The 72089-nt window shown below is 38.2% G+C and overlaps 1 protein-coding gene across 1 annotated transcript; it reads left to right on the top strand.

The window, feature by feature from the left end:
- Window positions 1-13399: 13399 nt before the first annotated feature.
- On the top strand, window positions 13400-58673 carry LOC150082650 (ganglioside-induced differentiation-associated protein 1-like). Its single transcript, XM_090378229.1, has 5 exons — window positions 13400-13465; window positions 24271-24463; window positions 28656-28829; window positions 38016-38216; window positions 58253-58673. Exons 1-5 carry the CDS (start codon window positions 13400-13402, stop codon window positions 58567-58569), a joined length of 951 nt encoding a protein of 316 aa, XP_090234355.1. The 3' UTR covers window positions 58570-58673.
- The last annotated feature ends 13416 nt before the right edge of the window (window positions 58674-72089 follow it).

Genomic DNA, 72089 nt, shown 5'->3' with positions numbered 1-72089 from the left:
TATTCTGTGGAATTAATTTACGCAAAGACAGGGAGGGTTTAGTCATTTCACAAACATATGCTCCATGTTTCACTTGGCACAGTTCAACTTCAGCTTTACAAAATCGCAGAAATACTGCTAAGATCAACCATCGCAACAGAAATCTCAGGCTGGTCATAGTACCTGTTCCAGACCTCAATCTCAAATCTAGGGGATAGAGAGAAAAGTAATCATTCTAGCACACTCTTCTCATTAGTCAAAAACTGAAAAAATTTTATTTATTTTATTTATTTAATTTATATTATTTTTTCAATCCCTCCACGCATCTCTGAGGAGACTTGACCAATTAAAACTCTTGTCACTGTCCTGTGAATCAACCCTTGATGCAAGTGGTCCAAGCATCCACTGTAATGTCCTTTCGGCACCACCTGGTGGTTCATTTTGTTCAGGACTACTAAGGTCTACAAGATTCTGCTCTTGATCTTCATTACTCGGCATCTCTACTTCAAGAATGGGATTACCCTGTTCTGTTTCCTCTCTTTCACTGGGAACTGATTCGGGAACTAACACTTCATTTTGTGGTGGGGAAGTGATAGTCACAACATGCGGAGTATGAGTCACTCGATTTCGGCTACGCAAGTTGTAACCATGCGTTTGTGTTGGCACTTGGGTAGCTTCAACTGATTTATCAGCCAGAATATTTTTATTCCGACTTGGGAGATTCCTTAAGGGAATGGATACTGGCACAGTTGTAGGCCGAACTGGTCTTGTTATGGCCGGCCTGGGGTCTATTGGTGGGATTAAATCACAAGCTTCCACAACAGGTTCGTCAAATATCCAAGTTTCCTTAGGCACTGTTTCTGTACAAGTTTCTTCCAGCGGTTCATTATCTTCAGCTTCTGCTCTCTCTTCAACTCTCAGTTCAGGGAAAACTTTTCGATCAACTACCTTTGTCAATCGATCCACATGCACTAATTGCTTGTCTCTTGGGTTGAACAGATTCTGAATCTCAAAATTTACTGGCGAAGTTTGGTTGGTTACACGGTAAGGACCTGTACTCAATCGAGCCAGTTTCTTTGTTGTGCCAACCTTTATTTTAGGAGTAAAAAGATAGACAAGACTTCCCACACAAATATTCTTGTCTACAGCTACTGTAGCTCTTCGTTCTTCTTGTTTTTGCACTGCCTCTTCCAGATGTTGGGACACAATCTCATAGGTTCTTCTAAGACGCGCACACAACCTTTCAGAATAATTTTCTAAGGATGCATAAGACTGTTTTTCTTTCGCATGCCATAAATCAGAAGGCAACAGTAAGTCTCTACCATAAATTAAGAAGTTAGGCGATTCCTGAGTAGCACTATGGGTCGCTGCATGGTACACAGCTATCGCCAATGGCGTCATTTCATCCCAGTCTGATTGAGCCTCATTTATGACATGTGACAAAATATTTGCTAAGGTGCGATTTAGACGTTCCACTTTGGCATTTGTTTGCGGATGATATCGAGACGTATGAATTTGATGAATATTCAACCTCTCACACACTTGTCGTACCAACGAGGACATGAAATTTGTGCCTTGGTCTGTAAGAATGTACTTAGGAATTCCATGCCTAGCAATCACATTATTAATAAAAGCTGTTGCAACTTCATCCGCTTTTTGAGTCTGCAGTGGGACCACTTCGGCATAACGCGTAAAGTTGTCAACTGCCAACAGCAAATACTTGTTTCCTTTCAGCGTCATTGGGAGAGGTCCCAAAATATCTAAAGACACCCTCACCCAAGGGGCGTTTTCGACTGGGACTCTCATCAGAGCCGCTTTCGCTTTAGGGTTAAAACCTCTACGTTCCAAACAAGATGGGCATGATTCAATATAATTACGGATGTCTGCGTACATGCCTGACCAGAAAAAGTCCCTCTTAACTTTTTCCAGTGTCTTCTGTAACCCAAAATGGCCTCCAGAAAGTAAATCGTCGTGGCATGATTTTAAGATTTCCCCCTTCAGACCTTCTGGAACAACTAACTGTTCATTTGGGTCTTCCCGGGTGTTTCCAGAGCCCGACAGAGTATAGTGGTATAATAATCCATCATTACTCATATAAAAGGAATCTGGCACTCTTGTTGATGCCTGGAGTGTTCCTTCTAGCGCTTCAATTAATTTCTGCAAAATCGGATCTTCTCTCTGTAGAGTTTTGGTCAAAGTTTTGGTTTGATTTTGAGGAAAAATCACTGATTCCTGATTTGCCTCTGTCGATAGTGGAGCGATTACCTTCGTATTTCTTGGTTTCCTATTCCTTTTTTGTGTCTCATCTTCTTCTAAAACCGGTCTAGAAAGAAAGTCTGCATTTGAATGCACTTTACCAGGACGGTAGATAATTTGAAAATCGTATTCTTGCAACATCATACTCCAGCGAGCTAAACGGGGCGATGGGTTCTTTAGATTAAGCAAAAAGCTCAATGGTTGATGATCCGTTATTAACGTAAAATGATTTGACACCAAATGAGGCCTAAATTGCATGACTGCAAAGATTATAGCCAAGGCTTCTTTCTCTGTAGTACTATAGTTCAACTCTGACTTTTTTAACAATCTGGACGCATAAGCTAGTGGCTGTCTAGAATTCTCATCTATCTGTACTTCTAAGCACGCTGAGACACAATATGAAGACGCATCCGCAGACACGACGAAAGGTCGGGAAAAGTCAGGATCGACTAGCAAAGGTGGTGTAGTCAAAACAGCCTTTAACTGATCGAAAGCCTGCTGCGTTGAGCTGTTCCAGACAAATGGTGTTTCTTTCTTCGTCAAATTTGTTAGAGGTCTCGCAATCTCCGAAAAATTAGGAATAGACTTCCTGTAAAACCCTGCCATTCCTAGAAAAGATCGCACTTGTTTTGCATTCCGAGGAGGACGCGCATCTCGAACAGCAGCCACTTGGTCTGCATCAGGACGAATACCTTCAGAATTGATTAGATGCCCAAGGTATTTTAAATGTTCTTTTAGGAACTCGCATTTCTTGGGTTTTAGCTTAAGGTCGTATTCTCTCAGACGCTGGAAAACCTTTCGCAACCTCAAGAGATGTGAATCAAGGTTGGGTGAAGCAATAATTATATGTTCAAGGTAAGCGAAAACCGATTCTTCTCCGAGTCCATGAAGCACTAATGATAAGGCTTTCAAAAGCGACGTAAAACCATTCTTTAATCCATGCGGCATTCGAGAAAATTCATATAAGGATTCACCAGTAGTGAAGGCGGTTTTGTGACGATCAGCTTGGTGCACTTCAATTTGGTGGAATGCACTTCGTAAATTGAGTGAAGTAAAATAATGCACTTGTCTGAGATGCTGAAGTACCTCACTAACATTAGGGAGAGAATAATTTTCAGAAAGAATTTTAGAATTTAATTTTCGAAAGTCAACACACATCTTATAAGTCGAATCAGGCTTTTTGACTAGAACTATAGGCGCTGCGTATGGGGAATGGCTTGGTTGTATGATGTTGGACTCCAATAGTTCATTTACCTGCCTTTGAACTTCATTTTTTAGCAAATATGGTACTCTATAGGCTGTCTGTTTCACCGGTGTATTATCAGACAATCTAATCCTATGTTTTAGCACCTTCGAATTTCCTAGCTGAGCTGGGGACTTGGCGAAGATATCTCTATATTCGTATAACAAATCAGACAGTTTATACCTTTGATCATCTGTCAAGTGATCGAGGTCAAAGTCTTGCAAAGTCACGGGAGATGTAGCTTTCTCATTAGCTTTCACACCTGTAAAAACAACTGTATTATCTCTAACACCCTCAAGACTAGCAATATTCATCCCTTTGGGAAGGTGGAGCGGCTCGTCTGTCAGATTGGCAACAAGAACTGACACTCTGCCATCTGGACCTACTCTCTCTATTGAGCATTTAACTGCCAGGTCGTCGCGACCTAAGTTAGAGTTAGGTTCTGTCAAAACCAACTGTTCAGCAAAAGCAGCAAGTTGGTTACAAACAGCCGTTACTACTTTTTCTGATGAGGCGGGGATCAAATGTTTACCTGTTAATTTAGCTACCGACGGTTTTAAATTCAAATACTGGTCTCTTACGCCTTTCTCCTCGCTACCCTCTTCCCTTAAGCAAATGTTCAATGGGGCAGAGTGTATAATTCCCTTACCTAGATCTATGGTAAATGAAAAACGTCTTAAGACATTTAGTCCTAATATTAAATCATAACGACCCTTAAAATTCCCTGAAGCTACTAAAACACTTTCTTGGAAAGTAGCATCACCTAACTTAAAATTCGCTGTAACCTCAGTATGAATTGGAACAATATAGCCAGAAACTTCGGTTATAGTTAGGTCTGGTGTTCTTGAATTTAATGACTTATCATGCTTAATTTTATTATATAAATTTGTATTCATAAGCGTTATGCTAGCTCCTGTGTCCACTAGAAATTTAGCCGGAACACCTTGAATAAACCCACTAATCAATGGCAATTTGGAATCATCATCTAATACAGTGTTTCTCAAAGGGTGTGCCGCGTCACATTAGTGTGCTGCAAAATTTTCCAAGTGTGCCGCGAAATTTAGAAATTTCTTCTTCTATGACTACGTAGGTGTGCCGCGAAATTTTTCTTCTTTGGAAAATGTGCCACGAGAGTAAAAAGATTGAGAAACACTGATCTAATATATATACCCCTTGTTGTACGTTTTTACTACGGGCATATGATTTAGCGACTCCGTTTACATTTTGTTGCAATGAGGTAGTTCTATAACATGAAAAACTCTTTCTATTTGGTGCAGGAACTGATCTTTGTCACATATATCTCTCCCTATCTGTTTTGTAATTATCTTGATTTATTTGCCTTCCCAAAACGGCCTTAGGTTGAGTTTGTTCAAAAATACGCCCACTTTTATTTATTTCCCTTCTTTCCCTATTATATGAGTTCATATTACCTTTATTTCGATTACTATAATACGTTCTATTTGCGATTTTGTCTCTATTCCTGTTAAAATTGTAACCCTGACTATTAGCATGGGGTGTCCCATTTTTTGGTAAGGTAGTGTACTCGCGCGCGGTATACCTCGCGCACCGAGGAGGAGAACAATCTGGCGTCGGGTAATAGTTGCCCCGACAGCCGCATCGATCAGAACAACGGCCCCTGCCTTCTGTAGTCTTAGCTTGGTTACGGTATGCTTGCTTCCCGGCATAACTCGGCTCTCCGTAGCGCCTGAGTTAACGAGTATCGCTAGCGTCTCTTGGCAACGCCCTGTTCGACTGTAAGTGCCTTACAGGGAACGCTTCGCGGTCGCACGCAGGGGAAGATGCATAAGCTCCAGTGCTCCATTTTTGATATGAATTATTTCCATTGTTTGTAGTATCTTGCGTTTCTAATTTATTTTGCATAACATTATTTACTGATAGAGTATATAACGATTGTTGTAGGTCTCGTATCTGTTCTTGTAACGGCTTCAAAAATTCTTTAAAATAGCTTACTTGTTGATTGAGCCCTTCTCCATGACTATTAGTTTGCCCACAAAGAGTGTTAACGGATCTACGTTTTGAATCTGATATGAGGTCATTTGTTTCCTCACGCTTCGCTGTTTATCGCCTGTGAGAAAGTTAACGGATTTTGGGAGAGCACCATCCTTCTAATTTTATTTGATACCCCCCTGAGAAATTGAGCCAACATTGCCTGGTCTAAAATTGATAATGCCTCAGGCGACTCACTTTGGGTTTTAAACGCTAGTCGTCCCAAATTTCTAACGCGGGCGCTAAAATTCGCCACATTTTCGGTGGGCCCCTGAACAGCATTTGAGAATTGACTCAAGCATGTCACTATTGGTTCTGTTTTTTCGAACTGGGCTAAGAAAGCATTCTTGAACACGGTATAGTCTTTTTCTCTACGTAATTCTAACGACTGTGCTAAGAATTCCACTGCAAGAGAGCGAAACTTAGCTCTACAGACTGCCAAAAGTTCAGAATTTCCCCAAAGAGCTAATTCCCCTACACTTTCGAGCATTTCGAAAAAATATTGCACAGATGGGCCTTCATCAGGGCTGCCTGAAAAAACTGGAACAAGACCCAAGTAACCTGCAATATTAGCCAACTGCGGTCTAGCTGCATCGGGAGGAGACTGAGTCTGTTCTGTTATGAATAATGGAGCTGAAGGATCTATACCGACCTGTGTGGTTTGTGGGCTCTGTCCCTCCATTTTAAACTTATTCCTGTGTAAGTGAAATTAGATGACCCTATTAATTTTCAGATAAAATGTTGGGGTAAGCCTATCTATGTACTGTGGGATCCCGTTTTCCAAAATAGTGTGACCTACTTTTACGTTGCTGAAAACAGAATTATATAACGTTAGTAATCAATAATCCTAAACAAAAGTGTTACAACATATAGCAACTATTTATTTTATTGGTTTTCCCTTCTCGCTTAGATGTAAAAATAGTACTAGTTACTAGTTGCTAACTGTTGTTCAATGTGGGTGTTCCTGAAGACGACCGTGTTACTTGTGCTGATGTGCTGAAAAACAAAATGCCTCTACCATTCTCTGCAAACACATCCACGGTAAAAGTGCCTTCTCTTCTACAGTAGTAATTTTCTTCTATTTCTTCTTCTCTATTTTCGTTGGTTCTACTGCAGTTTCACTCTTCAGTCTACAGCAATCCTAGTTACCAATAAGTACTCATAAAACAGTTTTTCATCCCGAAATAACACATCCAATCCTGGTCGCGATTAGCGCCAGTGTAACGCCGGTCACGGCACCAGTGTAACGCCGCCTTTTCTCTCCGTTATAGCGCGGGCATGCTACTGTAACTTTCACCAATATCCATACACTTTCAAGCATGCTCAACACTAAAATGAATGTCCAGAGAGTCGGGTTTTACTGTGTTCGTCTACCAGTTTGAATTAGGACATAAACCTCAACGTGTTCTTCAATCTTATTCGTGGAATAAAATTGGCAACATCGGAGGGCGCTGTGTTCTCCACCCCGATTCTCTATTGACTTAATAGAGCCTCGAGAGTGGCCGCAAATAAAGGTTCTTTCTTAATTCGGATTCCGTGGTCCGTGTGTAACCAGAGAATGTCATGAGGCAACATTAGCAAACAAACACGGTTTATTAAATAACAACATTACATAACAACATTACATATAAACATACAATAAACATAATATAACCGTATCTAGTATCCAGGTAATTGTTTAGTTAGTTTTAGGGATATTTGGTTGGTACATTAAATCTGTGTATCTTCTTGTAGTTAGGCAAACAACGATTCCTTTCCTCTAGATGATGACATAGATATTCTCCTATCTTAGTGTTAAATGAGTAGCAAAGGTAACTGCTGGGTAAACAACAGAACACAATATGGTATCATTGGATAATATTACTTTACTGTTACAATCACATCAAACACATCTTGAAGCTTACTTCAATGAGAAGAAAGGTGGGTATAATATGACATACTATCATATACAATTCTATTGATTAAAATGGGGTGAACTTACCGCAAAGTTCCGAGCCACGTCGGAGCGAGGACTTCACTACCTCCGGCATCATCTTATCTCGCTTCTACTCGGGGTAATACCGCTCTCTGCCTCTTTTCTCCTTACTGCTCTCGAATCAACTCGACTGCGACCACTGGACCACGGCAACTGGACAACTTTCTGATCAACGAACTGGACCACTCCCTCCACGACGACTCCTAGACAACCTCTCCTTTGTTCTCAATCTCTATATATAAGTTTGTCCCCTTTCTGCCTTTCCCTCTGAGATGCAGGTGTTCATTTTGGACGGTCAGGCAAAAAGGGTTTTTGCTTGACACTTTTAGGACCTGACTCACCCAGGGACGATATTTATTAAGGGGCTTGCATATTCGTGCAGGGCTGCTTTGGAGAAGTTTATGTGACATTCACCTCTCCCCTTTTTAGCCTCCCCACTACCAAACATTCCGCTGATACGTGATTCAGTCGGCATCAGTAGTATGACTCTTACAGGGGCGACTTTTCTGTCTTCAGAGTGTCATATCTCACATTCTCTCTTTTGAAAACATGCGTCAGCCCACTGCCTGGGGAAAGATGACCACCCTCCACTAGCTGGCGGCACATGACGGGGCGATACTGTTTCACTCGCGCGGCGTCACCTGCACACCACAGGGGGCAGCGACGCAACCTTCTCCGTTGGGGGAGGGAGGAAGCTTTACTTATACAGGCCGTGGAAAAGTATTGGCGTTACAAGGATTACTTATTCTGATAAGTCCAAGAGGTAAAATAAAGCTATTTTACAGGTCATACCTTTTAAAGCACGCTTTTAATTGTTTTCGATAAATATCGAAAACAGTTAAAAGTGTGAAAACAGTTAATTTTTCTATATTTCTTACGCAGATATAACATCACTAGATGCCAATATTATTTTCAATAGCAATATTTTTTATAAGTATTAGAACTTAAATTGACTCTCTTGAAGCATATATCATCTAATATTTAGACTATACAATATTTTGTTTTCTATCGTCAGAGGAAATTCTTCTTTCCTCCTCCTCTTCCACCTCAGCAATGCTCGAGTGATGAGCAGGAGGAGTTCAAGCCAGTAACTGCTAAATAGGTGCTGTTTCTTGTATTCTCTCTATCTTGTGAACTCCTCCGACCGTGTAGCCATCCTGGAATATAAACAGAAAATTTATTTATTTTTTGTTTAAAACAAATTTTTCCTAATATTGTAAGTACAATTTACAATTCGATTTGCTCTTTTCTGCTTTTAAATATTAATTTTAATATCAATCAGCTATAACAAACTATGCAGAATCACTCTACCTAATCAACTAATATTCAAAACTCCAGTGCTGTTTTTTAGAACTGCAAGGCAAGAATGGAGCCTTGGAAATCGTGTAGAACATTAAGGCCTCTATGTAAAACAGTTTTATTTCAATTGTTATTTACTCTGACTCAAGCTGATTTAGAAGCGCCTCTCCTAACAATTCAAACCTAGCACAGTTTAACGTTCCTTCTAACTTATTAATGTTGAGAACTTGCAGGATTATAATTACTGTTTTACAAATCATTCTTCAAGTGGATTTACATTTAATGTTTAAAATCATTCTTCAAGTGGACTTACATTTAATGTTTAAAGGATTCTCTACTCTGTAACATTGAAATTGCAGCAGCCTGAAAGAAAAGAAATACAGAGAGAGTGTACTTAGAGTAATGATAGCCAAAGAGTTAAGGAAAATATGATAAACATTGCAGACGCTAAAGTGCGTGACACCTTTAATGACACAAAATGATGCTTACAATGGATAGATCAATACGATAAAAATCCACTACGTTAACTGATACATTGAGCTAAGCGCTGGCAATGAGTCATACACGTGTCGAATAGCTTTTTGCAGAATTTCCCTCCAAGATTATTTGCATTAGTTCCGCAGAACATCCGTGGTCTATGCTGGATGCAGATCGCTCTGTAGATGGCGTCCAATCATGGGCCATTAGTGCTGGATAGGGAGGGAGGAAATCTGGAGACCTGGTTGACTAAGATAGAACTTTAGCACCACGAAGACGGTCAAAAGAAACCATTGAGGTATGGGTTTGAGCGTTGTTCTGCTGAAAAATGGCGCCAGTTGTGCCAGTAAGAAAGTGGAGAAGGGTTCCAGAATTTCGGCGACATTGTGGCAAGATGTCATATTGCGGTTGATAAACGCTAGTGACGACTCACTGTCAAACTGGTTGCACCCTGACGATAATACCTGAAGGGCGTGCAGTATGGCGTTCAACAATGGATCTTAGCATTAGCATTAGCATTAATAGAGGCATTTGATGCAAGAAAGCAAGCTTATGCACCATCAGCCAAAAAAAAAAAAAAAAAAACCACATCCACTTCACCCCTCTGTTCGTTCAAAATACCTGTCCAGCTGAGCCTTAAACTTATTTAGGCTACCAACTTCCACGACAAGGGATGAAAGTCTGTTCCACCAACCAACCACTCGCTGGCTGAAGGCAAATTTCCGCACGTCTATCCTAGATCCATCTTTCCTCATTTTGAATTTATGCCCTCTCAGGTGATTATTCTAAGCGAGAGTAAGAATCCCACCAGCATTGAGCATGCTCAAACCATTCAAGGCTTTATACACCTCTATCAGATCACCTCGCTGGTGCCTAGTCTCCAGACACTGTAATTTGCAAAACTTAAGCCTTTCTTCGTAAGAGCACCCCTTTATTCCATTCACTAATCTTGTTGCCCTTCTCTGTACTTGTTCCAGCAGCTCTACATCCTTCTTGAAATGAGGCCTCCAGACCTGTATACAGTACTCTAGATGTGGCCTAACCATTGCCTTATACAAGGGAATAATCACCTCCTTATCCCTGCTAGAAAAATTGCTATATATCATTGACAATACACCATGAGCTACCCTTGCAGCCCGTCTGCACTGCTCAGAGAACTTCATATCTGCCTGCACAACCACCCCCAGGTCCCCTTCATTCTCTACCACTGTCAGTGTAGTACCACAGAGTTGATACGTTGCTCTGGGGTTGCTGTTTCCCATGTGAAGTACTTTACATTTGTCAATGTTAAACTTCATTTGCCACCTCTCAGCCCATCTGCTCAACCTTTCTAGATCCTGTTGCAGCAGCATAGTGTCAGTAGTGTCCTTGACAACCCTGCCTACCTTTGTATCGTCTGCAAACTTCGACATTAAGCTTGATATACCATCATCAATATCATTTATAAATACAGAAAACAATAATGGACCCAACACTGAGCCCTGAGGGACTCCACTAATAACATTAGTCCACGACGAGCAGTGTCCATTGATTACCACTCTCTGTCTTCTCCCCCTCAGCCACCCCTTTATCCACAGCAGCAATTTGCCTCCAATGTCACACTGTTCCAATTTGTGCAGCAGTCTTCCATGTGCAACAGTATCAAAAGCCTTTCTAAGATCCAAGTATATAATATCAAAGTTATTCCCTGCATCCAGTTCCTTTGTGACTGCATCATAGTATCCAATTAAAATTGGTCAGGCAAGACGTCCCCTTAACAAAACCATGCTGTGTCCGAGCTATAACTGAAGTCTTGTCTAAATGATCCTGCAGTGCTTCTTTAACTAGTGCCTCCATTAATTTTCCTGGAACAGAAGTTAAACTCACAGGTCTATAATTACTTATGTCAGCCTTTGATCCTCCTTTGTGAATTGGGGTCACATTTGCACATCTCCAGTCTGTGGGTACCTCCCCTGAGTCCAAGGAAGCTCTCATAATTATGGCTAAGGGTTTGCTTACTTCCTTTGCTGCCTCCTTTAATATAACTGGATAGATCCCATCCACCCCGGGTGCCTTCCTTGTGTTTATCTTCAACAATTTCTCCTCCACTTTACTCTCAGTTATTACAAGATTCTCTAGCTTACTGCTAGAGTTGAATACACCTCTGGCTTTCCCCTCACTAAATAACTCCTCATGTGTGAATATGGATGCAAAATATTCATTTAGTTTTTTAGCTACCTGAGCAGGATCATCCACAGTTGACCCATCGATATCAAGTGGGCCAATCTGATTCATCCCCTTCCTTCTAGAGTTTACATAAGTAAAGTAAATGCCCCTAATGGTAGTTACCTCTTTGAGTAAATCCCACTTCAGCACTCTGTGATCACTGCTACCTAGTGGTTCATTTATCTGCAGATTCTTAATGCATGAAGAATCACTGCTGATAATCAAATCAAGAGTATTCCTCCCTCTAGTTGCCTCCCGAACATGCTGATGTAGAAAACAATCATCCAATAAATCCACAAAAGCCTTGCTAGTGTGTGAGTGACCAACCCACAAATTCCAGTCAATATCTGGGAAATTAAAATCTTCCATTATAAGACTCTCTGATTTACTGGCCCACTCTATTTCCCTGTACAGTTTCTTATTATACTCATCAGAGTCATTAGGCCTATAGCACACTCCTACTCTCAATTTTGATCTCCCAATGCTTATGTTACACCAAACTGACTCGACACTGCACTGTCCAGCGATGTCCACTGGCTTCACTTCCTTGGATTTTATGTATTTCTTAACTAATAGCATAACCCCTCCTCCCTTCCTATCCAGTCTATCCTTTCTGTAGACATTGTACTTCCCAAATTCCAGTTCTGCATTCCTTATATCTGTGTGACACCACGTCTCTGATATCCCAACAATATCTGCCTTTGATGTTTTGAGCAATACCTCAAATTCTTCAAATTTATTTACTAAACTCCTAGCTTTGGTGTAGGCGCAAGTATACATGCACCTATTTCTATTCTTAGCTACCCTAACACAACCCATGTGTTTTCTTGTACTGCAATGACTCCCAACATTCTCTGAAATATCCTGCATCTTGTTTTTCAGGCTTCTGCTCATTCCAATAGAAGCAGTGCAAGAATCTCTTTCACCTCTGCCAGTGGCTACTGTTAATCTATTCGTCTTTGTCTTCCCCCAAGCTAGCAGTTTTCCGACCCGCCTAACACTGCCTCGATAGCATCAGCAAATATTCTTGCACCCTTTCTATTTAAGTGTATCCCATTCCTGTAGAAGCAATCTCTCCTGTTAACAAGTACAGTCCAGGCTGAAAAAAATTCAACCCCTTGAGCCTTGCACAATCTTTCCAGGGCCGAAATGATCAACAAGGCTCTCATCATATACTCCCTCCTATCGTGCCTGGGCAGAATTGCAGACACTTTCAAATTCAGCCCTATTTCACGGCTTTTTTTAAACAGTGACCTGTACTTGTTAAGCAATTCTGCCGGTCTCCTACTCTTGATATCGTTAGCGCCAACGTGTACAACTATATCACCTTTTGTGCCCTTAAAAAATGATATCTGCTCTACAACGTCAGCAACCTTTGCCCCTGGCAGACATCTAGGATCATTATGTTTGTGATGTTGTTGCTTGAAGTGATGCGGCCATCATCAGGCCCCAAGGAGACGCGGAATTCATTGCTGAAGACCTTTTGATGCCATTATGCATACCATCAAGGTGACGATGGGTAGCGGTCAGGAGAATTGGATGCAAATGGTAGTTTTTAGGACTGAATGTTTAAATAGAGTACTATTCGTTTTTTTTTTTTTTCTTATTTTAATAATAATCATTTTCTGGGGTACACAAGTTAATATTTATATCGAAATTAATTTCTGTGATCTCGAAAATCGTAACCTGAATTGAAAATCGCTTCCCAATTTGGGCTATAATTTGGCTAAAATATGTGCTGAAATTCCATAAATAAAGCTAAATAAAAATATTGCTGATTTTTGATGTGAAGACAGCTCACAAATTTATTATTTTTTTAAAGCGTGATGAAATTTTAATTGAACTGTAACAGATATATATATTAAAAGTCTTTCAGTTGCTATTTTCTTATTAAGTGAGATAAATAAGTAAACACAAAAAAACTAACATTAGTGGTAAACAGCTGATCTTAAGGTAACATGGCCGGAAATAATGATAATGATCTCCTATTATATTATCATCCTTGGTCATTTTCTTCACAAAAGGTAAACGGAGATTAATTCGCAGCTTCGTTAATAGTGAATGATGAAATTGCATACTGCTCTTCAAATTTTTCTAAAAGTATTGTAATGGCAAACTGTGCTGGAGCTTCGTTACTAGCTGGGTGGAAAACTTGAAATCCAGTCTTCGTTTAGAGACATAAACCGGTTAACATTTTTATAGGAGCTTTCATCAGCGGTGCCTTGCAAGATTTTTTTATTTGAATTGCAGTGCTGTTAAATTACAAAATACAGACTTACATTTTATAGACAACATTGATGATATTGGTAGATTGAAAGTGTAACAGGCCATGGGCACGTAATTTTGTTATGTTTAAAAGAAAATAAAAATGTGTGAGACCAGAAACTCAGGTGTTAGTCAACATTACCCAGGCAGGTATAGAGGCGGAAAAAAACAGATAACCGGGAGCACAGATTATAAATCGGTGCTATTTTACATATATATGTCTGTGAAAATTCGTTTGGTGCATTAAATAAATGTTTAAATAATAAAGATAATCACTATATACAGATACCCATATACTTGATCTACATAATTATGAATTGTAAAAATGATTTTGTTAGTTGTTCAGCAATAAAGCATTTACAATGAAGCCAGGAATTCCTTGGGGCCTTAGTGGGATGCAAATGATTTGTTTTTTTAATGACAAAATTTAATTATAGCTTTTGTGGCCCCATACATAATATTTTGGGACCTGGGTGCATGGTTGGTTTGAGGAGTACCCCATCTGAATTCAAGAAGGAACACTGCTGTTGGTTATATCGAAATTTACTATTTAAATGTATCTTGCACAATGCAATATTCAAAAATTTAACACTAGGGTAACTCTTATAAGTAAAATTTTTATAAGAGTAAACTCTTATAAGTAAAGTAAAATTTTTGAATATTGACCATGCAAAATAAATTAAAATAGTATATTTTAATACTAATCAACACAATGTGTATAGTTTCTTCTTGAATTCAAATGTTGATTATTATATATATGACATTGTCCAAATATATAAATCCGTGGCTCTTGCTATAGCTATCTTGGCAAATGTGTTGTGGCTTTGTGTTGATGTGTTTTACACTTGCTACACCACATTTTCTATCCCCCACCTGTTTTCATGCCCCAAAAAATAGGAGTGAAAACAGGTCTCAGAATGGCTGAATTCATCACTCACCTTAGTTGTTGATGGCAAAAGAGTGATACTATGAAAACAGTGAGACTAATTAATAATAGGCTGCCATAACAACTAATCTTAAAAGGGAGAAAATTTATATTCAACCACTGCTAGTAGATATCATATTAAACAACTGTAATTTCTTTTCTCCTCTGTTTTATTTTAATCTTTTAAAAAAAAGTGTGCACGCATTATCTAACTATTCTGTTAAATTTTTGTCAGTTGTGTGACACTTGATGGATGCAACATCTTCCTTCCTCCTACTTAATTTTGTAAATTTCTCAATGGAATATCCCTCTATGTGCATCAGTATTCAGCAATTATGAATTGATTTATTCACAACTATATACTGTATATATATATACAGGGTGTTTCAGTTAAACGTTTCAGAACTTCTAAGAGGGGTAGAGTACATCCTGACAACTCGAAATCATATAGCAATGTGGGGTCGGAAATGCTTTCCTGAAGCGGTGTTGTACACAGAAGCACCATAAAGAAAAGAGACCGTAAGTGAGAAATCGTTTTAATAATACATGAAAAGAAGCAAAAGGTACATGGATTAAAGTAAGTGTTCGAAGTTTCTTCCACTTGATCCACCTATCTACTTGATCTTTCTGCAGCAAGTATTGCCACAACTTTCGAGAGATGAACAGATTTCTGCATCGACGCAACAGACAATGTGGTTCCAACACGATGGAGCCCCTGCCCATTATAGCGGAGATGTTCGTAACTACCTGGATGTCACATTTGGTCAACAGTGGATCGGACGTGGTGGTCCCGTGCGTTGGCCTGCTCGGTCACCCGACCTATCATGTCTTGATTTTTATTTCTGGGGTCATATGAAATCGCTAGTTTATGACACCCCTGTTGACAATGCTGAGGAGCTGGTTGCAAGAATCGCAGTAGCTGCCGAAGAAATTCGAAATTCGCCTGGAGTATTCCAGAATGTTCGGATGTCCATGCGTCGGAGATGCGAGGCGTGCATTGTAGCCCGTGGAAGAAACTTCGAACACTTACTTTAATCCATGTACCTTTTGCTTCTTTTCATGTATTATTAAAACGATTTCTCACTTACGGTCTCTTTTCTTTATGGTGCTTCTGTGTACAACACCGCTTCAGGAAAGCATTTCCAACCCCACATTGCTATATGATTTCGAGTTGTCAGGATGTACCCTACCCCTCTTAGAAGTTCTGAAACGTTTAACTGAAACACCCTGTATATATATATATATATATATATATATATATATTTGCATCAGTTTTCCTTAAATGATAATGCAGTATTTTCTTGTGTTCATTTCAATTTACTCTGAATTGCAAGAGGTTAGTTGTTTGTTTGGCATCTAATAGATGCTATACAGATGATAGCATCTAGTCTTGTCTTGTCTTGTCTTGTCTTGTCTTTTTGGAATTAGTTCCAGTTTCCAATTAGTTCCATTTTCATATCTCACCCACTGATAAGGTTGGGATATGAACAAATGATGACAGTATTTCTATACCACTAGTCTTGTATGATTTGGCTTGTTATACTCATTGTGTGTGCTTTTCAGAAAAATTATTTTTGTTCAGGGTTTGTTGGACTAAAGACAATAAATTGAGAAATGTGAAATGTGATAGTAGTGATAATAGTAATGGCAAATGATGCAAGGATGCAAGCTTATATAGCATCAACCAAAAAAAAAAAAAAAAAACCTATTTCACCCATCCGTACTCTCCAAGAATTTGAACAAAATCAATTCAGTTCAAGGTTTTGAATAAAATCAATTCAATTTGATTTTATTCAAAGCACAACAACAGATGGAAGCCTTTCCCAACCAACTATCAGTCATCTGCTGATTGAAGGCAAACACTGTACATCCATCCTGTAGCCATTCTTCCTCAATTTGAATTTATGCCCTCTCATGTGTAGTCTCAGCAATTGGAGCAATGCCATTAACATTCAGCTTACTCAATCCATTTAAGGCTTTTAAATACCTCAGTCTGATCTCCAAGGATGTGTTTAGTCTTGAGATGCCACAATTTGCAGAATTGAAGCCTTTGTTCGTAAAGTGAGGCCTTAAGACCTGTATACGGTACTCAAGATGTGACTTAACTATGGCCTTATACAAAGGGATAATCACCTCCTTATCCTTGCTAGCAAAGTTTCTGTATATCATTGACAAAATCCTGTGAGCTGTTCTGGCAGCATATGTGCACTGCTCAGAGAATTTCATATCTTACTGCATACCCTCAACTCTTTTTCATTCTTCACTATCCTGAGTGTAGTATCATGTAGTTTATAAGTTACTCTGGGATTACTGCTACTACCCATATGCAGTATCTTGCATTTGTCAATGTTAAACTTCAGTTGCCATTTCTCAGCCCATTGGCCCAATTTTCCTAGAACTTGTTGCAGTAGCTCACCCTGATAACTCGTTAACCTCTCTGCCAACCTTTTTATCAACTGCAAACTTAGACATTAAGCCTGATATACCTTCATCAATATCGTTGATAAATATTAAAAATAAAAATGGGCCCAGCACTGAACCTTGGAGGACTCTACTAATAACATTAGTAAATTTAAGAGCAGTGCCCATTGATAACTACTCTCTGTCTTCTTCCACTTAACCATCCCTTTATTCGTAGTAGTAACTTGCCTATATCGCTCCAGTTTGTACAGCCGTCTTTTATCTGCAGCAGTATCAAAAGTCTTCTTGAAATCCAAGTATATAATGTCAAAATAATTTTTTGCATCCAGTTTCTTGGTCACTGCATCGTAGTAATCTATGAGGTTAGTTAGACAAGACTACCCCTTAACAAATCCATGCTGTGATTGCAGTATGGTTGTATGCCTGTGCAAATGGTCTTGCATTACTTTAACCAGTGATCCCATTATTTTTCCTGGAACAGACATAAGCTAACAGGTCTGTAATTACTCACATCACCTTTTGATCCTCCTTTATGAATTGGGGTGATACTCGTACATCTCCAGTCCATAGGGACCTCTCCTAAATCCAAGGATGCTCTCATAATTATGGCTAAAGGTTTTTTTTACCTCCTTTGCTGCCTCCCTTAATATAATTGGATAGATCCCATCCACCCCAGGTGCCTTTTTTATGTCCATCTTCAACAATTTCTCCACTTTCCTTTCAGTTATCACAAAGTCATTTAGCTCCTTGTTAGAGTTCTCTAATGAATTCCTCATGTGTGAAGGTAGATGCAAAATACTTATTCAATTTGTCTGCAACCGGAGCAGGGTCATCAATTGTTAACATAGTCATCAAGTGGCCTAATGTGATTCAACTCCTTCCTTCCTTCCTTCTACTGTTAATATAAGCATAGAAGTCTTTGCTGTTTTTCTTTGCATTCTTTGCCAAGGACCTCATAATCTGCCTTACTTTGCCTGACCTCCTTTGTGATTTGATTACAGACTAATTTATGTCTACCATAGGCTTCTGTATCACCTGATAATTTATACGCATCTGTCACGTCTCAATAGTTCACCTGACATCCATTTACGCTTAGACCTAAATGGATAGAAGACAAGGTAAAAAAATTCATAGAGCATAAGGAATTTCAAGTCTTGAGGTCGTGGGGACGAGAGTTAACTCTTGTTCCAACCTGCTCATTCTCAGACTAATGATTAACAAGTGAAACTCTGCAGAAAACTTGCTGTGTATGTACCAAGTTTGCTGTACAGGTTTATTTTATGTCACCACTAAATAGAGTAATATGAGCTCCATTACAGTTATATACATATCTGTGTGTAGCATATCTAAATGCATGTAATATGAATAATGATAGAGAATTAATAGTATTTCTTAATTTTACTTAATTTTAATATGATCAGATGTAGTTGCATAATAAATTATAATAGACAGGCTATACTTTGTGGAGAGAGCCATCCTTATTTGATAGTACACCTTATCATTGAGAATAATCGAGCCGCTTTTGTTAAAGGTCATGTAAAAGTTGTAAGGAAAAAGAAAATATACAGTATACACCAAAGAAAAAACATTGTTATCGAGAGTCAGCTACCAAAATTGCGTGAAATGATGATAACATATAGACCTCTGTTTCTGATGTAAATAAATAGATTTTAAATTTAGAATTTAACAAATAAGGAAGTTAAGGCCAGATGCGTGCACTCTTACACACACATACATTTATATTAGAATGCAGGTTAACTTATTCAGTGGAAGTAGTGATTTGAATGGAGAATATTCTTGTAGAATGAAGATATTTGGGCAGGTATTTTCTAAAAGATAAATAGAGCCTCTTTCATGGGACCTATTTCGAATCCTTTTCCTTTCTAATGATATGCTACTATCTTTTTTTAGTTGAATTGGCATATATTATATGCTTAATATTATAATTAATTATTAGCATATTATAATATATGCATCAAGTGCCTATTTGTCTTCATAATGCCTGTCCATCGATCTGCATGTAAGAATGTGACTCCCATTGGATGGATTTCCATGAAATATTTTTTATTTTTCATGCAAATAATAAATATTTCATGTTTATTATTAATTATATTAAGACAGGCAAAATCTGAGTGTGAGAAATCATTAGAATGAATAAATGTGAATAAATAAAAAAAGGAAGGAAAGAAAGAAAGAAAGAAAGTTAATTAAATGCTCTTTACTTGATATCATGAAATGAATCAGAAAGCTCAGCAGAGGTGGACGCCTCTGTAGCCAGGTGGGCAGGAGCAGCAGTGCATAGCACATGCTTCTTGATTAGACTGGGGTTTGAGCCCATGACCACCAAATATGGAGGATGTGGAAAAGTCAGGGAATGACCATTGCATATCCCTGGAGCAATATGGCCTTAGTTGCTAATGCTCGTAAAAACCAAATAACAACAACAACATCAGCAGAGGTGAAAAATGAGTTGAATACACTTTGCAATGATATATACAGTTGAATTACCATTGAACTATGGAAGAACAGTACAGTGATAAAGAAATGGAATAAGAGGACATAAATTTAAATTGAAAAAGGATGGTTTCAGTGTAGATGTGCAAAGTTTGCTTTCATCAAGCAAGTTATTTATCATTGAAATAAACTTCCACTTCAGTTTATTCAAACTATCCAAACTTAAATTTATTTAAGTTTGGATAAATTTAATGAAGAATTAGACTGTTTATTAGAGGGAATGAAAAGATAATGTAGGGTAGTGTTTTTTTTTGTTTTGTTTTTTTTTAACTGATGTATCAGCTTTGTTGCTTGCATGATTTGCCACTGCTAATACACCTAATTCTGTTTTTGCACGAATTTGATTTAACACGAATTCAAAATAAAAATTTCATTCTCTTTTTACGCGAGTCATTTTGATTTAACACGATTTCAATTAATTTTTTTTGCCTAAATTCTAAGAAATTTTTTTTTTAATTTGTGGCATATTAGTATCATTTCTATTTTACACGCACCAATAGATTGGATAACAGCTAGTGTGTGCATTTTGAAACGCGTGCTTTTGTTTACCAATGTGTACGTCTAGATATATATGAATCGTCAACGTTTTTATTGAATTTGGTGCACATCTACGGTATTTGTGCATTGTATCTTCGGAAGACATTTAGTAGTACGCTCTATTTCAAAGTGAAAGAATCTTTAGTGAAATTTGTGCACATAAAAATTTATTAATTTTGCCGATAGTCAATAAATTGTAAGTTTACAAATTTTTCATACCTTTTTTTATTAATTATAACTGAGATATTTTTCGGTAGCCCTTATATAATGTCGAATAATTCGCCTATTACCAAAATGAAAAGGAAAGTGATTTCTTTGGAACTTAAAATTCAAATTTTAGATCGTCTTGCAACTGGACAAGGGGCTACGTCTGTAGGAAAGCATTTTGGTGTACATGAAGCTACCGTAAGAACTATTAAGAAAAATGAAGCTGCAATTAGGAAGTCGGTATGTTCTGGAACAAAAGTAAGTGTTAATTCATCATCATATACAAGAGATATTGTCAAGGAAAAAATGGAAAAGGCTCTGGTAATATGGATAGAAGACCAGTCACAAAAAAAAGTACCAGTAGATGGAAATGCCATCAAGCAAACAGCACTAAGAATTTACAGACAGATTAAAGAAAAGGAGCCAAGCACTTCATCTCAATTAAACAGAAAGTATGAATTTTCTGCGAGTACAGGTTGGATGACAGGGTTTCTTAAAAGGAATACTCTTCATAATATAAAAATTAAAGGTGAAACTGCATCTGCAGATGAATCGGCTGCTAAAGTATTCCTGCAGGAACTTGCAAAAATTATTGAAGATGGAGGATACACTCCTGATCAAGTGTGGAATGCAGATGAAACTGGTTTCTTCTGGAAGCGAATGCCGAACAGAACGTATGTAGCCAAATTGCAGAAAACTGCTGGTGGTTTTAAGGTAGCTAAGGATCGTGTGACCTTATTATTTTCCTCTAACGCTTCAGGAGATCGTATGTTGAAACCACTGCTGGTAAATCGAGCCCTAAACCCACATTCAATGAAAGGTGTAGATATCAATAAATTGCCTGTTCACTGGATGGCAAACAAGAAGGCCTGGGTGACTACTGCTATCTTTATAGAATGGTTCAACAAATGTTTCGTCCCAGAAGTCAGACATTATATGAATTTGAAAGGTCTCGAATTTAAAGTTCTTCTGATTCTTGATAATGCACCCAGCCATCCTGTCTTGGAACACCCAAACGTACAAATTTTATTTCTGCCACCTAATACTACATCTTTGATACAACCGGTAGACCAAGGTATAATTGCGACAATTAAAACATACTACGTAAAAAGAACATTCCAACACGTTTTGGACAAACTGAATGATGAAACACTAACAGTCATTGATGTGTGGAAGAAATTCTCAATTATGGATTGTATCAATCAAGTTGGATTAGCGTTAACTGAATTAAAACCAGCAACTTTAAATGCGTGTTGGAAAGCGGTTTGGCCACAATGTGTAAAAAGCAAAGATCCCATCATCCTTAATATGACCGCATTTCCCAACGTCATTACAATGACACACAAAATTGGTGGAGAAGGATTCGATGATCTGTCGTTTGAAGATATTGATGAATTGTTAACCGACAAAGCCCTAAGCGAAGATGAAATATTAGAGATTGTTCTTGGGACTCCTTATTCCACAGAACGTAGTGATAATGAAGAAAATGATCCTGTTCTAAATGCAGATTTAATAAAAGAAGGTCTGGAACTGGCCAGAAAATTAGGTAATCATTTTGTCAAACATGACCCTAATGAGGAACGCGCTGAGAAGTTTCAACTTGAACTGAAATTGTTGACAGCCTCTTACAGAGAATTATATAACGGCCTAACCAAAACATGAACACAACGATTAATAACTGAATTCGTTCGTAAAACCGGTGAAACATCAGCACCAGAGGAGACTCGTGCTGATTTTGCTCAAGAGATCACAGAAAGAATTTCATTAATAGAGGAAGAAGACGATGTCCACAACATTTCTAGTGATAGCAGTGATATTCCAGTCGTACGCAAACGTATGCGCCGTTTATTATCAGAAAGTGAAAATGAATAAAATTTTATGTGTAAAACAGATTTTTTTTGTTCATGAAGAATTCATTTCATATGCATACAAATTTACTTTAATACATTTTCATTACATATTATTACATGTGTATTTTGTTGAAATAAAATAATAAGCTTAAAAAGAATATTTTTATGTGTTTTTTTTTAAATTATTTTTACTGATTTTTTAGATCCGGAACCAATCTTCTTTTCTTCCATAAATACAATGTATTTTTTTACACGTATTTTTCAGGAACGTATCTATCGTGTAAAAACAGAATTAGGTGTACTTATACTAAGATTGCTGTAAAATAAGTGGAATAAGTGTATTTTACAGACCATAAGATGTGCTGTTTTTTCCTGAAAAAATATTTTCTAAAATTCCTGTGTCTTATGGTCTGAGAGTGTACTGGTTGCATGCAGTTATGTTTTTATCTCTAGCCATAGCTGGAATAGGCATATGGTCAAAACATCCAACTCTCCTGAAATTGCAAGCTTTTAGTCTGACCAGTTCAAGTCATACACATTGGAGGCAACAAAAAGAACAGTTGAATTAAATACATAGTAGGCGGCCTTAGCCAACTGCAGTGATTGGACATCTCAACTAATGAATCCTTTATAGCATTTATGTATCAGGAGTTAACCAAATGGATGGAGGAGCCAAATCACAATTTTTCCCCAACGGAACAAATGAAGCAACCAGTTTTATAGGTATATGAATGGGAAAAAAATTAGTGGAAATTAGTGAAAAATGAGGGCTATCACTTGTTTTGTGAAATTTGGAATTAGCAGTGCCTCTGATGGTACTGAATATGACACACTCTCTGAAAAACTTAATGTTTCTGTCTGAATGAATGCTCACTTGAAGAAAGTGAAAGTTCAGACAGTAACATCAGTAATGACAACAAATTTGTGGGAAATGACAGCTTCGTTATCACTGACATTTTCTTTAGTAGCACTTCTGAATCTGTGATTCAAATATATGCAATAAATATTTTTTAACATAATTTGATCTTCTAAAACATGGGTGAATCTTATCTTTTATAAAATAGAGAAGAGAGTTCAGGATAAAAGAGACTTGGGGGTTATGATACATTCATGTATTAAATGTAATATGCATTGTGAAAAGGTGGCAGGAAGGCAAATAGTGTCCTTTCTGTGATTTTTAGGACCTTTTCAAGTAAGGAGACGGATGTCATTGGCCCTCTGTATAAGACAATGATGAGCATTTGGATTTGAAATATTGTATTTAGGTGTAGAAGCTTCACCTAAAAAAAGTTATAAACTTCCAGACTTGTATGGGGTAATAATTGACCATATGAAGAACAGCTTAGAATGTGTGGACTGCAATGCCTTAATGACAAGACATAATTGAGGTGTGTAATCCCCTGATGGAAATCAGTAAAATAAATGAGGGAGGTATAGTCTCACAGACGGGAGAAATAAGAACCAGTGACTAAAAGTATAAAATCTTATGGGGTGAGTAATGGAAGGCTGAAACTCATGAAATTTGCCTTTGGCCAGTGTATTGCAGATCATCAGAATAGCTTAACTGTCAAGGTGGCTGATATGCCACCTTGACATTTAATTTATGGTCAATAATACCAGTTTTTAAGGAAATGAAGTCCGCCTATATATAATGTACTCAGAATTATTTGAAGGTAAAGGAAAACTCCAAAATGTCAGCAGACATTTTGTAAAAGACAGTATATTCTTCTAAATTATTATAAAAAGGGTACTTAAAGTGACTGTAATAAAATTTTCAGAAGTGAAAACTTACATTTTAAAGTGTGTGTTTAGAATGAAAAATGATATCTATAAATTTAAAATAATGAAAATGCAAAATACAGTTATGTAATTTTTTATGTAGCTTTAGGAAGAGATATTCTTTTAGTATGTTTTAATTATTTCTCGCTGTCATGAAGACAGTGAGAAATAATAAAATTAAATAGTGTATTTCATTTTATATATTAATATTTAAAATATATGAAATTATATATTGTATATAATGAAAATTTTAAAGAAACAATTGAAAGTTAATTCCATTTTAGTTTGTACTTCTTGATAAATATTCTAATAATCACAGAATTTCTTGCAGGTTATTTTTGCTCTATATGAAAAAAGGCTGAAATTTAATTTGAAGTTAGTAGATACTTTGAAAGGGGAAGAATTTGAGCCATGGTTTTTGAAGTTAAATCCAGAAGGAGAAGTGCCTGTTTTACAAGATGGCGTTAAAATCATACCTGGATCATCACGTATAATTGATTACTTAGAAGATAATTTCAGTAATGGTGAGCTTTACCACAAAGCATGATTAATAAAATTAGTTTCATGATATTCATAAATATGCATAACATCATAACCTCTGAATGAATTCACTAAGAACTCTTCCACTGTTATACAGGGTGTTTTAAAGTGTGCAGAAAATTCTGAGATATATTCTAACATCCAAAATAAGAAGTGGGGGGAGAGTCATATAAACATGTAATGTTTATAGGACTCTTGAATTTAGTGGTTATGGGCTGTTTAAATTTTTAAAAATATCTTTAAAGTTTTTAATGGTAAAAAATAAAGATAAGCAGACATATAGTTCATATTATGTCTGCTTATTCATATTAATTTATTGCACTGGTATTTTTCTTACAAAATTAGACCATATCTGCAAAATTTTTCTTTTCATGAGTGAAATGAAAATAATACTTATTTATGAGCTTCACCATATATAAATGTAACGTTTTCTTTGTATTTGAATTATATACAGCAAGGACTCATTGTTTGCCACCCCATTATTTGTCATTTCATTAATCACTACTTGTCTTTGATGTGCTGCCACTTTTCGTGATAACTCACTTCAGGTCATATTGCTAATAAATCAGTTTTCTTTGTTTATTTATTGAAAATTTCTCAAAATTTCCTATAAATTTCATTGCAACTGTAATATTGCTTTCAGTTATTAGATAATATCTTCATTAGGTATTTAAATCTCTAGTGAAGAAGCTTTTAGTGCTAATCATGAATGGTTTGATTGCTTTAAATGTAATTTCTTGTTATAAACAACTTTACAAGAGAAAAGAAAAGCAAAAAAAAAAAAATCAGTTTTTGTTTAAGAAAAGTAAGGCTGCAGTATCTGAGGACCTTTGCAGAAATAAACTAGTGGCTTTTTTTGATGTATAAGTTATATTACATGAAATTCATACAAAGGAGAAAAACATTTGGTGTCATGAGAACACAAATTATGTGGGAGAGAGGGTAAGTATACATGGAGTGACGATGGGATAGAACTGCCAGTTGTTTTTGTATTTAGCAGTATTTTTATACTTTATTAAAAGTAATAAATGCAATCTTAAAGAATATCTCTCGTTAATGTAACATACCTTTGCAAAAAAGGGTTAGAAAATGGAAATTCCTAGGAGATGCACTTTCTTTGAACACCGGTGTGTATATATATATATATATATATAGTGTTTCATAACATGTTTTGGGCTATACTTTCAGGACCTGAAAACAATGAAAAAAGTTTATATAAACATATGTATCTGATTCAGAGCTGGCTGTTTCAATTTTAAAATAATGGTCATGTGCAGAGTTTTCAAAGGTAAAAAAACAATAATAAAATGGTAAATAAAAATAAGTAAAAAAAATGTTTATTCCTACAAAGTACGCTTAGTTATTTTTTATTATTTTTGTAATTTTTAACTACATGACATAATACACAATAAAGACTATATAAATTAGTATACCATATGAATTAACCAACTGTGACTAACATAGTTGATGCATTAAAAACCCCAAAAACAACCAACCATTGCTTCCTTTATGTCCACTAAACTAGGTTTTGCCCACAGTAGTGGTGGTTTTGGTAGTAGTAGTTTTCCACCGTGACAAGACTCTTCTTGAACAGCAAATTATAAAATAAACCTGTCTCATCAAGATTAAAAATACCCTTTGCCTCATATTTTTCAAGAATGGACCGTACAGAACACAACCAGTCTGCAGCCTTTTCTTTCTTGACTAATCCAGCCTCACCACAAACATTTCACGAAACCAAGTTATTCCTGTCTTTAAATCTTTGGAGCCAGCCACTGCTGCATTTGAAGTTTCTGAGCTAGATAATTTGTCTTTTCTTGCAAAATTGGACCTGATATTGGCAAATTAGATGCACGCATTTGTTGGTATCACTTGAAAAGTTTTGTTTCAAGCTCCTCGTGTTTTGCACCACAAATTCGTTTCCTGTTTTTCATCGCTGTTGTCACACACTTCTTCAAGTCTTTCTCGGTTTTTCAGTATTGTTAATAAAGTAGGTAAAAGGATGTTGCATTCCTTTGCAATGTCCATTTGCTTCTTTCCATCCTATCAGTCTCTTGTATAATTTTTAGTTTAATTCCGTCAGTTTACATTTTGTCACCATAACACTGCTAGATAAGATTTAATATAAACAAATTTTAAATTAATTTAAAGACACAAGTTCCAAAAAAGACCATCAGCTCAGATAAAATGACACAAAAATTAGATTGCTGTATACAGTAGCAAAAGACTTTTAACTGAGGTAACGATTGCAACTGACCTTATTCCCTTGGAGAGTGAGGAAGTGCATGTAAACAACTTAGAAAAACTTTTTATTCTTTTGTTAATTTAACAACTCATCCTTCAGAAAGGTGTTTTTCAGAGTGCACTTGATGTTGTAGTTACCATAAACTGCTTTTGTGTACACAAAACTAATTTCTAACAAGTCAGTGCCATCCTTCGGGAAATAGGGAGCCGGGTAGCCAGAGGCAATAATAGGGGCAATAATCGGATAGCTCTGTCAAGATTTGTATTAATCGTACAAAATGACAATATTTATTTCTCACAGGGTGAAAAAGAACTTTGTAATGCACATTAACCGAATTTTGTAATAAATTAATATATTTATATAGAAAAGCCTATCCTTCCGTGGGAGAATGGTATATGCTTCATATAAATGAGTACTTTGCATAAAACGAGTTTGTATTAAAGAGATTTTACTGTATATGTAGCCCTGCTCGAAATAGCAGCATTCCAATTGCCAGTTTCTCATAAACTCAGATCTTAATCTAGCAACATCCTCCTTTTCAGATAAATCCATCTGGAGGTGGCAAGAAGGAAAAAATGCTGATTTGATAAGATATTTTTTCACCATGCTATTAACCACCCTAAAGCCCCATGCACCTGCCACATAGCATATGATAGGCAAAAATAAACTTTTATAGTATAGCTTTAATGTACTTGATTTTATACCCCAAATGTTTTTACTAATTTTAAGTATTTGCCCTGTTAAAGCCTTAATCTTCTTCAAAATATACTTTACATGTTGAAAGAAAGAGAGTTTATGATTGAACATTACCCCAAGATATTTGTATGTTCTTTCTAGTGTGATGCTTTGATTATTAATTTAACAACAGACAGTCTGTTTAGATTTAAGTTGCCCTTAAGAAGAAGCTGTTTCATTTTGGGAATGGAAATAACTAGTTTATGTACATTGCACCATGAGTTAAGGTCATCCAAGATGTTATTGGACTTTTGCGCTAGCCCTAATCTTCAGTTTCTCATAATCAAAAGGGCCAGGTCATCTGCGTAGGCAATCTTACGGACATTGCCATGATCAGTAGCTAGCCACCCATCAAGGACCACGTTCCAACGTAAGTGTCATAAGTGAAGTGTCACAGTGGATAAAGTGGAATACAGATTAGTGATTTGGTTTCTTTTTCTGCAAGGAGAAAACACCCAAAGCAATCCACAAAGAAATAGTAGCTGTTTATAGAAAAAACTGCCCAGGTTACAGTGTTGTTGTTGTTGTTGCACAGTGGTATAAACAATTCAAATGTGGAAGAACCTCAATGCTTGATCAAGAAATCACAGGATGGTCAGAAACTGCTGTAACAGAAGAGAGTGTTGCAAAAATTGATGCATTAATCCTGGAAGATCACCATATTAGCATCAAAGAACTAGCTACAGAGCTCCAAATTAGTGTAAGGTCTGTGGAGAACATCATCCATCAACAGTTGCATATGAGTAAACTTCTGACCCCCTTACCAGAAGAAGGAAAGGGTGCAATGTGGATATGAAATGTTGTTGATGTGCCATTAAAAACTGAAATATTGTCACATGTTGCTTATTCCCCCAACCCCGCACCTTCGGATTTCTTCCTCTTTCCTGCCCTGAAATCTTTTTTGTGGAAAATGCGGCTGCTGATGATGAGGTGATTTCTACTGCCAAGTCATGGTTTGAAAGACAGTCAGAGGACTTCTACAAAACTGGGATATGGTAAAAATGTGCCATTTTGTCTGGTGACTATGTTGAAAAGTGTAATACATGGTGTTTGTTCACAACTACTTCTGAGTGATACAAATGTGATGGGGGGGGGATCTTTGTTGAACCCCTCTCGTAAGTTAAAAAACATCAATAAATGAAATTTTCAGGTTTATATTGTAGTATTTATTAATTTTTTTTTTTGTGTGGTTTCAGGAAATATGCCACGTTTATTTCCTAATAAAGGCACAAGTGAGTATCATAAAGTGAAAAAAATAATGGAACTTATAGATTCTCTGTGCATAGAGATCATTACATATGGATGCTATTTCTTTCCTGAACACACTAAGAATATGAAACTTACAACATGCGAACAAAAAATCCGGATGAGTAAGTATGTATATGTGTTTTTTCTTTTATTATATTATTATTATCATTATCCCTTGTATTCCCTTTTGTGTACAAACTGCCAATGAATTTTATTAATCTCTTTTAAAGGACAGATATGTAAATGAATTTTGTATTACATTGTAATAAGCTCATATTTGCATGAATAATCTTGATTATCTGTACCAGATTTCAGAATATATTTATTTATTATTAAAAATATATAAATAAAATATAAATAATTTTGATTAAACATACAATAAAATAATTAAAATATACTGATTTAAATGTATTAAAAATATAATGAAGTAAAATCATAAAATCTAAATACACAGGAGCTTTTGACATCTATGTTGCCTTAATTGGCTAAATAACATATGCATTGGAGGCAGTGAGTATAAATACATGAGGGGAAAAAAAAAAAAAAAAAAAAAAACTTAGAAGTGTCAGATTGAATAAAAGTGAAGAGAGGAAGGGAGGAAACAAAAGACTTATGAAATAATTCTCAACTGTCCCAAGATTAATGTAATCTCAATCAAATTTCCTGAAATTTGATTGAGATTACAAATGAGATTGAGATTCAAAGATTGGATGCATTCACATACCATCATTTTTGTTCAGAGTATGTCTAGTGCTGCATATGTGGGCAGATTCAAACTAGCAGTGTATCTGGAAGTCTTGCGCACTATCAATAATTTTAACATTTGCTAGGAGATAATGTTTTTCCTGCCAGTAGTGCATGGCTATCTCAGCTTTTATTGTTACGTTTTTAACACTTTTAACTTAGTATATTTTGAACATTTTACAGCAATATTTTATTGCATGTTTAATCAAAGTTAGATTTTATTTGTATATTTTTAATAATATATAGATATATTCTGAAATCTGGTCAGAGTAATCAGAATTATTCATCAATCCAGTTTCCTAACTTCAAGGAATTTTCAGTCCGACTCATTATTTACCATCCTCTCGCCTGGGATAGTTTTCCTTATCGTTAACCTATAAGTGGATATCCTCTTCCTTCCCCCGCAAAGAACACCAAATTTAATATAATCTATATTGTTCTTAAATTGGTGGTCTTTTAGAGCAACATCAATGACAATTTTAGTGTTCTTCAAATATCATTTTTACATTCAATCTGCATCACTGATTTTGTTATAATTGGAGGAATATGATTGTAAAGAGATCAAATAACATTGCCCATTGGTGTCCCCACCTTTAGTGCAAAAGCGTAACTGGCTTAGTTATGCTTTCTGTAATTTAGTGAATCATTTGCAGCATGGTCATTCACCATTTTCTGCGGCCAAAAGTGATTAGAAAAGTTTAAAAATGCCATGTATAGTTATACCAAAACACTGTTTTTAATCAGATTGAAATAACATATCACTGCTTAATGGTTTTCTATACAGTCAGGAAATTGTACAAATTATTCTTGGTAAACTGATACTGTGTGCTATCCTGTATTAATGAACTATATGTTGTGTACCCCGGTAATGGGGCGCTTCAATAGTAGCACAAGAAAATTAAACTATTTATATTTTTTTATTTTGCAGTTACAGGATATATACAAAATTAATTAAATGTTTTGTTTCTACATAGTGAAGTTTTGCTTCATTCTGATTACACCAGTCAGCATCAACTTTCTCCCTGAAATAATTTTGACAGATTTTTGTAGGAAATAAGTTCAAAAACTCAGATATATGCTTAAAAGTTCTCATCACCCTCAGTTTTCAAATATCATAGGTTAATGACTGAAAACCAAGACCTGTAGTTGGTTTAATCATCTTTTCCATCTATTTATTTTTTAAAATTTTTTTAAAATTCAACAATATTCTTGAATTTTCCTGAACATTTGAAAATATTGTTGAATGTGGAAGAAAGGTCTGGATGTTTCTGGAAGGTTCTAGAAATTTTCGACAGAGTTCTCTAAAAACACTGTGAGCCTTCTAGAAACATTTTTAATTATACTTAGCTGCTTTATTGACTTAATTGTTAGATTAAATTATTTTCTATAAGTAGCTTATAGACCTAGTCAAGCTCCATGGTTTATTTTGAATTTAGATAGCGTGATTTGGAAAGTAAATAATACCTCGTGTCCATAGATTAACTGTTCATAACTTGCCGCCATTGTTATACAATGCAATGTTTGCTAGGTTAAGGTTTAACGGAGGAGAATGTCTTATAATGGGGGATTTTAATTTCCCTGATATTGACTGGAATTGGTGGGTTGGTCACTCACACACTAGCAAGGCTTTTGTGGATTTATTGGATGATTGTTTTCTACAGCAGCATGTTCGGGAGGCAACTAGAGGGAGTAATACTCTTGATCTGATTATCATTAATGATTTTTCATGCATCAAGAATCTGCAGATAAAGGAACCACTAGGTGGCAGTGATCACAGTGTGCTGAAGTGGGATTTACTCAAAGAGGTAATTACCATCAAGGATAAAGGGAAAAGATTTTGCTTTCGTAAAGGTGACTACGGTGGTCTGAGACAGTATTTAAATTCTATACTGTGGAACCAACTGATGATGTTACCAAATTCAAAATGGGAAGCATTCAAAGAATTAATCTTGAAAGCCACTAGAATTTTCATACCAACAAAGAAATATTGTTCAAGATTTAGGCCTAAATGGATGTCAGATGAACTAATTAGACATCTGACAGAGAAGAAAAATGCATGGATACATATAAATTAACATGGTACACAGAAGCCTATGATAGATATAAGCGGCCGACCGGGCTAGCCGAGTGGGTAAAGTACCTGCCCGGCAACCCAAAGGTCGCGGGTTCGATTCCCGCCTCGGGCTTGGATCAAAGTACTGCAAAAACCTTGGGAGGTGCAATATGGCCATAGAAGCCGATGCGCCAACAACTACCAAATCAAAAATCGATAGATATAAGCTGATCTGTAACCAAGTTACAAAGGCAGATTACGAGAAATTTTTGGCAAAGGATGTAAATAAAAACAGCGAAGAGTTCTTTACTTATGTAAACTCTAGAAGGAAGGGGGTGAATCAGATTGGTCCACTTGATATCGATGGTTCAACTGTTGATGATCCTGCTCAGGTAGCTAACAAACTAAATGAATATTTTGCATCGACATTCACACATGAAGAGTTATTTAGGGAGGGGAATGCCAGAGGTGTATTCAACTCTGGCAGTAAGCTAGATAATCTTGCAATAACTAAGAGTAAAGTGGAGGAGAAATTGTTGAAGATAAATACAAGAAAGGCACCTGGGGTGGATGGAATCTATCCAGTTATATTAAAGGAGACGGCAAAGGAAGTAAGCAAACCCTTAGCCATAATTATGAGAGCTTCCTTGGACTCAGGGGAGGTACCCACAGACTGGAGATGTGCAAATGTGATCCCAATTCACAAAGGAGGACCAAAGGCTGACACAAGTAATTATAGAACAGGTATTTTGAACGAACAGAGGGGTGAAGTGGAAGTGGGTTTTTTTTTTTTTTTTTGGCTGATGCTGCATAAGCTTGCTTTCTTGCATCAAATGCCTCTACTAATGCTAATGCTAATGCTAGACCTGTGAGTTTAACTTCTGTTCCAGGAAAATTAATGGAGGTACTGGTTAAAGAAGCACTGCAGGATCATCCAGACAAGACTTCAGTTATAACTCGGACACTGCATAGTTTTGCAAAGGGAAAGTCTTGCCTGACCAATTTGATTGGATACAATGATGTTGTCACAAAGGAACTGGATGCAAAGAATAACTTTGATATCATATATTTGGATCTTAGAAAAGCCTTTGATACTGTTGCACATGGAAGACTGCTGCCCAAATTGGAACAGTATGGCATTGGAGGCAAATTTCTGTTATGGATAAAGGGATGGTTGAGTGGGAGAAGACAGAGAGTGGTAATCAGTGGACACTGCTCTTCGGGGACTAATGTTATTAGTGGAGCCCACAGGGTTCAGTGTTGGGTCCATTGTTTTTTTTTTTCTGTATTTATAAATGATATTGATGATGGTATATCTGGCTTAATGGCCAGGTTTGCAGATGATACGAAGGTTGGCAGTGTTGTTAATGACACTAATGACAGTACACTGCTGCAACAGGATCTAGAAAAGTTGAGCAGATGGGCTGAGAGGTGGCAAATGAAGTTTAACATTAACAAATGTAAAGTACTACTACATATGGGAAGGAGTAATCCCAGAGTACCGTATCAACTCTGTGGTACCACACTGACAGTGGTAGAGAATGAAAAGGACCTGGGGGTTATTGTGCAGGCAGATATGAAGGTTTCTGAGCAGTGCAGACGGTCTGCAAGAGTAGCTCATGGTGTCTTGTCAATGATATACAGGAATTTTTCTAGCAGGGATAAGTAGGTGATTATCCCCTTGTATAAGATAATGGTCAGACCACATCTTGAGTACTGTATACAGGTCTGGAGGCCTCATTTTAAGAAGGATGTAGAGCTGTTGGAACGAGTACAGAGAAGGGCAACAAGATTAGTGAATGGAACAAAGGGTTGCTCTTACAAAAAAGGCTTAAATTTTACAAATTACAGTGTCTGGAGACTAGGCACCTCTGAGGTTATCTGATTGAGGTGTATAAAGCCTTGAATGGTCTGAGCATGTTCAATGCTGATGGGATTTTTCCTCTTGCTCAGAATAATTGCCTGAGAGGACATAAATTCAAATTGAGGAAAGCCGGTTGTAGGATAGATGTGTGGAAGTTTGCCTTTAGCTAGCGGGTGGTTGATTGCTGGAATAAATTTCCATCTGTCGTAGAAGTTGATAGCTTTAATAGATTCAAGGCAGAACCTGACAAACATTTGGAGCGAGTAGATGGGTGAAATAAGTGTTTTTTTTTTTTTTTTTGGCTGATGCTATATAAGCTTGCTTTCTTGCATCATGTGCCTTTGCTAATGCTTTTGAGGGTTACACATACACTAATGAGCCAAAGCATTGTGACCAGCAAGTCATTTTGCAAATCGAAGCAGCTGCAGGTGAACTACGGCGTGGGTTGGGACATGGTATAAAAAACACCTGATACTGAGCTCCGTTAATCAGGGCTATTTTTGTTCTTCAGATGGGAAAGGCAGTGGACTTAAGTGAGTTTGACAAAGGCCAAATTGTAATGGCCAGACGACTGGGTCAGAGCATAACCGAAACAGCACAGCTGGTGGGATGCTCACAATCAGCCGTGGTTAGTACCTACCGAAAGTGGTCTGAGGAGGGGAAACCTACAAACTGCCGGTGAGGTGTTGGACGATCACGGCTCATCAATGCTCAAGGTGAGCGAAGGCTCTCTCGGATGGTACATAGCAACAGAAGGGCGACTGTTGCACAACTCACCAGAAATTGGAATGCTGGTGACGACAGTAATGTGTCACAACACACAGTACATCGAACCCTGCTGAAAATGGGGCTGCATTGCCACAGGCCATTCCGAGGGCCCATGCTAACCACGGTTCACCAGCAACAGCACCTACAATGGGCATGTGAGCATCAAAACTGGACCCTGAGTGATTGGAAGAAGGTCATCTGGTCTGACAATCACGTTTCCTGTTGCACCATGTGGACGACTGGGTATGTGTGCATTGTTTACCTGGGGAAGTGATGGCGCTTGGATGCAACATGGGACGAAAACAAGCTGATGGCGATGTTCTGCTGGGATACTCTGGGTCCAGTCATCCATGTGACGGGCACCTCTGATGTCTACCACCTACCTAAACATCATTGCTGACCAGGTACACCCTTTCACGGCAACGGTCTTCCCCTCTGGCGGTGCCATCTTTCAGCAGGATAATGCGCCATGCCACACCACCTGGATTGTTCGAGACTGGTTCACGGAAAATGAGGAAGACTTCCAGGTATGGTGCTGGCCTCCAAATTCCCCAGACATCAATCCCATCAAGCATCTGTGGTTTGTGTTGGAACTGCAACTCTGATCTGAGGCATCTCAACCACAGACCTTACAGGAGTTAAAGGATCTGCTGGTTACATGTTGGTACCAGATACCACAAAACACATTTAGAAATATTGTAGCATCCATGCCTTGGCAGGTACGAGCTGTTTTGGCTGCACATGGAGGACCAACATCATATTAGGTAGGTGGTCATAATGTTTTGTCTCATCGGTGTATAGCCAAAGTATTCGGGAGTAATTCATTATATTTATTTAATAATATAGTAGCACTGATCCCTATAATCTCCTGAGAACTATAGTTGAATTGAACCAAAATGTTTACTTGTGCTAACTGATTGGTCCAGTAGGTAATGTACTTACCAAAAAAATAAAAGTCAGAGATTTGAATGCTGCCTTTGGTATGGATGTTGTGATTGACCAATATTTTTTAATATGAGGTATAAATAGTGTGATATGATTTCAACAATTGAAGCAATTTAAAAAATAATGATACAAAGGTTGGAAGGGTTGTTAATGACAGTAATGACAGTGTGCTACTGCAACAAAATCTATATAATTTGGGCAGATGGGCTAAGAAGTGGCAACTAAAGTTTAACCTTGAAAAATGCAAAGTACTGCATATGGGTAGAAGTAACCCCAGAGAAACGTACCAACTGTGTGGTACTACACTTAAGGTGGTAGAAAATGAAAAAGACCTGGGAGTAATTGTGCATTCTGATATGAAGTTTCTGAGCAATGCAGACATGGGGTTTTGTCAATGATATATAGGAATTTTGCTAGTAGGGAAAAGGAGGTGATTGTCCCTCTGTATAAGGCAATGGTCAGGCCACGCCTTGAGTACTGCGTACAGGTCTGGAGGCCTCATTTTAGGAAGGATGTAGATTTACTTGAGTGTGTACAGAGAAGGGCAACAAGATTGGTGAGGGAAATGAAGGGATCCTCTTACCAAGAGAGGCTTAAGTTCTGCAAATTGCAGTGGCTGGAGACTAGGCACCTGCGCGGTGATCTGATTGAGGTGTATAAGGCCTTGAATGGGTTGAGCACGCTGAATTCTGATGGGATCCTTCCACTTGTTCAGATTACGAACCTAAGGGGGCATAAATTCAAATTAAGAAAGGACAAATGTAGAATAGATGTGCGGAAATTTGCCTTTAGCCATTGGGTGGTTAATTGCTGGAACAAACTTCCATCTGTCGTGGAAGTTGATAGGTTGAATAAATTTAAGGAGGAACTGGACAGGCATTTGGAGGGAATGGTGTGATTTTTTTTTTTTTTTTTTTTTTTTGGCTGATGCTGCATAAGCTTGCTTTCTTGCATCACATGCCACTACTACATACTATTGTACTATTAAGTGCCACACTGTCAACTAGTATTGAATTTCTTTCAAAATGAGTGATTCTGTATGTTGCAAATACATAGTAGCAGTGATATACACACTAGGAAATATATAAAACAGAAAGAAATTGGTGTTTGAAAATTATTAATGGAACATAATGCTTAAATGTTTTTTTTTTTTTTCTTGAGACTACCCAGCCTATTTTATTAAAAAAGTTCTAGATTTTTGAGATTCTACTGTATTACAGCATAATTTAATATACCAACCACAAGTGGGGTGGGGTGGGGTAGGTATATTAAATGAGTTAAAATGTACATTAAGAGGAGTTAAAATGTATCACTACTGCTGAAATCTGGTCAGCTGATGTGCCCTCTCATATCATGGTGAGAAAACCAAAAAAACTATTCATGAATATACATTCTCTCACATCATGGTGAGAAAACCAAAAAAACTATTCATGAATATACATTCTCTCACATCATGGTGAGAAAACCAAAAAAACTATTCATGAATATACATTCTTTCAAATCACGATGATAAAAAATTTCAGTTGGGTTCCACTAAAAGAAAGTTGCTTTGTATAAAATCAGTATACATGATAACCAAACATTTTTTTTTTTTTAATGCTTGGGATTTTCTGTTTGGGACAAGGTTGGCTAACATATCCTCCCCCTACCCCCAGGAGTAATAAGCAGAAGCCCTCATTGATTCTTCTCATTAATTGAATCATTTCTTTCAATATGTTTTTTTCAGTATCCATCAGATTGAGTCAGCATCTCAATGTTGATATATTCTCAGCAGATTTTCAATAACCGTAGGGAACTGCTGATGTCACTCTGTCTTCCAACGTATAGTGTTTTTTTTTTTTTTAATATACACATAACATATATGTATGTATATGTATCTGACTTTTAATGTAAATACAATTTTATTATTATTTATATACCTTGTGTTATTGTTATCTTCTGTTCCTTTCTGGCCTTTGCCATAACTGGTATTTTATTACCAGTTAATGACCATGTAATCCTTTGGCTTAACAAATAAATTTATTTACCTCTTTACAGTTACAGAATTCTTTTATTCAGAATTGTAAGCTCTAGTAGCATCAGTTAAATTTGCTCTAGTTCACTCCTGCTGAAGTCTTCATTTTAAATCATTAAATGTATTATTTATTATTGGTATGACATTGAATTTAACATTCAATTCAGATTTAAATCTGAAAATTGGGTATTTGTAAAACACTGGCACCTGTTTAAGAAAATCCCATATTCTGAGAGATGAGCCTCATGTTTTTTTTTAATGCTTGGGATCTTCTGTTTGGGACAAAGTTGGCTAACATATCCTCCCCCTTCCCCCAGGGGTAATGCTTATTACTCCTGGGGGAAGGGGGAGTAATAAGAATTCTCTGCGTATTTAAAACTAAAATATTGTGCCACAATATTTTCTGTTCTGCTAGCATTTTTGAATATGAATTTTTGTTTAATAATAAGAGTGAGTAGAGTAGCTTTATGGAGAGACTCTGTGCATATTAAATAGTTATATTGTGTATTGGGAATGACCAATGAAATGTAAGCTACCTCTGACTGACTAATGCAGATTGTCATTTTAAATTTACTAAGTTTGCACCATCTGTATTTGCTTTATGATCCAAGAAAAATATTAATATTAATCTCTTGTTAGTATTTAAAATATCGATATTTTAATTGCTTAATTTAATAAATTATTAATTAATTTAATTATAAATTTAAGTATTAATATTTAAAATATTAATAGGATACTAAAAGGTAGTATTTTATGTTTGATATTTGATATCATGGCACAGTATTTTGCTTTGCTAGCATTCCTGAATATCTATACAAATTTGTGTTTAATAATAACAGTGAGTAGAGTAGCTTTATGGAGAGACTCTGCATAGTAAATAGAGTAATTTAATACAATATTTATAATTTTATTTATTTTAGAAAAATATGCAGTCCACATGGATTTATTAGAAGAATTTTCTTCAAAATATCCTGAGTTTCATGACCATTATATTACAAGACTATCAAAAACTCAGGAAGCTCTTTCTAATGCAACAAGTAATGAAAAAGTGGTGAGAGTTTTAGCCCATTTGGAAAATGTAGTCCATAAGGTGGAACATGAATTTGAATCCCACACAGAAGGTAAGCAATGGTGATTGTATAGAAAGAATTACTAATTAGCATTAGCATTTTAGTAGAGGCATTTGATGCAAGAAAGCAAGCTTATGCAGCATCAGCCAAAAAAAAAAAAAAAAAAACCCCTTCCACTTCACCCCTCTGTTCGTTCAAAATACCTGTCCAGCTGAGCCTTAAACTTATTTAGGCTATCAACCTCCAGCACAAGGGATGGCAGTCTGTTCCACCAACCAACCACCCGCTGGCTAAAGGCAAATTTCCGCACGTCTATCCTACATCTGTCTTTCCTCAATTTGAATTTATGCCCTCTCAGGTGATTTTTCTCAGCTAGAGGAAGAATCCCATCAGCATTGAGCATGCTTAAACCATTCAAGGCTTTATACACCTCTATCAGATCACCTCGCTGGTGCCTAGTCTCCAGACACTGTAATTTGCAAAACTTAGGAGCAGAAGGGTTGTTTAATTCCAGATATAAGCAGTGAATAAGTGTTTGTGTATGTGTGTGCAAATTTGTGAGTGGAAAAGAGTTTATAATTAAGTGCAATTTAAACTTTACGAACAGTCCTATCTAATATTTCATATAGTTATGAGTTATATTTCATCTTTTTTGGTTTTAGTAGTATATCTATAAGCAGAATGATGACATCAGTCATGCTTATTTATTATAACACCAGTCTTCATGTTAGCTTGTATTTCCTTTTCTGTCCAACCATTCTCTAAATTTACTTAATAGACTCAGAACAAACTGCCACCTACAGTTATATGGCAGTTTGTTCCAATAGCTGCAAAGATATCCCATTGTTTAATTCAATCACTTTAAAGCATCATATATCTTGATCAGGTGGATCTCTGTGGATACCCTGATTTACAGACTTTTCAGCATACAGAGTTGGAATCTTTCTTTTTAAAGAGACCTCTTTGTGCCAATAAACTAATTTTGTTACTTTTTTCAATAAATGCACATCCTTCCAGAAATGGGGTCTCCAGCCCATTCAAGTGTGGCTTACTCACCTCTTTGTATGATTGAATAATCACCCACTTTGTCTCTGCAGTCCAAAATTTTCTGTATATCACAGATATAACTATATGAACCATCTTTGTGGCCTGCTGCACTGCAAGTAAACTTGATGTCAGCTTGTGTAATTATCACTAAATCATTTCCATTTTCAGCTGTCATGTGTTGCTTCAAAAGTAATAAGGTAATCTAGAATTACCACTACCCAAATCAGAACCTTGCATTTATGTAAATTGTATTTTTCACACCATCAAAATAATTTATCTAGATTGTTTTGTAGTACCATATCCTGATTACTATCATTAGCCATCCTCTCAACCTTTCTATTGTTGGCAGACTTTGGAAGCATATTTGTTACATCTTCATAAGTTTGTTATGAAGTCCTTATTGTTTCTGATATTTATTATTAGAAATAGTAAGGAACCCAGTACTTACCCACTCAGTGCAATAGTAATTTATTATAAGGGTAAAAGCAGAGGATTTTGTCCTTGCAGAATAACCAGACTATGGCAAAATCAGCCCACTTGACCCCCAAGTGGGATCTGAATAGCAGCTCCATGAGTATTTTAAACTCCAAGTAGCAGCCCTCATGTCATAGTTGGATATCTACGACAAATCTCAGCTACTGCTATGTTGTCATAAAGAAACTGGATGCAAAGAATAAAGCTTTTTCATTATTGTTCCTCCTGAACAATCATGTAAATTGGAGAAGTATGTTACTACTTCTCCATATAAAAGGATGGTTAAGCGTTATGAAACAGAATAGTTATAAATGGCCATTGTTCTTCATGGACTAATGAGTAGTTGCCACATGATTTGATGGTGACCCCTTACCGCTTTCAGTATTTATTAATGCTGCTAATGTAGGTATTTCAAGTTCAATGTAAGAGTTTGCTGACGATGCAGAGGTAGGCAATTAGAGTTTAACATTGATATATGCAAGGTCCTGCATTTGACAGATATTTATTTAAAGTATACCCAGTAAAATAAAATAAAATAAAATATTTCCAGAAGCTTTCGGAACTCGTGTCCCTTTCTCAACTGACAGAATTTTTAAATACATTACAAGCAAACTGTGGCACGTTACTCATTCGTCATTGTTGTAGCACGGACGTGTGCTGCCTTGCGCCAGTGATCATCCATCAATAAAACGGTTGTCTCCAGGATTGGATGTATACGCATGCCTTTCTGGCGATTTAATGCCTTAGGGTTGTTCATTATGTTTAGTGACTCTAGCCATAGGCGGTGGCGAAAGTGTCGCGCGTGGTCCACTATCTCAAAGTCGCGCTTGGGGTCAAGATCGTGGTTGGTAGCCCAAAAATGTTCTGCAAGCGCGGACTGGTCAGTTTCGGCAAGCCGGATTGCTCTGTCGTGTTCCGTGAGGCGATCCTGGAGACGTCTCGATGTCTCACCTACGTAGCAACTGTTACAGGCCCTACAGGTGATACGGTACACTACATTGCTGCGTAAGACAGGTGTGACAGGGGTCTTCACACTGGAGACAAGTGAACGTAGGTTCCTACCTGGTAATTGTACACATTTTATGTTGTAACTTCTCAGGATCTTCGAGATACGTCCTGACACTCCTGGATAGTACGGAATGTGGGCGGATGATATGCCGACTTGCTTCGGAGGTCTTGGGTTGGAAGTAAGCTCTTGTGCCTGTAACAAGCATCTGTTTAGTACATGGGATGGATAACCGCATCTGGTTAAGTCCGCCTTCACACGGGAGATCTCGTTACGTCTAATTGTGTCGGTGCTGGAATGGCTCCAGGCCCTGGAGAACAGGGTGCGGGCAGTGCTATTGAGATGGCTTGGAGCGTGGCCGGACCCGTAGTTGGTGAATTGACCGCACCACATGGGTTTGCGGTATACTGAGGTCTCTAGATGTGGGCCTACGCGATGCACTAGCACGTCCAGAAACGGGAGCGAACCGTCCACCTCTGATTCTACGGTAAACTTGATGAAATTGGATAGAGAGTTGAGGTATTCTAGTAGTACCGTTTCAGAACCACGTGGTATTATGGTAAAAATATCGTCGACATATCTACACCACGTTGTAATAGGTGTAGGTGGGTTCTGGTGTATCTGCTTCTCCAGATCTTCCATGGCGATGTTAGCTACTACGGAACTGACAGGGGCACCCATAGCAGTGCCATGTACTTGTTTGTAGAGTGAGTCTTCAAAGGTGAAGATGCTGCTAGAGAGGCATAGGTTGAGGGCGGTACAGATGTCATCAGTGGATAGTGACGTCCTGGATTGGAGGCTTAAGTCGCTCTCAAGGAGCCTTCTGGCGCAGTGCACGGCCTGTTGGACGGGAATCGAGGTGAATAAAGAAACCACGTCAAATGATGCCATGACAGAGTTATCAGGGATTGAAATGTCCTTAATGGTGTTAATGAATTCACTGCTGTTTTTAACGGTGTGAGATGTATTACCTATAAGAGGCGAGAGGAGGCTCGCGATGTGTTTGGACAGTTCATACGTTGGGGCACTGCAGCAAGACACTATAGGTCTGAGAGGAATACCCGGTTTATGGATCTTTGGTAATCCGTAGAATTGTGGTAGTTGACAGCCAGTACCACGCAGAAGATGGTGAGTCGCGGTCGGGATCTTCTTATCTTTAAGCCATGCGTGGACAAGTTTATTAACATTTGCTTCCAGACGTTTCAAGACTTTAACGGGAGGATCAGGTAGAGGTTCATATACGTTAGGATCGAGTAATAGGGCCAAGGCTTTCTCTCGGTAGGCTGATCGGTCCAGCACAACAGTCCGGCGCCCTTTATCCGCAGGAAGTACAACGATGGAGTTGTCTTTTCTTAAAGATGACAGGGCGGCACGTTGGCGGTGGTTGAGGTTTGAGCACGTTTTTCGAGTGTTGCGGAGGACTGCGGCAGTCTTGAATCGGATCTCGTTGGCAGTTTCTTCGGGAAGGTTGGTAATACTGGCTTCTATGCCCATAGCGAGCTGTGTGATGGGAGGTTTCGATGGTATAACGGCGAATTTCATACCGTTTGATAAAACACTCAGCTGCTCGTTGGACAGTTGTTTGTTACTTAGATTCAAGACGAAAGAAGTCGTGTCGTCTGAACGAGTGTTCGTCTTTAAGGAGTTAGTTTCTATGCTCAAGTTTATGAACTTGCGCTGTTGGCGTAAACGGTAGGTATCCGAGGTCTGACTAGCCCGATGGCAGATGGTATGTATAAGGTTTGTAAATACAATAGGCGAGACCTTACCTTGTATATGTTGTAACAGTCTGGACTTGTTGTAGTCAGCGTTCCTGATTTCATGGTGGAGATGGGATATCCATAAATTTAACGTGCGCAGGCTGAAGTTAAAGCAGGCACGATCCATATGAGAGTTGTGGAACGGGGCTTTGTATCGGAACCCTTTAGGTATAATTCGATTGCTTTTGCATCTGTGGGCGAAGCGTAAATGTTGCCTGTAGCGAGCTATTGAGAGGAAGCATTTTTGCAACTGTGCACAATCGTTGTAGGTATTATGGCCATAAAGTGATCGAATAGTGACAAATGGGCCTGGAGTACTGGGGTCCATAGTTTAACAGATATTTATTTAAAGTATACCCAGTAAAATAAAATAAAATAAAATATTTCCAGAAGCTTTCGGAACTCGTGTCCCTTTCTCAACTGACAGAATTTTTAAATACATTACAAGCAAACTGTGGCACGTTACTCATTCGTCATTGTTGTAGCACGGACGTGTGCTGCCTTGCGCCAGTGATCATCCATCAATAAAACGGTTGTCTCCAGGATTGGATGTATACGCATGCCTTTCTGGCGATTTAATGCCTTAGGGTTGTTCATTATGTTTAGTGACTCTAGCCATAGGCGGTGGCGAAAGTGTCGCGCGTGGTCCACTATCTCAAAGTCGCGCTTGGGGTCAAGATCGTGGTTGGTAGCCCAAAAATGTTCTGCAAGCGCGGACTGGTCAGTTTCGGCAAGCCGGATTGCTCTGTCGTGTTCCGTGAGGCGATCCTGGAGACGTCTCGATGTCTCACCTACGTAGCAACTGTTACAGGCCCTACAGGTGATACGGTACACTACATTGCTGCGTAAGACAGGTGTGACAGGGGTCTTCACACTGGAGACAAGTGAACGTAGGTTCCTACCTGGTAATTGTACACATTTTATGTTGTAACTTCTCAGGATCTTCGAGATACGTCCTGACACTCCTGGATAGTACGGAATGTGGGCGGATGATATGCCGACTTGCTTCGGAGGTCTTGGGTTGGAAGTAAGCTCTTGTGCCTGTAACAAGCATCTGTTTAGTACATGGGATGGATAACCGCATCTGGTTAAGTCCGCCTTCACACGGGAGATCTCGTTACGTCTAATTGTGTCGGTGCTGGAATGGCTCCAGGCCCTGGAGAACAGGGTGCGGGCAGTGCTATTGAGATGGCTTGGAGCGTGGCCGGACCCGTAGTTGGTGAATTGACCGCACCACATGGGTTTGCGGTATACTGAGGTCTCTAGATGTGGGCCTACGCGATGCACTAGCACGTCCAGAAACGGGAGCGAACCGTCCACCTCTGATTCTACGGTAAACTTGATGAAATTGGATAGAGAGTTGAGGTATTCTAGTAGTACCGTTTCAGAACCACGTGGTATTATGGTAAAAATATCGTCGACATATCTACACCACGTTGTAATAGGTGTAGGTGGGTTCTGGTGTATCTGCTTCTCCAGATCTTCCATGGCGATGTTAGCTACTACGGAACTGACAGGGGCACCCATAGCAGTGCCATGTACTTGTTTGTAGAGTGAGTCTTCAAAGGTGAAGATGCTGCTAGAGAGGCATAGGTTGAGGGCGGTACAGATGTCATCAGTGGATAGTGACGTCCTGGATTGGAGGCTTAAGTCGCTCTCAAGGAGCCTTCTGGCGCAGTGCACGGCCTGTTGGACGGGAATCGAGGTGAATAAAGAAACCACGTCAAATGATGCCATGACAGAGTTATCAGGGATTGAAATGTCCTTAATGGTGTTAATGAATTCACTGCTGTTTTTAACGGTGTGAGATGTATTACCTATAAGAGGCGAGAGGAGGCTCGCGATGTGTTTGGACAGTTCATACGTTGGGGCACTGCAGCAAGACACTATAGGTCTGAGAGGAATACCCGGTTTATGGATCTTTGGTAATCCGTAGAATTGTGGTAGTTGACAGCCAGTACCACGCAGAAGATGGTGAGTCGCGGTCGGGATCTTCTTATCTTTAAGCCATGCGTGGACAAGTTTATTAACATTTGCTTCCAGACGTTTCAAGACTTTAACGGGAGGATCAGGTAGAGGTTCATATACGTTAGGATCGAGTAATAGGGCCAAGGCTTTCTCTCGGTAGGCTGATCGGTCCAGCACAACAGTCCGGCGCCCTTTATCCGCAGGAAGTACAACGATGGAGTTGTCTTTTCTTAAAGATGACAGGGCGGCACGTTGGCGGTGGTTGAGGTTTGAGCACGTTTTTCGAGTGTTGCGGAGGACTGCGGCAGTCTTGAATCGGATCTCGTTGGCAGTTTCTTCGGGAAGGTTGGTAATACTGGCTTCTATGCCCATAGCGAGCTGTGTGATGGGAGGTTTCGATGGTATAACGGCGAATTTCATACCGTTTGATAAAACACTCAGCTGCTCGTTGGACAGTTGTTTGTTACTTAGATTCAAGACGAAAGAAGTCGTGTCGTCTGAACGAGTGTTCGTCTTTAAGGAGTTAGTTTCTATGCTCAAGTTTATGAACTTGCGCTGTTGGCGTAAACGGTAGGTATCCGAGGTCTGACTAGCCCGATGGCAGATGGTATGTATAAGGTTTGTAAATACAATAGGCGAGACCTTACCTTGTATATGTTGTAACAGTCTGGACTTGTTGTAGTCAGCGTTCCTGATTTCATGGTGGAGATGGGATATCCATAAATTTAACGTGCGCAGGCTGAAGTTAAAGCAGGCACGATCCATATGAGAGTTGTGGAACGGGGCTTTGTATCGGAACCCTTTAGGTATAATTCGATTGCTTTTGCATCTGTGGGCGAAGCGTAAATGTTGCCTGTAGCGAGCTATTGAGAGGAAGCATTTTTGCAACTGTGCACAATCGTTGTAGGTATTATGGCCATAAAGTGATCGAATAGTGACAAATGGGCCTGGAGTACTGGGGTCCATAGTTTAACAGATATTTATTTAAAGTATACCCAGTAAAATAAAATAAAATAAAATATTTCCAGAAGCTTTCGGAACTCGTGTCCCTTTCTCAACTGACAGAATTTTTAAATACATTACAAGCAAACTGTGGCACGTTACTCATTCGTCATTGTTGTAGCACGGACGTGTGCTGCCTTGCGCCAGTGATCATCCATCAATAAAACGGTTGTCTCCAGGATTGGATGTATACGCATGCCTTTCTGGCGATTTAATGCCTTAGGGTTGTTCATTATGTTTAGTGACTCTAGCCATAGGCGGTGGCGAAAGTGTCGCGCGTGGTCCACTATCTCAAAGTCGCGCTTGGGGTCAAGATCGTGGTTGGTAGCCCAAAAATGTTCTGCAAGCGCGGACTGGTCAGTTTCGGCAAGCCGGATTGCTCTGTCGTGTTCCGTGAGGCGATCCTGGAGACGTCTCGATGTCTCACCTACGTAGCAACTGTTACAGGCCCTACAGGTGATACGGTACACTACATTGCTGCGTAAGACAGGTGTGACAGGGGTCTTCACACTGGAGACAAGTGAACGTAGGTTCCTACCTGGTAATTGTACACATTTTATGTTGTAACTTCTCAGGATCTTCGAGATACGTCCTGACACTCCTGGATAGTACGGAATGTGGGCGGATGATATGCCGACTTGCTTCGGAGGTCTTGGGTTGGAAGTAAGCTCTTGTGCCTGTAACAAGCATCTGTTTAGTACATGGGATGGATAACCGCATCTGGTTAAGTCCGCCTTCACACGGGAGATCTCGTTACGTCTAATTGTGTCGGTGCTGGAATGGCTCCAGGCCCTGGAGAACAGGGTGCGGGCAGTGCTATTGAGATGGCTTGGAGCGTGGCCGGACCCGTAGTTGGTGAATTGACCGCACCACATGGGTTTGCGGTATACTGAGGTCTCTAGATGTGGGCCTACGCGATGCACTAGCACGTCCAGAAACGGGAGCGAACCGTCCACCTCTGATTCTACGGTAAACTTGATGAAATTGGATAGAGAGTTGAGGTATTCTAGTAGTACCGTTTCAGAACCACGTGGTATTATGGTAAAAATATCGTCGACATATCTACACCACGTTGTAATAGGTGTAGGTGGGTTCTGGTGTATCTGCTTCTCCAGATCTTCCATGGCGATGTTAGCTACTACGGAACTGACAGGGGCACCCATAGCAGTGCCATGTACTTGTTTGTAGAGTGAGTCTTCAAAGGTGAAGATGCTGCTAGAGAGGGCATAGGTTGAGGGCGGTACAGATGTCATCAGTGGATAGTGACGTCCTGGATTGGAGGCTTAAGTCGCTCTCAAGGAGCCTTCTGGCGCAGTGCACGGCCTGTTGGACGGGAATCGAGGTGAATAAAGAAACCACGTCAAATGATGCCATGACAGAGTTATCAGGGATTGAAATGTCCTTAATGGTGTTAATGAATTCACTGCTGTTTTTAACGGTGTGAGATGTATTACCTATAAGAGGCGAGAGGAGGCTCGCGATGTGTTTGGACAGTTCATACGTTGGGGCACTGCAGCAAGACACTATAGGTCTGAGAGGAATACCCGGTTTATGGATCTTTGGTAATCCGTAGAATTGTGGTAGTTGACAGCCAGTACCACGCAGAAGATGGTGAGTCGCGGTCGGGATCTTCTTATCTTTAAGCCATGCGTGGACAAGTTTATTAACATTTGCTTCCAGACGTTTCAAGACTTTAACGGGAGGATCAGGTAGAGGTTCATATACGTTAGGATCGAGTAATAGGGCCAAGGCTTTCTCTCGGTAGGCTGATCGGTCCAGCACAACAGTCCGGCGCCCTTTAGCCGGACTGTTGTGCTGGACCGATCAGCCTACCGAGAGAAAGCCTTGGCCCTATTACTCGATCCTAACGTATATGAACCTCTACCTGATCCTCCCGTTAAAGTCTTGAAACGTCTGGAAGCAAATGTTAATAAACTTGTCCACGCATGGCTTAAAGATAAGAAGATCCCGACCGCGACTCACCATCTTCTGCGTGGTACTGGCTGTCAACTACCACAATTCTACGGATTACCAAAGATCCATAAACCGGGTATTCCTCTCAGACCTATAGTGTCTTGCTGCAGTGCCCCAACGTATGAACTGTCCAAACACATCGCGAGCCTCCTCTCGCCTCTTATAGGTAATACATCTCACACCGTTAAAAACAGCAGTGAATTCATTAACACCATTAAGGACATTTCAATCCCTGATAACTCTGTCATGGCATCATTTGACGTGGTTTCTTTATTCACCTCGATTCCCGTCCAACAGGCCGTGCACTGCGCCAGAAGGCTCCTTGAGAGCGACTTAAGCCTCCAATCCAGGACGTCACTATCCACTGATGACATCTGTACCGCCCTCAACCTATGCCTCTCTAGCAGCATCTTCACCTTTGAAGACTCACTCTACAAACAAGTACATGGCACTGCTATGGGTGCCCCTGTCAGTTCCGTAGTAGCTAACATCGCCATGGAAGATCTGGAGAAGCAGATACACCAGAACCCACCTACACCTATTACAACGTGGTGTAGATATGTCGACGATATTTTTACCATAATACCACGTGGTTCTGAAACGGTACTACTAGAATACCTCAACTCTCTATCCAATTTCATCAAGTTTACCGTAGAATCAGAGGTGGACGGTTCGCTCCCGTTTCTGGACGTGCTAGTGCATCGCGTAGGCCCACATCTAGAGACCTCAGTATACCGCAAACCCATGTGGTGCGGTCAATTCACCAACTACGGGTCCGGCCACGCTCCAAGCCATCTCAATAGCACTGCCCGCACCCTGTTCTCCAGGGCCTGGAGCCATTCCAGCACCGACACAATTAGACGTAACGAGATCTCCCGTGTGAAGGCGGACTTAACCAGATGCGGTTATCCATCCCATGTACTAAACAGATGCTTGTTACAGGCACAAGAGCTTACTTCCAACCCAAGACCTCCGAAGCAAGTCGGCATATCATCCGCCCACATTCCGTACTATCCAGGAGTGTCAGGACGTATCTCGAAGATCCTGAGAAGTTACAACATAAAATGTGTACAATTACCAGGTAGGAACCTACGTTCACTTGTCTCCAGTGTGAAGACCCCTGTCACACCTGTCTTACGCAGCAATGTAGTGTACCGTATCACCTGTAGGGCCTGTAACAGTTGCTACGTAGGTGAGACATCGAGACGTCTCCAGGATCGCCTCACGGAACACGACAGAGCAATCCGGCTTGCCGAAACTGACCAGTCCGCGCTTGCAGAACATTTTTGGGCTACCAACCACGATCTTGACCCCAAGCGCGACTTTGAGATAGTGGACCACGCGCGACACTTTCGCCACCGCCTATGGCTAGAGTCACTAAACATAATGAACAACCCTAAGGCATTAAATCGCCAGAAAGGCATGCGTATACATCCAATCCTGGAGACAACCGTTTTATTGATGGATGATCACTGGCGCAAGGCAGCACACGTCCGTGCTACAACAATGACGAATGAGTAACGTGCCACAGTTTGCTTGTAATGTATTTAAAAATTCTGTCAGTTGAGAAAGGGACACGAGTTCCGAAAGCTTCTGGAAATATTTTATTTTATTTTATTTTACTGGGTATACTTTAAATAAATATCTGTTAAACTATGGACCCCAGTACTCCAGGCCCATTTGTCACTATTCGATCACTTTATGGCCATAATACCTACAACGATTGTGCACAGTTGCAAAAATGCTTCCTCTCAATAGCTCGCTACAGGCAACATTTACGCTTCGCCCACAGATGCAAAAGCAATCGAATTATACCTAAAGGGTTCCGATACAAAGCCCCGTTCCACAACTCTCATATGGATCGTGCCTGCTTTAACTTCAGCCTGCGCACGTTAAATTTATGGATATCCCATCTCCACCATGAAATCAGGAACGCTGACTACAACAAGTCCAGACTGTTACAACATATACAAGGTAAGGTCTCGCCTATTGTATTTACAAACCTTATACATACCATCTGCCATCGGGCTAGTCAGACCTCGGATACCTACCGTTTACGCCAACAGCGCAAGTTCATAAACTTGAGCATAGAAACTAACTCCTTAAAGACGAACACTCGTTCAGACGACACGACTTCTTTCGTCTTGAATCTAAGTAACAAACAACTGTCCAACGAGCAGCTGAGTGTTTTATCAAACGGTATGAAATTCGCCGTTATACCATCGAAACCTCCCATCACACAGCTCGCTATGGGCATAGAAGCCAGTATTACCAACCTTCCCGAAGAAACTGCCAACGAGATCCGATTCAAGACTGCCGCAGTCCTCCGCAACACTCGAAAAACGTGCTCAAACCTCAACCACCGCCAACGTGCCGCCCTGTCATCTTTAAGAAAAGACAACTCCATCGTTGTACTTCCTGCGGATAAAGGGCGCCGGACTGTTGTGCTGGACCGATCAGCCTACCGAGAGAAAGCCTTGGCCCTATTACTCGATCCTAACGTATATGAACCTCTACCTGATCCTCCCGTTAAAGTCTTGAAACGTCTGGAAGCAAATGTTAATAAACTTGTCCACGCATGGCTTAAAGATAAGAAGATCCCGACCGCGACTCACCATCTTCTGCGTGGTACTGGCTGTCAACTACCACAATTCTACGGATTACCAAAGATCCATAAACCGGGTATTCCTCTCAGACCTATAGTGTCTTGCTGCAGTGCCCCAACGTATGAACTGTCCAAACACATCGCGAGCCTCCTCTCGCCTCTTATAGGTAATACATCTCACACCGTTAAAAACAGCAGTGAATTCATTAACACCATTAAGGACATTTCAATCCCTGATAACTCTGTCATGGCATCATTTGACGTGGTTTCTTTATTCACCTCGATTCCCGTCCAACAGGCCGTGCACTGCGCCAGAAGGCTCCTTGAGAGCGACTTAAGCCTCCAATCCAGGACGTCACTATCCACTGATGACATCTGTACCGCCCTCAACCTATGCCTCTCTAGCAGCATCTTCACCTTTGAAGACTCACTCTACAAACAAGTACATGGCACTGCTATGGGTGCCCCTGTCAGTTCCGTAGTAGCTAACATCGCCATGGAAGATCTGGAGAAGCAGATACACCAGAACCCACCTACACCTATTACAACGTGGTGTAGATATGTCGACGATATTTTTACCATAATACCACGTGGTTCTGAAACGGTACTACTAGAATACCTCAACTCTCTATCCAATTTCATCAAGTTTACCGTAGAATCAGAGGTGGACGGTTCGCTCCCGTTTCTGGACGTGCTAGTGCATCGCGTAGGCCCACATCTAGAGACCTCAGTATACCGCAAACCCATGTGGTGCGGTCAATTCACCAACTACGGGTCCGGCCACGCTCCAAGCCATCTCAATAGCACTGCCCGCACCCTGTTCTCCAGGGCCTGGAGCCATTCCAGCACCGACACAATTAGACGTAACGAGATCTCCCGTGTGAAGGCGGACTTAACCAGATGCGGTTATCCATCCCATGTACTAAACAGATGCTTGTTACAGGCACAAGAGCTTACTTCCAACCCAAGACCTCCGAAGCAAGTCGGCATATCATCCGCCCACATTCCGTACTATCCAGGAGTGTCAGGACGTATCTCGAAGATCCTGAGAAGTTACAACATAAAATGTGTACAATTACCAGGTAGGAACCTACGTTCACTTGTCTCCAGTGTGAAGACCCCTGTCACACCTGTCTTACGCAGCAATGTAGTGTACCGTATCACCTGTAGGGCCTGTAACAGTTGCTACGTAGGTGAGACATCGAGACGTCTCCAGGATCGCCTCACGGAACACGACAGAGCAATCCGGCTTGCCGAAACTGACCAGTCCGCGCTTGCAGAACATTTTTGGGCTACCAACCACGATCTTGACCCCAAGCGCGACTTTGAGATAGTGGACCACGCGCGACACTTTCGCCACCGCCTATGGCTAGAGTCACTAAACATAATGAACAACCCTAAGGCATTAAATCGCCAGAAAGGCATGCGTATACATCCAATCCTGGAGACAACCGTTTTATTGATGGATGATCACTGGCGCAAGGCAGCACACGTCCGTGCTACAACAATGACGAATGAGTAACGTGCCACAGTTTGCTTGTAATGTATTTAAAAATTCTGTCAGTTGAGAAAGGGACACGAGTTCCGAAAGCTTCTGGAAATATTTTATTTTATTTTATTTTACTGGGTATACTTTAAATAAATATCTGTTAAACTATGGACCCCAGTACTCCAGGCCCATTTGTCACTATTCGATCACTTTATGGCCATAATACCTACAACGATTGTGCACAGTTGCAAAAATGCTTCCTCTCAATAGCTCGCTACAGGCAACATTTACGCTTCGCCCACAGATGCAAAAGCAATCGAATTATACCTAAAGGGTTCCGATACAAAGCCCCGTTCCACAACTCTCATATGGATCGTGCCTGCTTTAACTTCAGCCTGCGCACGTTAAATTTATGGATATCCCATCTCCACCATGAAATCAGGAACGCTGACTACAACAAGTCCAGACTGTTACAACATATACAAGGTAAGGTCTCGCCTATTGTATTTACAAACCTTATACATACCATCTGCCATCGGGCTAGTCAGACCTCGGATACCTACCGTTTACGCCAACAGCGCAAGTTCATAAACTTGAGCATAGAAACTAACTCCTTAAAGACGAACACTCGTTCAGACGACACGACTTCTTTCGTCTTGAATCTAAGTAACAAACAACTGTCCAACGAGCAGCTGAGTGTTTTATCAAACGGTATGAAATTCGCCGTTATACCATCGAAACCTCCCATCACACAGCTCGCTATGGGCATAGAAGCCAGTATTACCAACCTTCCCGAAGAAACTGCCAACGAGATCCGATTCAAGACTGCCGCAGTCCTCCGCAACACTCGAAAAACGTGCTCAAACCTCAACCACCGCCAACGTGCCGCCCTGTCATCTTTAAGAAAAGACAACTCCATCGTTGTACTTCCTGCGGATAAAGGGCGCCGGACTGTTGTGCTGGACCGATCAGCCTACCGAGAGAAAGCCTTGGCCCTATTACTCGATCCTAACGTATATGAACCTCTACCTGATCCTCCCGTTAAAGTCTTGAAACGTCTGGAAGCAAATGTTAATAAACTTGTCCACGCATGGCTTAAAGATAAGAAGATCCCGACCGCGACTCACCATCTTCTGCGTGGTACTGGCTGTCAACTACCACAATTCTACGGATTACCAAAGATCCATAAACCGGGTATTCCTCTCAGACCTATAGTGTCTTGCTGCAGTGCCCCAACGTATGAACTGTCCAAACACATCGCGAGCCTCCTCTCGCCTCTTATAGGTAATACATCTCACACCGTTAAAAACAGCAGTGAATTCATTAACACCATTAAGGACATTTCAATCCCTGATAACTCTGTCATGGCATCATTTGACGTGGTTTCTTTATTCACCTCGATTCCCGTCCAACAGGCCGTGCACTGCGCCAGAAGGCTCCTTGAGAGCGACTTAAGCCTCCAATCCAGGACGTCACTATCCACTGATGACATCTGTACCGCCCTCAACCTATGCCTCTCTAGCAGCATCTTCACCTTTGAAGACTCACTCTACAAACAAGTACATGGCACTGCTATGGGTGCCCCTGTCAGTTCCGTAGTAGCTAACATCGCCATGGAAGATCTGGAGAAGCAGATACACCAGAACCCACCTACACCTATTACAACGTGGTGTAGATATGTCGACGATATTTTTACCATAATACCACGTGGTTCTGAAACGGTACTACTAGAATACCTCAACTCTCTATCCAATTTCATCAAGTTTACCGTAGAATCAGAGGTGGACGGTTCGCTCCCGTTTCTGGACGTGCTAGTGCATCGCGTAGGCCCACATCTAGAGACCTCAGTATACCGCAAACCCATGTGGTGCGGTCAATTCACCAACTACGGGTCCGGCCACGCTCCAAGCCATCTCAATAGCACTGCCCGCACCCTGTTCTCCAGGGCCTGGAGCCATTCCAGCACCGACACAATTAGACGTAACGAGATCTCCCGTGTGAAGGCGGACTTAACCAGATGCGGTTATCCATCCCATGTACTAAACAGATGCTTGTTACAGGCACAAGAGCTTACTTCCAACCCAAGACCTCCGAAGCAAGTCGGCATATCATCCGCCCACATTCCGTACTATCCAGGAGTGTCAGGACGTATCTCGAAGATCCTGAGAAGTTACAACATAAAATGTGTACAATTACCAGGTAGGAACCTACGTTCACTTGTCTCCAGTGTGAAGACCCCTGTCACACCTGTCTTACGCAGCAATGTAGTGTACCGTATCACCTGTAGGGCCTGTAACAGTTGCTACGTAGGTGAGACATCGAGACGTCTCCAGGATCGCCTCACGGAACACGACAGAGCAATCCGGCTTGCCGAAACTGACCAGTCCGCGCTTGCAGAACATTTTTGGGCTACCAACCACGATCTTGACCCCAAGCGCGACTTTGAGATAGTGGACCACGCGCGACACTTTCGCCACCGCCTATGGCTAGAGTCACTAAACATAATGAACAACCCTAAGGCATTAAATCGCCAGAAAGGCATGCGTATACATCCAATCCTGGAGACAACCGTTTTATTGATGGATGATCACTGGCGCAAGGCAGCACACGTCCGTGCTACAACAATGACGAATGAGTAACGTGCCACAGTTTGCTTGTAATGTATTTAAAAATTCTGTCAGTTGAGAAAGGGACACGAGTTCCGAAAGCTTCTGGAAATATTTTATTTTATTTTATTTTACTGGGTATACTTTAAATAAATATCTGTTAAACTATGGACCCCAGTACTCCAGGCCCATTTGTCACTGTCCTGCATTTGGTTAGTAGCAATCCCAGAATAGTATATGTACATTTGGATGGTTCCAAACTTAAGGTAGCAGAGATTGAAAAAGATCTAGGAGTAATTGTTCAGTCTGAAATTAATCTGAAATTAAGTTTTTGAGAATGCAGATAGGCTATTAAAACAGCACGAGCACAAGGTGTTGTGAATACACAAGAAACAGGATAATCACCTGTTTGTTCAAGCAGGAAAAAATAGGTGATTATCCCATTATATAAAGCAGTGGTTAGGCCACAACTTAAATAGTGTATATAGATTTGGAAACATCATTTTAGGAAGGATGTAGATCAGTTGGAATGGTTTCAGAGAAGAGCAACAGGCTTAGCCAAAGGCACAAATAGGTATTATTACCAAGAAAAACTGGGATTCTATAAATTGTAGTGCATGGTGATCTAATTGAAGTTATAAACTTTAATTGGGTTGAGTAAACTAAATGCTGATGACATCTTTATGCTTTCTCATATGACACATATACACATGCAAAGGGACATCATTTTAAGAAAAGGATGGTTGCAGAATAGATGTATGAAAATTTGCCTTCAGCCAGAGTGATGCATACTTTTGTCAATACTGTATAGCTCTTGTAGGATTTACATCTTTGTTTTATTGGACAGACAATGAAATACACTGTCTTACGAAAGGCACTGATATCTCAAATTGTGAGCCTACCATGAAAAGTTTCCCTATGTCATGCTACTAAGTAGCACTTTTCTAAAGAGAGAATTACTATTTGAAAAGCTACTGACACTGAGGGAGGGTAAGACCCCGTAGATGGGATGGTATGGATTCATTAATATTGAAAATGGTAACATGTTAGTGTATAGCACCCCTAGTAATACAAATGATCCTTAGAAAACAAGGTTATTCCTCATGGGCTAGAGAAGTCCTAATGTTTGCTTAATTCATAGGGATGACCTAAAAAGGTGATGGGAAATTATAGACTGATGAGTTTAAGGTGGCCAAGATCATGGAGTCTGTGATTTAAGGATTCAATAAAGGACCACCTTGACAAGAATTGAATCATAAAGGGATTACAGCATTGGTTTTTGGAAGGAAGAGCTTGCCTGACAAGTCTAGTAAACTGCTATATTGAAGTCATAAAACAGTTGGAATCTAAAAATAGCTGTAATGCTATATTACTAGACTTTCTGTGATGCACTGAGAGGTTATTGCATAAACTGGAGCAAAGTGAGATACAGGGAAGATATTTAAGTGGATTGGGGCCTGGCTAAAATATAAAGGCAGAGAGTGGTCATAAATGGCATTCATAAGAGTGGATTGGTATAGCAAGGGGAGTCCTCAGAGACCAGTGCTGGTGCAAAAATAATAAATAAATTTAGTGGGAAAGCTTTAAATTTGAAGGTGGGGAAGATGTAAACTACTACTTTAAAATGATCTAAACCTTTTACAAGCAGGGGCATATTCACGGGTGGACAGAAGGGTCATATGCCCTCCCTAACCAAAAATTTGAAATTAAAGAAAAAGAAGACAGGGGACATTCTAAATAAAAAAAAACTCAAAACCCTGGTCACCATGCCCCCATCCCCTTTACAATGATACTTGGACCTAGTCGCCATGCCCTCTTACGATGACACACCTGGATGTGCCGCTGTTTACAAGTATTGTTAGAAGAATATCACCAAAGGTTTAATGCTTGTGAATGTAAGGTGTTACACCTGAGTAATAGAAACCCTGGTGTAACTTCACATTGATATCCTACCAATGATTTTTTACACTTTTACAAGTGGATATTAGGATTTCCTTATTCTTGTGTAAAAAGACAATGATGAAACCCCACTTGGAATAGTGTATTTGAGCCTGGAGGAAAGGTATAGAAGTTTTAGAGTGGGTTCAAAGAGAAGCAACCATATTAGTAATAGTAAGGAGCACTAATTGTTCTGTCCTTATAAGTAATGGCTTAGAAAGTATTTAGAAAGTGAGGGAGGTAAATTTTTTTTGTAGTAGAGACAAGACCCAGGGGATACAAATATAAAATTATAAGGAGCAACAGAAGGCTAATTAGGTTAAGTTATGAAATTTACCTACAGACAGCATGTCTCAAAGAACTTGAACTTCCAGGTTATTGGAATAAGTTTCCTAACCAAGTTTTTTGTGAGATGCAAAAAATTCCACTTACTTGCATTTTTTTAAATTTTTTTTATGAAAACCCCAAACACAAGAGGTATTAGAACCTATAGTACTTAGTACTGTGCATGGGTTGGAGGTTGAGAAAACGAAAGAAGATATTTGTTGACATTAGACTTGAATTTCTGTAGACTAATTTTCAGGAAATACGTGCAAAGAAAGGTTGTTCCAGAAAACGGCAGTTGAATGAATAAATGAGGAAGATGAAAAGTTAGTTCTGTGAGTTTGAAGTTGGACAATAAATGGATGTTGGCTGGTGGCAGTACGTGTTCGGTGTTTTGAAAGAGAGAGAGTGGGAATTATAGAAGCCAATTCAGAAGTGTTTGTAGAAAAGACATGCAGCAGAAACAGAACATCTATGAGACAGAGAGTGGAGAGACTTAGAGATGAGTCATTAATTAACCTAACTGCCCTCTTCTGAATGGAATCTAGAAGCCTGAGAGAGGGGTTTTGTGGGCACTGCCCCAGATGTGGGAACAATATTCCATGGTAGGTCGGATTTGCAATTTGTACAGAGTGAACAGCTGTTTGAAAAAAAAGTAACGCCAAGAGCAAAAGAGAAAACCAAGTTTTTTATATGTAGAGGAAGCAATATTTGTAATGTGTTTGTACCAAGAGAGATTAGAAGTCAGGGTAATCCCCAAAAGAGATATATCATCATACCTAGAAATTGGAGTGTCACCAAAGATAAGCATAGGAGCAGAAGAATCCTTTTTGCGAGATAGAAGACAGGACTGAGTTTTAGAAGGATTGAAATCAACTAAGTTTTCTTTGCTCCACTGGAGATCGGCATTTAAGGAATTGGTAGTGGATATTCGAGAAGTTGAAGCTGATTGAGCAGGACGAGGTTTCTCAAACTGGAAAGTGGGATGCAATATCCTATTATCAGCAAAACTATGGATATGATTTCCGGTCAATGGAAGAAGGTCATTAATATACAAGAGGAAAAGAGTGGGAGAAAGAACTGAACCTTGGGGGACACCAGCATTAGTAGAGAAGTTAGAGGACAAAGAGCCATCTACCATCACCTGCAGTGAGCGGTGAGAGAGAAAACTGAATACCCAATTACAAAAAACAAATGGCAAACCATAAAATGGAAGCTTATTCAAAAGACCTTTATGCCAAACACGATCGAAAGCCTTTGAGATGTCAAGAGCAACTGCTTGTGTTTCACCGAACTTTTCCATTGAATTTGTCTGTAAATTTCTTTTTAATACTAATTTAACTTTCTAATACTCTAATACTTCTCTTACACATTGCACTGTTTTATCATTCATACAGGGGTAATCTGGACAGATATAGTATCTACAAGATATTATACTATTGTATAATAGATATTATATTATATCTTGCAGGTAAAGCTTCCTTTCAAACTGCTTACACCATTTGTAAATTGACTTATGTTGTGATGGGTTCTTTTTGTAGCATGTACAAGAGTTGCATTGCAGAATTTGTGTCACTGAATTTGTATTGGGATTAAAAGGAAGTACAATTTGCAAACGGAATGACACAAAATGCTTTTTAACAGTGGGTGTGATTTTTTTTTAAATCAGTTTATGTATCATTTGCTATTTCAAAATTTACTGTGATATGCATAGTTAAGTTTTCATGAATATCTGAAAGTTTATTTTCTTTAATCATTTTGTATATAAAAAAATTATTTTAAGTATATATTACAATTTGAGTAATAAAGAATTTATACTTAATTCCTGAGTAATTGAAATAAGTAAAAAGTATTAAAACATACCTTTTAAAGTGTAATTTATTTTTGCTTTCAGAAGAAAAGGATTGGTGGCTCTGTGATAAACAATTCACAATTGCTGATGTTTATCTTAGTCTGCTTCTAGAAAGAATTACTATTCTAGGACTTTGGGAACGTTGTGCATATTCATGTCCACATACAGCACGATACTTTAAAAAAGTTCAAAAATTGGAATCCTTTAAGAAAACTATGAACTACAACTCCAGATTTTTACCAAACATATGCCGTCTCGGTATGAAGAAGAAGCTGGCAGTTGTTGCAAGTGGTGCAACTGTAGTAATAGGTTTAGGAATTATTGCAAGTATAGTATATCGACGGCTGAAGATAGGATGAAATAACAAGATGGGACAATGGACTATTTTAGCTATCTCTCAGTGGTTTAAAGTACGGGGTATTCACAAATTTGCCTTTGTTTTCAGGCTAATAGAAAATGAATTTAAAAAAAAAAAAAAAATTTGCTGCATAAGAAAATTCTCTCAAAGTTTTATTGGAATGCCTTTTATTTTTAAGGTATTCTGCAAAAAAAAAAAAAAAAATGGAAGAAGGCTAAAGGTTCTCATGCTTCTTGTTTTTTCATATGAGACCAATTTCCACATTTTGTGAATGAATAATGTACTTAAAGTTTGAATTTGGGCTGTGCAGACTCCTTCCCCTACTCCTTGCCATGAAGTTCAGGGAGGTTATAAAACTTATATTTATGAACAACATAGTATAAGTTTTTCTTCCCAAATTTTATACATTAAAAATAAAGTATACTTAGGAAAAAACTTGTCAACTTTGTTACAGGCAGCAAATCACATTATTATATCCTACTTGAATTTTTATTATATCGTGAAGTTGTAAAGGTAATTTGTGAATACCCTGTATTTTGATAGTTCCTTTTTAAAACAGTTCAAGTACAAAGTTGCAAATATGGTAAACGACAATGGTCTTATAAAACTCGTATTTTATAGGACAAAAAAGAAAAAAAAAATCAGCATACACGTTGTTTTTTTATTGTTAATATTACAATTTTTGTATTATTTGATAATTTTAGTTGATTATTTTTTGTAAATCTTAATGAAATTATAAAAGTTTTGTTAAGGCAATTAGTATTAAAGTGGGAGTGCTTCAATAAATTCTTGAAAAGAAAAAATTCATCACAACATTTTTAAAATTGTTGCATGATACCTTGTTACATTGTTTCTCACTGACAACTGCTGCTTTCTATATTATATCCAAAGTTCTCTATACCGAAATACATAATTTTACATGCAAAGTTAATTCTCACTAAAAACTTTAAAAAATTTCGTTGCACTTATATATGGAAAAGTCTTAAAATAATGTAATAGAAAATAAAAGGTTTATAGCTATAATTCTGTTTTTACAGGAATGCATGCAATTTTTTTAACTTTTTTATATATATCATAGGCATAAACCCATTGATCATATACAAATAAACTAGACAAAATTATGTTAACTTTCATTAAAAAAATTATAATGAAAAAGATTTAATTGGACAAAAATGCATTATTTCCAAGCTAATTGCAAACTGAAATTTTCACTTTAAAATCTGCTGATAAAAAAAAAAAAAAAAAAAAAAAGTTGTTTTTAAACCATTCTCTTACATTACCTTGGCCACCTCCACAAGTTGCTTTGACATTATTTTTTGAAGAAGAGGTTCTCAGTTCTCAAAAGATAAATTTTTTTACCTTTCTCCTAAAGGCAGTTCAGCCATGAAGTAGTATGTTTTATTTTTATTTCTGAAAACTTTAGTTATTCAGTACTGTATTTGAAAAATAAAGTAACAGTATTTTCATCTAGCTGAATTTTCATTAATTAAATACTGAGTTTGCAGAAACCTTTTTGAATCTTAAAAATATTACTGCATTTTAATCTTGATATTGTTAAGTGTGTATATGTGATGTTTTATGTTGTATTATATTTTGCTCACTTTTGGTAAATATGCCAACAAAATGAGATCACACCACAAGAAATGTTCATTTATATCTGTGTGCTGGAGAGAGCATGCACAAAACAGTTCTGCCTCTAATGGATTATCAGTTAGAGTATGGCTTATCTGTTCTCTTTAAATAATAAAAGAAAATTTAAATACCTATATATGAATAAATGCTTCATTTATGCAGGTGAATTCTGAATATGTATAAGTAAGACCTGCAAAGTAAGGTACAAACAAGCATGGCAGGAGACAACTGAAAGCATAATTTCTTACCATAGTAGGGAAGTAACAGCTCATATGATAATGGACAGCAGAAAGCTCCATATGTATTTTTGTGCATATGACTTAAGTACTCAGCAGTGATGTAAACATGAACAAATGTTGAGGTGTAAAGTGCCATATAGTACAAGCAAAAGAGCCAAATCTACAAAATTTAGTGATGCTATTCACTGAAAGAGACCAGGACTGCTGTGCAGAGGTATGATCTTGCACCATGAAGGTGCCACATCAAGCAGCCACATGTAACCCAGCAGCGTTTCAAGTGGTATGAATGAGTTTAAGCTTTTGGTGCATCCACTTCAACCCAGATCTTGCCCCCCCTTTAGATCACTGAAACAATACCTGTTGGGGAAGAAATTTGTACCTGATGGTGTACAAACAGTAATCTCTGTTGCAATTGCATGACCATGATTTTTTCAATTGGGTGGTTGTGACACTTGATCCACTTTCCAATTGTGGATCAAGTGTGTAAACATTGGTGGTGATGATATATAGAAAAATAATGAAGTGATGCCATACCTCTACTCTTTTCATACTGTTGTATCCTATGTCAATAAATTGTCATAGCAATCTTTTGTTCCTTAGTTTTGTTTCTTTTGTACTGTTTCCAGCTGTATAGTATTCTGTATAATTAAGAAAAATGTCATTTATAAATTTTGAAATGAAGAAAAATTGTACTTGTAAACTAGAATAGAATAGATAGGCTATATTGTGCCTCCTGCTTTTATTGTTCTTGGACTGTAAATTTAAGTTTGCCTTGAAAAGAAAAGTCCTTTCATATTGTCTTATTACACACAGAACCACTTCATCTTTTCAGCAAATTGCTTAGTACTGCTACTACTTTAAAATTAACAGTACCTCTCAAAATGAATTTTGCTATTCAAAGGAAGGTGTAACTGCTCTAGCAGTTAATTTGATGGTACTGTAATTTTTTCTTAAATGTAGGTGGACAACAGTGCAAACTTGGCAAAACAGTTGAGAAATGAAGGCTAAGAAAAAGAAATGGTAAAAGTTTTATTTGAAGAAAAAAAAAAAAAAAAGCTTCAATCTGTTCTACAGGGTGTCCCAAAAATATTGGTACAAACGTTTAGGGGAGGTAGGTAACATCTAAAGGAATGTGAATCGCATAGGAACCCATAACCGGAAATGTCATGGGAAAGTAGTAGCAGAGGCACAAGAAGCAGAAATGACACAAGACAGTAATTAGTGGCAAACATTTATTTGACATAATATTAACAATGGAGTACGAGATGGATGCATTTCATGATGTTACAACAGATGCTCGAAGGTTCCACCATGAGACGCGATGCATGCGTGACACCAACGCAGCATGGATTGCCGGACACAGTCGAACACACCTGGAGTTTCTTTGACAGTAGCAGCAGCGCAGACGAGTCTCGCCACAAGATCCATTTCCGTCTCCACAGGCGATTCACATGATAGATTTGAGGGCCCCCCACAGAAAGAAATCAAGGCTCGATAAATCAGGTGAGCATGGGGGCCAGGCAATGGGTCCACCACAGCCAATCCATCGACACCCAAAATGCCTGTTCAAATGGTCACGAACACACCTTCCATAATGGGCAGGTGCCCCGTCATGTTGAAGCCAAGGCGCCTCCGTAGCCAGGAGTGGCAGTGCATAACACACGCTTCTTAATTAGACCAGGGTTCGAGCCCATGACCTTTAAATACGGAGGATGCGGAAAGGTCAGGGAATGACCACCACATATCCCCGGAGCAATATGGCCTTAGTTGCTAATGCTCCTAAAAACCTTTTAATAAAATAAATAAATGTTGAAACCAAATGTTGCGTCTCACATTTGCTGGAACATCGTCAAGTAACCCTGGTAGAACTTGTTCAAGAAAGATCCGATATTTAGCAGAGTTCATGCGGGATGGTAATAGGTATGGACCGACTAAGCAGTCACTGACCATACCTGCCCACACATTTATTGCGAAGCGATGTTGTGCCACATGGGGGCACACACCGTGTGGGGCCCTCTGCTAATCCATACACTAGGTGGTGCATGTCTGCCAGCTCACAGTTCGTATATCGATGCATGCTCTTCGTGCGGTGACTACTGCTTGAATGAGTAAACCAGAAATTTTCCCTCTCGCGAACTGATGAACAGCGCCATCTACTGACTTACGGTGACATTTCCGGTTATGGGTTCCTATGCGATTCACATTCCTTTAGATGTTACCTACCTCCCCTAAACGTTTGTACCAATATTTTTGAGACACCCTGTATAAATGCGTTATTCACCTTGGCCTTTAACTTCATTTACCACGTGGTATCCCTACACCTACTTTTGCACCAGTTAGTGCTAACTTAGCAATAAAAACATTGGTATATAGCTGTCCTCTAACAAAATGGCAGTACTATTAAAACAGTTTTCAGAATGATGATGATCTTCTTTTACATATATAGTAAAATATCTTTTAGGAAGTGCTGTTTATTTGAAGGTAGGCTATACTGAGACAAATTGCTAAAAAGGTAGTTGTTTCTGTGTGTACAAAAGGATTTGTATTTTCAATGAAAACTTAAATTTGCAAACTAGGAATAGTGAATAGGATAGTGTCGTTCATTTATTCTGTAAGTACAATCTCATCTGGTCTGTTTCTGAAAAAAAAAAAAAAAAAAACCAACCTATATTATGAAACAAGCTATATATGTTTGGTTATTGATATCACAGTGTGTGAATAACCAAATGTACAATGTACCACACAGTCTTTAGTGAATTATAAATAAAATTTTTTTTTTTTTTTTTCCTTTTTCCGAGAAAACTGCTAATAAAATTTATCATAATGCAATACACAGTTAAATTCTGTTATAATGATTTTGGAAATTAGGAAAACTTGGCTCTAGCATTAAAATTAAGTCAGCTAAAAAAGCTCCATATAAATTGTTCCATTTTACCTTGCTTACGGAATATCATTTCAAAATTGCTTACCTCTGCTAATCTTTCCAGTGCACTGACTAGTAATTTATATTCTGTCAAATATTCAATTGTGTTTAGTGGCATTGTATTTTGAATAGGGATCTACTGTATAGTATGCATTTTAATTTTTTTTTTTTTTTAATGGTGACCCCAAACTTGACAAAAGTCATTAATATACTACAAATTCAAATAGTAATAGAGGCACATGATTCAAGAAAGCAAGCGTATGAGCTCATCAGCCAAAAAAAAAAAAATTAATTCACACAACCATTCCCTCTAAATGTTTGTCCAGTTCCTCCTTGAATTAATTTAAGCTATCAACTTCCACAACAGATGGAAATTTGTTCCAGCAATTAACCACCTGCTGGCTAAAGGAAAATTTCCGCATACCTATTCTACAAATGTCTTTCCTCAATTTGAATTTATGCCCCCTTAGGTTTGTAATCTGAGCATATGGAAGAATCCCATCAGATCATACTGTAAACAATGCACTGTTTCTCACAATAAGACAGGTAACCAATTATCATCATTAAGCAGTTCATGGTTGGATATTCATTTATTATTAAAAAGTAGACATGGACTTTTCCATGTATTACTGATTTTGTGAAATCATTATTATAGTATGTTTCTAGCTGATTGGTAATACCACTTTGTTTTGGCAGTTTCCCAGGTAGTGTCAATAATTTGCTTTCACTTTTTAGTTCTTTTCTTGCATTATACACAAGAGTTCTTGATATGCTGGTAAATATGGCAGTTATTTCACCAATTATATGAACTTGCTTCTCAGGATAGAGTTCTAATTTTCTATAAATATTCAGTACAATTTTCTTCAGACACAACTGGGTAACTGCTTATTCTGAAATATATGGAAATGTATTTCAAATATGTTTTTATTCAGTAAGAACAGGACACCATTATATTGTAACTTCTCTTTGAACTAAAAATGAATCACTGATAGAAGCATAAGAATGTTGGGGTTAATGGTTATAATGCCAAGAATATTGCATTTCCCTCAGTGACACAATTACAGAGTTTGACTGTATCAAGACAGTAATGTTTCTACATGAGGCTTTAGTGCTAGTTCCTATATTGTTTAACTAATATTTGTGCCATAAACCTCCATAAGGAATACTTGTCTCTAAAATCAGGCACCTTTTGTTAACCAAAATAGTATATTGAGGTCCAAGAAAAATGTAGCATGTTTTACTGTTTTTGCAAATGGAATTTTATAGTTATCCATAATCTGCAATAATTGCATTTTTCAATTATTGAAGGCTTTTTATTTTGTTATATGTACTTTCCTTATAATAAACTTCATACTTGCCAGATTTTCCAATAATCCTGGGATATTTCTGGAAGTCATGTCTCATTTGTGGTGTTATTGAAAATTGACTTTTCTTCTGGATTTCAGTTAAGTTTTCATCATTAAAAAAAAGGAAAAAAAACAAAAAAAAACCCTTGTTTGTTTTTCATATATGGACCTTCCAAAAATGGGCTCAAAGCTGCCATTAGGTGAGTGTGCCCCTGAGAAGAACATCTATACTTGAGCATAGTTGTGATATTAATAGAACATGTACATCTTTTCTGTGATTAATTTGTACCATTGTGTTGTTTTTCTGGTTTTTCAAAAATGTTTTAGGTTTATTCTTTTAATAATTTACCCTTGAAAAAAAATATTGCAAACATAAAGCTCACCCGAGGACTGATTGATTTTCTGTAAGCACTGGTGTCAGATATCTATCTACTTCAAAATAAAAGAAAAAGCTTCATTTTATACATGTAAAAAGTTATTTATTTTATGTTCGGATGCTCTTTGCCACTCAAGGGATCCTAGAAGTGGTTCTTTATCGTGTGTATGGAAAAGTAAAGTTGACATTGCATAGGTGAGGGAACATACTTCATATTTTGCATGCTTTGACAGACATGTTTGTTTCTTACATGTTTATGTTGAATTTATTTTAAAAATAAAGATTTATTTAAAATTTTTTTTTTTTTATAATTTCAGTCTTTATCTTTGTAAGTTGCAGTAATTAATCTTGACCTTTTTGTGCATCATATATATATATTTGTAATGCATTTTTTCCCTTAATGAAAATAAGGCTCCCATAATATAAATTTTCAATAAATATTACTATGTATTTGAACAAAACAAAAAGCATAAAATAATAATGTACATGTATAACATATTTGTATAAATGAAAATAATTTTAAGCAATTTATTGATTTCATAATGAAGTGTAATTTTTCCATTACATTAACTACTTATTAATTTGGAAGAAACATTCCAAAATGCCATTCTAGTGTGTTCCACTAGAAAGACAGACCAATGATTACTAAAGTTTCTGGATTTGAATTTCTGAAAGAAGGCAGGTATTAAATTTAAATGGTGTTACTGATATTTTTATTTTTGATTATTTTAATAAATATCTTTCTTAACACTTAATTTAATAAACAGATACTTATATAACAGTTTACAATTTAGCATTTGTAGTTAATAAATAAGACAGAAGCTGCTGTGCTGAAAACAAAATTATATCTGTTGTAAAACTGCCGGAAAAGTATATTTCTTAAAATGTATTCTAGCCTTGTTAACAGCAGGTTATATACACCAAATGGCCAACTTATTAGGTCCCTTTAGCCCCAAGAACAGCTTCCATTCTCATGGCATGAACTTGATGAGATGCCAAAAGTGCACAACAAGGATGCTGGTCCATGATTACTTGATTTTTTCCTACAGTTGTGAATTGGATGGTTTTGGATTTCGACTCTGAAGAGCTCATTCCACTTCATCTCACAAGTGCTCAACTGGATTAAGATATGATGATTAAGGTGTGGGGATATCACTGTAGTAGGCTGAATCCACTTGCACATTCCTAGAACCAGTTCCATACAATTTTGGCCTGATATGGCATATTATCCTGTTGGAAACACTCCCCACACTACTACACTGCCACCATCAGTCTGCATTGTTGACACCTAGCAGGATGAGTGCATGGATTCATCAGGCCAGGCAATATTTTTCCAAGCCTCCAGTGTTCATGTTTCTGAACCCACTGTAATTGTACCTTCTTGTTTTCTACTGACAGGGATGGAACCTGGTTCAGTTGTCAGCTACACATCTGTGAAAAGTTATGAGTTGTGTATTCTGAAATGCTTCTTTGGTTACCACTACTGTACTAAGTTATTTGACTGACTAATCCTTTCAGTTATCTTGTTAGCCCCATCTCATATTAATTAGGAGTCGTTTCCAACTACAGAATTGCCATTGGCTGGATGTTATTAGGCTAATCTGGATCATTGAAATTCCTAAGACATGACAGTGTGCTTGGTGCTCAACCATTCAACATTCAGTCACTTAAATCTTTTCTGCTCTGTCCATTCTCACACTGAATGGCAACCATGTGTATCTGCCTACTAGTTTTATATTGCCTGGTACAAAGAAGTGGTGCTATTACTGAAGGAATATTCCATTTCATGAAAAAGAGTAGGTGTACCTAAGAAAGTAGCCATTCAGTGTATGTTTCTTTAAATGTGCCCTTATAACAGCTGATTATAAGGGCTGTTATATATTTAAATGTAATGGTATTGGAAAAAAAAAAACGGACTAATAACAGATATTTTTTTTGGCACAATGCAACAAATGAGAAAAAAATTTTTCTAAATTGTGCAGGGTTTAAAAATGTGTTTAAAATCTTAGGATTATGTCACACAGGTTACTCAACTTATAGTATCAAAATATTCCTTTTAATTTCAAAATTAAAAAATTGACAAATCCTTGAAATAAACTGAAATATATCCAATTAAGTTGAAATATGCATATAGATTCAGTTGATAATGGCTCTTACTATAAAATGATGCATTTCGATAATTTATCTTTCTTTCATAAATTTTATCATATAGAGTAATAATTGACTATTTCATTGGCCTAGTAAGCTTATAATTCTTGTTTCTTTCTAGATTAATATTTTGAAGAAATAGTTTTATTACTTTAATTACTACTTAAAAGTGGCTCTTAATTTTCCTTTGATATAAGTTATACACTTTTATTTTTGACAATTTTATATTTTGATGATCTTTGCATTACCTTCTTCAAAGACAAAACTCTAATCCAAAAATTACTCCAACAATGAAAGAAGTGCACTGTTTCATGAAAAAATGGCATTTCATTAAAGTATAAGATTTAAAAGTTATTAATTTTTAGTGTAATAACACTAAAAATTAATATTGTTAATAAATCTGAAAAATGTTAAAAGTAAATAATCTTATTTGCACTTACATTTCCCCTCTCAGTAACCTCATTTTTTCTTTCAGTTTCGGTACCATTCAGTAATTCAATATTACATTTCCTGGTTAATGGAGCTTCAGAATCAGCAACAAAACTGAGTTAATCATAGAAACTGCACCTAGGCATATATAGGTGATAAGAATTTAACTATATCCTTGAGTGATTACAAGTCATGATCACTTAATAAAGCCATGTGTTCACTGTTTCAATGATACAGTACAGTTAAATGATTCAAGCTATGCCACTCGTCCATATCATTGATCCCGGCATCTTGCAGCACCATTTTATGCAATTCTGTGTGAGAGGAGAGGTATGCTGACTGAAATATTGGCTCTGACTCAGCTATCAAGATTACACAAGTATAGCATCATTATGATGGAGATTCGTGAATCATGCAATTTTACCTGGTACTCTTAAGGAGTGTAATTTTTCTATAATTTCCACATTTGCCATTGTTTTCCTTATATGTATTATGTATACACACACAAGTACCATTTTATTTATATATGCCCACCTATAGTGAGTAGGTGTCTTTCACTCTCAGAACACCAGGATTTGTCAGTCATATTATTATTATTAAAAGGTGCTAAATACATTTAAAAGCAAATGTCACATACAACTGTTGTTTTTTTTTTTTCCTTCAAATAAAATCAGTATTAGTTTGTTTGTTTCAGAAGTACACTGATGACATTTTTAGACTAAACTGAAGACAAGGAACAATTTTCCCACTGAGAAAAAAGCAGCTGATCTCCTTGTGAAATGATAATGTTTATCCTGTCCTTCAAGTGTACCTGAAATATATTACTTCTGATAAGGTCACTAAAGGGTAGATGTAGTTAACACAGATACGAAACTTGGCATTAGCATTAGTAGAGGCATATGATGCAAGACAGCAAGCTTATATAGCGTCAGCCAAAAAAAAAAAGACCCTTACCATTTCACCCATCCATTCACTAATTTATTTAAGCTGTCAACTTCCACAACAACAGATGGAAGTTTGTTCCAGAAATCAACCACCTGCTGGCTAAAGGCAAGTTTCCACTCATCTATTCTACAACTGTCTTTCCTCAATTTGAATTTAGGTCCCCTCAGGCAATTAATCTGGGTAGGAAGAAGAATCCCATCAGCATTGAGCTTGCTCAAACCATTCAAGGCCTTATACATCTCAGCTTGGCTGATAAACACATTTTGTTTCTGTTTCATTCTTGGTGATATTAAGGCCAAGAAGCAAACTATTTTTCAACCTAAATTTATCCTTTACTCACATTCCTTTCAAGTTGTTGTTATAGTTTTAGAGACATCAGTGACTTAGACCATATTTTTCTGTGTGTATTATGTCTGTAAAAGTGGGTGTTCATGGGCAGATTTGCATCTGTGCAGGCTGTAAAATCCAGAATAACTTACAGAGGGGAGACCCCCATTCCATCCACCTGTGATTAGCTAACTACAGTTGCAATTAAAGAAGGGGATTTCTCCAGTCTGCTAAGGCACTTGAAGCCCTGGACCTCTCCAAATGGCAACAGCAAGAAATCATTATACTGTCACAGAGGACCCTCTTCTATGTATACCACCATATTGGGTAACAGTATTTATTTGTTAAAAGGAATAATGTTATAGTTATGGAAAAAAATTTCCATCTACCAATTTTTGAAACATAAAGAATTAAAAATATTTTCATATTAACTATATATCTGAAGCTGCCTAACCATCTAAAATATACTGTTTACACCATGTTTACCTCATATGAAATATCAATAGAATTCTTGTGGGTGATATTAAAACATTTCTAACTTAACAGCTTTAAGTTATGTATTATGCTTTCTCCACATAAAAAAAAAAAAAAAAAAAGGAACTAAAGTTTGGATTAAATATGAGGTAAATGTTTAAAGAAATTTTTTCCATTTTATAGAATGTCAAACTGCCCTTTGACATACACTGTGCTGTCACTTTATTAGGTACACCCCTGCTGTACACACAAATGGTTTGTCCCACAATGTTGCAAGTCACATGACCTCAGTTGTGGATATAAATGCAGCAGAACAACCTTTCTAGTATCAGTTAAGCATACAAACCGTAGCAATAATGGGGTAAAGCAGTGATCTAATGGATTTCGAATGCGACATGGTAGTAGGTGGAAGACGTGCTGGACAAAGCATCTCTGAAACAGCAGTTCTCCTAAACTTTTCACGCATCACAGTTTCAAGGGCGTATTAAGAATGGTGCAACGAACAGAAAACATCCTCTCGATGGTATTCCTTTGGAAGAAAATTGCTTATTGATGAGAGCGGTCAGAGGAGGATGGCTAGAATTGTGCAAGCAATCAGACAGGCCACAATGTCGCACATCACGCCAGAATACAACCTTGGTGTGCAGAACAAAATATCGCAACGGACCACTAGTCGCACTTTGTTGTGAATGGGCTACAACAGCCGACGGCCACATCGTGTACCTTTGTTATCAATGAAGAACAAGAGAGCGTGCCTCCTGTGGGCACAGCAACACCAAAACTGGACTATCGAGGATTGGAAAACAGTTGCTTTGTCTGACAAGTCAAAGTTCCTGGTGCATCATGTTGATGGAAGGCTCAGAATTTGGTGAAAACAACATGGATCCATGGACCCATCGTGTCTGACGACTACTGTGCAAGATGGTGTGGGCAGTGTTGTGGTGTGGGGAATGTCTTCTTGGCACACATTGGGTCCATTGATACCCATAGATTCACGTCTGAATGCCACATCGTACCTAAACATAATTGCTTACCAAGTGCATCCGTTCGTGTTGACAGTTTATCTTCAGTCAGATGGTTATTCCCAGCAGGATAATGTGCTGATGCAGAAAGCCCGAATCACTATTGAACATCTTTGGGATGAGCTGGAAAGGGCTGTTTGCTGCAGGCCTACACCTCTGTTGAATCTCAAGGAACTGTGTGACACACAGTTCTTGCACAATGTTTTCAGCATACTGTTCAATTCAGGCTGTTTTGAAGGCTAAAAACACGCTACTAGGTAGGTGTACCTAATAAAGTGGCAGCACAGTGTATATGTGCTCTTGTGTGTTTGAAACTGAAACCTGTGTGTTTGAAACCAGAAACTGAAAAGGGGATTTATTAATAAGCATTATTGAACTGAAGTGTTCAACCCAAATGTAAGACAAAGTTTAAAATTATGATCCAAAATGTGTGCTCTTATAAAAGTCACATGTAATTAAAAGCTTTAAAGGGTCCCTGAACTATTAGAAATATATAAACTGTATATTGTTGGTTGTGTGATAATATCTGTTGTTGTATATGTATTTTAGTGAATTAAATTTATACTATTTTAGGTATCTAAGTTTTTATTATTTATTATTTTTTTTAAATTGAGGTGTATGCATTAATTAGTTTTCACTTACTGATGCACCTTACACTAATTACCTTGTGCTGTTTAGACGGCTCACATTTGCAAACAATTTCTTGAATAAATTTATATATAACAGGAATAGGCAGAAGAGTATATATGCTATGAAGTACAGTAATATTATGTATTCCGCATACGATAACAATTAGCATAAAAACAATGCACATGTAATGATATTAAGCACCACTTTAATTTTTAAATATTTTTAATATGATTTGTAAGAATAAAAGATAACAACATTACAATCAGCATAGTGATCAAATCAGCTGGTTAAAGCATGTTACATACTAATTTGCTATCTTAAGGTAATTTCGATTCCCCGCATAAATCGATATATGGTGGAAACTGTTTAATGTGAAACCATGAGGACAGAAATATTTTTTCGTGTTAAAAGAAGTAAACAAAAAAACTCACCAATGTTTTTGATGTCGTAATAATCAAAAGAGTTAAGATAGAAAGTTTAAACAAGTTAACATTTTATGCACTATATAACACTACACAAGGGGCATTTTACAAACAATTTATTAACACTTAACATGTTCAGTGACTTCATCAGATAAAAAAAACACATACAATATGTAAAAATTTTAAAAAAATGTTATTTTTTGTAAAAAAATCTGATTTTTTTTTTTTGCACCATGTTATTTATCATATTATCTACAAATTGTTCAATGTCGTCCATCATTTGGTTCATTTCACCACTCGTATGTACATCTAAATATTTGCGCATACTTTTTTATCAATTTTCACATTTCTGATGTAGTAGGAACTAACAAATTGATGTCATTTTCTACATTATCATCACTATCTTCACCCACGGGATCCACTTCCGTTGGCCAAAATATCACTATCTATTAAAATCGGCGCTGTACACAAATTAGCATCAACTGCAACAAATTCATCCAAAGATACCAAACTTTCTAAAAGAGATGAAGCATGCCCAAACATTTCACTGAATGTCGGTTCAGCTTCTTGATTGTCTCGAGACTCTTAAGTATTAAATCAGTCATTTT

The sequence above is a fragment of the Mastigoproctus giganteus genome, chromosome 7 (genome assembly GCF_048544385.1).
Source record: "Mastigoproctus giganteus isolate SK-2022 chromosome 7, ASM4854438v1, whole genome shotgun sequence".
Taxonomy (NCBI): domain Eukaryota; kingdom Metazoa; phylum Arthropoda; class Arachnida; order Uropygi; family Thelyphonidae; genus Mastigoproctus; species Mastigoproctus giganteus.
The sequence above is the reverse complement of the archived record's forward strand: the minus strand, read 5'-3'. Positions and strand labels throughout refer to the sequence as shown.

Bases quoted from the DNA above. Each gene is read 5' to 3' on its own strand.
- LOC150082650 (XM_090378229.1), top strand. From the start codon at position 13,400: ATGGCCGGAAATAATGATAATGATCTCCTATTATATTATCATCCTTGG. The intron at 24,464-28,655 runs GTGAGCTTTACC...GTGTGGTTTCAG, and splicing joins AGAAGATAATTTCAGTAATG to GAAATATGCCACGTTTATTT. The intron at 38,217-58,252 runs GTAAGCAATGGT...TTTTGCTTTCAG, and splicing joins ATTTGAATCCCACACAGAAG to AAGAAAAGGATTGGTGGCTC.